Below are 72,089 nucleotides of genomic sequence, written 5' to 3'. Positions count from 1 at the left end.
ATTTTTGATATGTATCAAAAAATCGCAATTTAAGGAATCGCAATTATTTGCGATTCCTTATTTTGCCATAGCATTTAAGGAATCGCAAATTTTGCGATTCCTTAAATGATATGTAGGACACATTTTTGGTTTGCAAATTTGTGTTAAGAAATCGCAATTTACCACCAACTTGTAGTTGGTGGTAATTTGCGATTTCTTTTAAAAATGCCCTAATTGGCATTTGTAAGGGTGGCATGTGACACTCATACATGCCCATAGGGCATGTATGTGTGCCACATGCACACACATGTAGATTCGAGGGGTGCAGCAGGGTGTCTTTGAGACACCCCTGCACCCTTGAAATAATTCTCAAATTGCGATTAGCAAATTGCGAATTCGCAATTTGAGAATTATTGCACTATCATTCCTATGGGCCTCCTGGCCCATAGGAACGCATTGGAAATTATTCTTTATTTGCGAATTCGCAAAATGCGAATTCGCAAATACAGAATAATAAGGAATCGTAAAAAAATTGCGAGTTTGTACATACATACCGTTTTGCGAATTCTAAATAGCGATTCACAAAAAATCGCTATTTAGGATTCGCAAAACGGTATCTTGATACATCTGGCCCAAAGTTTTTTGCGATCGCAAACGGTGCAATTTGCAAAAATCGGCTATTGAGATCGCAAAATTAGCTTTTGCGATACATGAACCAACTTGCCACTCGCAATTTAAGAAATCGCAATTTCTCAAACTGCTTTTAAGGAATCGCAAATTTAGATTCCTTAAATGCAATGCAAGAAGTCTTTTAAAATAGCGATTTCGCTATTTTGGCCCGCTATTTATCGCAATATCATACCAGATGGTAAACAGCGAAAACTTTGAAAAATAAAGTGCATTTTTCAAAGTTGTAGGTTACACACACTCACATGCCCTTGGAACATGTGTTTGTGCAACATATGTGCACTGATCAAATTCAGGGGTGCAACAGGGTGTCCTTTTGACACCCTTGCACCCTTGAAATTGCATGCGCAATTTGGGAGTACCTATTGGTACTTGTAAATTGCGCATGCAATTTTCCATTTATTCCTATGGGCCTGAAGGTCCATAGGAATGAATCGGAAGCCGTTCCTTAAATGCAAGTCGCAATTAAGGAATTTTAGAAATCGATATTTTAATAGCGATTTCTACATGCATAGGCTTTTGAGAGTCCCTAATCGCGATTCCTTAATACTTGCAATTAAGGACTCGCAAAAGCATTTCTTGATGCATGTGCCCCTTTGTGTCTCGTGTTACATAAAGTGCATTAGAAGAAGGGCGGTAATCGTTTTTTCAATATCATTGGTCCATACTATGAATTAAAATGATGTTAAATTAAATTAATCATCCCAAACATGCATTTGACTATGCATATAGCATCTAAATACATGCAACAACATCAGTAGTATTTATTACAAAATAAGCAATTTATTTCTAGAAACTGCACCTGTTGAAAAACATATTTCGTGAGCATTTCAAGGCAATTTGCTAATTAGTATTCTAGGCAGTCACTGTATACCGCAATAAAGTACAAATATTTTCTTAGATCGGCATACACGTTATGCTTACACATTTCAGCTGTTTTCTAACTGCAATTATTTTAAATAATTATCCGTTCACTCCCTGGCGACGTTCTGGTGTAACGTGATGACAGCACCGAGCGGTGCCTGGTTATAAATCCTTCGGTGATGTCAAAGAGTATATAAAATATTAAAATACGTCAGAGACTAAACAGACTCGAGGTCACAGGGACACGCATTGTCATTCAAGGGACAAAAGCCCTCACCTTCCTTTGAGACAAGAAGCCATTTTCTCTCTGAACTGCGTATCTGTTGTCTTCAGTTTCGTGTGTGTGTTTGCGTTTAGGTGATACACAAGGCGCGCCCTGAAAGTGAGTCTCTGCTGACAGAAGAGGCATAAATGACTTGCCCGCCAGGCAGGAGCCGCAGCCATATGACATGTGACAAAAGAGAGCGAAATAAGCCTATTTTCTTTTTAACTCCAGAGATGAGGTGACGTCCTCCTCCCCTTACTACTGTGCTGCGGGAGGGAGGCAAATGAACTCTAAACATGGACCTCGGAGGTATAATCTCCCTTCTCCATATCTTCCCGCTGAGTCAGATCTACCGGGAACGGGCCTATCTCTGTTGCTGAAAAAATAATGTGGCCTATGACGTCTGCCCAAAGATTACCCATGTCTCTGTTTCCAAAATACGCACTCCCCAGTGGCTTCTTCCAGGGCCGTATATTAGGTTCATGTTGTTAGTTGTGATCATTAAATATTTTTTGAGGGCTGGCTGAATGTTGAAAGTATGCCATATGAATCATGGAAGCTTCATTAAGCACCAATTGTTCTTTCCCAATAGTATTTAATAGTAGACCAACTGAAGTGGCATTACTTTCCCCCTTAACCATAGGCATCAAGCCCAACATCAAAAGCAAAACATTTCCCCGCTTCAACATGGAAGGGTACAGGGTCAACACAGTCGCTTTCCACAGAAAGTATCCTGCTTGCCCTTGTTTTCTATGGCAGCTGGTAGAAATGACCCCCAACTTCACCCTAGCTCTAGTACCTCATCACTATTTCTTTACCCCCCTCTCTCTCTCTCTGTCTCTCTCTCTCTCTTTAACTACATCTATCGATCTATGTCCATCCCCTCTCTATCTCAACTGTCTCTATTTCACTTCTCTCTCAATGCACATCTTTCTACCTCATTCCTCTCTCACAACCTCACCTCAGGGCATATCTGCAACAAACTGCAAGAAACATCACAGTGCAAGCTTAGCGCAAATTTGTTTAACCCCGGCTGTCGCCGAATATAATCGCCGAGATAACGCGTTATTGTCAACTCATGTCTCAACAGCGACAAAAAATCTGGCGATAGCATGGAAATGTGCAATTATCTGCTGGAAATCCAGAGATAAAAGCACCACGCTATGGCAAACCTTGTTAATAGGGCAGGGTGTGCTTATCCAAAGAATCCACCTCCCATAGGACATAATGTCTAGGTAAGATTAAAAGCAGGCGTAATGAAACCTGCGATAAGCGCGATTAGCGCTACTTTTATAATCGCTACGCAGGTTAGCAAGCAGATTGCTGATAGGAGAAATGTCTGTTAGCGACATTATCTACGTTATTTTGGTTAGGTATGCCCACTTTGCATATCATTAGCGATGCAAAGCTGGGCGTTAAGGGAAAGGGCGCAGATGTAAGGAAACACGCGCTTGTGTGTCCTTGCTAATAGTGCGATGCCATTATCGCCGCTTTTCAGCAGAAAATGGCCGCTAAAGCGGCGATAATGGGATTGATAATATGCCCCCTCATTCTTTGCCACTCTCAATGCTGGCCTCTACACCACTTCTTAAACCTCCCTGTACATTATGCATCTCTCTCTATCTCACTACTCTCTTTCCATTTCACCCTTCACACAGCTCTCTCCAGCTCACCGCTCTATACCCCTGTGCCTCTCTCTCTCTTCCTACCTGAACTCTCAGCTCCAGTCCACAATGATCACTACCTCACTCCTCCACCCTAACCCTCTTCCTTTCTTCCACAGTTCTCTCCGTCTCACTACTCTCACTGCTATATTCCTTTTCAGCTACAATTTTTCTCTCCCCTACCTCTATGAAGGGCTCCTCTCTTTTTCATTTGTGTATCTCTGCGTTTCCCTCCCTATTGTATTTCTACTCTCCGTTTCTATTCTGTTCTATTCTATTCTAATCTATTCGATTCTATTTCAACTTTCCTTCGCTACACTGCTAACTCTCTATATCTGTATCTTGCTCAAGTCTTTTTCTCTATCTCACCTCTGTCTCTCTATTTCATCCTACCTCACTTTCTGTTATTCACCCCATTCTCTCTACATCGCTACCTGCCTCACTAATTATTTACCTGACACTCCTTTCTATACCTCTTGTTATTGTTTCCTCTCTATCTACCCCACTGCTGATTCCCCCTTTTCAACTAAATATTTCTCTCACTAACTGACCTCTCTGTCTGTGTGACCCTACCTTTCTTAGGCTATACCTTTCTCTAGCACACCTCTCTTTCCACTTAACCTCTCTATCTCTCCCTTAACCTCTCACTTTCTTTACAATTCTTTCTCCCTATCGCTAGCATTCTCTACATCCTCCTAATACCCCACCTGGCTCTCTTTGTCCCTTTAACTGACAGCCTCTTTTTTCCACCTTTCTGCATCTTTCCACTTTCTACTTCACATTTCTTTCTTCACCTTGTTTAACTCCCTACCTCACATATCCCTCACTCCATCTCTTCCTCTTCCTACCTTTTCATGCTACCGCCCCTCTCTCACTATACCATTCTTTTTTTTCCTCTCTGTCCTCACCTGTTTTTAGCCCGGTCCCATTTCTCGTGGTGAACACAGTCTGAAGTAACAGTCTAGCTAGAGAAATGTACACATACAGACACGAGGGGCAAGGCAGGGGGAAATAATTAATGAGAAAATGTTCAGATTTCACCTGATAGTCCACTAATCATCCACCAGCACCAAGCCACCTTTACTGTCTCTGTCCGACAATGGGTACAACAGACAGATTAGGTGATGAGGTGATGAATATCATAAGTTGTGTGGTTGCCGGACAAAATGATCTATAGCCAGGCACAAAAATGGTTTGCTCAAGCTCACTCTGGTGCTATTTGGCCGAGGGTGCAAGATGGCTTGATCTTCGGGCTCTTTTTGTGTGCATCCGTTTCTGAAACAGTAGTTTGTAATTCACTATTTGTGGATCTCACTGATTGCATACAAATGAGTGCTAAAATCAAAAAGTTGTTCATGACGAGGGCCCTCAATATATGTTTTCCCACAAATCCTTAAGGTAGAATTGCTGGAGGGACCATTCAAGTGCTTCAACCCTTTAACACTGGTCAAAAGTGAATCATGTTCTGGAATGTGAAATCATTTTCCCAAAATGACTTGACATGAACTCCTTTTCTCTAGGTTTCGCTGGGTAAGCAATGGTGGTCTTGGCATATGCTTCCCCTTATGAAATCTTTGACTGCAAATGTTGACTCCTCATTAAGAAAGGCCAACACACTTTTCATGTTTTCTCCATGCTGATTTATGATCCAGGAAGCAAAGCAAATCTTTGAGGCCATCAATCCTGCTCTTGAGTTATAGACAGAAGGCTGCAACTTTATGGACATCGTTGACAAGCAAATTTAGTTTAAGTTCAGTTGTGGCATTGTATGGCTTTTGCACAATTTATGTCTCCTCTGTTTTTATAAATGCAATCAGAGGCCAGTTTTGATTCTAACCTAGGAACTGTTCTCAGAGAACCTCGAATGCAATGCTTCCAATTCTGAGGAAAGAAAGAAAGCTCTTTGGTTCCAGCTTGAACATTCTGGTTAGGCTAGCAGTGAAATAGGGCAAACTGAGTGTATCCTTGCAACTAAAGCCCCTAGATACTCAGACTGACTTTACACCTTTATCCCGGAGTGGGAACCTGAGGCAAGGGGCGCATTTCAGCTGCAGAAATGACAGTTCATTAATTTCAGGTGAGCAGCACCTGCTGCCCCGTCCCATCGTGAGCAGCAAGAGGAATCGATAATCGTGGCTGCATTCATTCTTCCACACTTGGCGAGGCCACAAGATCACAAGAGTCTTGTTCCGTGCAGGGTTAAACTGGGTCCTGTAATATAGCGTGACTTTCCTCTCCTGGACAGAGGCATGGTCTTGATTCGGTGACTCAAGAACAAAGATATTAGCTCTGAAAAATGCTATCCAGTGATCCTTTGTCAAGGAAGCAATGATTTCTTTTACACAGAAAATGAGGATCTAATCAACCATGGAATCAGAGGCCCCACCTTACAGCATCGGCCTGGCCAGCCCTTCCTTATGAGTATGTACCAGTCACTGAGGTTAATGCACCAGAAATCCTGGAAGCCCAGACGTTCAGCTATCACATGTATGTAGACAAAAAAGCCATTTACTTCTTAAGATAGAAGACAACCCTGGAAATATTCCAGTTGTATCTTCTCCACTGTCACCGGCTTATTGCCTGATGCAGAAGCTCTAGGGCTGCTAAAACTCAGAAAAACTGCAATTCTACTCACGGGGTTTGCCAACAGACACCCACAAGTCTGTTGCTTTGGCCTAAGTTAATGGGATCTACCACACCAAGTGGAAAAAAGGTTACTTGATTTAGCAATTTGTCCGTAAATTCTCGTTAACCCCATGTAAACAATACCTCTAAATCAGCTTGTATCTTCTTACTACTATCAAGAAGGGTTCTCTCATGTACCATGCACATGAAGGGACTTCCCATCCACACTGCACACATCAAAATGAAAATGTGCACTTGTGCAATGATTACAACAGAAAGGGTCATTCAAAGGTCTGTCTCCCAAGGCACGATCACAATCTGGCCAAAAGCGTGCTTTGAGGCTAAACAAATGGCGATAGTAAGCAATGAAACACAACAAGATGATGGAAGGAGTGCTGAAATTTTTCAACCACTCACCCCATTCAAGACATCTGGGTTTAATCCATCATTCTTTTGCTCAGTATGCTACGCCAGTTCGGAACCAGCCATATGCAAATCAGTCTTGGCCCTGCTTGTCATGGGAACAGTCCAGCCGTAACTGCCAGGCCAGGTCCTCCCTGGACCAAAAACAAGCATCCTGGGACCGGTTATGGGGTATAACACCTCATCAGCCAGGCTAGCTTGAATCCAGTGGCACAGAGAGCAAGGGACCCACATCTGGGCATACCCTTGTCCACGCAGGCCGAACACAGAAAACACAACAAGATGATGGACAGAGTGCTGAAACTTTTCAACCACTCACACTCAGTCAAGAGATGCCTCTAAATCAGCATTTCTCTGCTTACTACTACTACTAAGAAGTGTTCTAACATGTCCGATGCAAATGAAGGGACGGCACAGCCACACTGCACTGGTCAAAATGTGCACTTGTGCAATGATTATAGCAGAAAAGGTAATTCAAAGGTCTGTGACTCTTTCTGTCACCTCGGGACAACTAAACGTGAGTGCACAGCCCTGAGCGTTCCCTTGGCACGTTCACAGTCTGGCCAAAAACGTGCTTTCAGGCTAAACAAATGGTGCCAGTTAGGAATCAAAAACAATAGGATGATGGACGGAGAACTGAGACTTTTCAACTACTAACCCCCATTCACAAATCTGGGTTTAATCCATCGTTACTCACTTTGCCACCCGACTTTGGACCCAGCCATATGCAAATCAGTTTTGACCCTGCTTCTCATTTAAACAATCAAACCCGAACTGCCGGGCTTCAGTTCTCTACAATCTGTAGGTCAATCAGAGAGTCAATTTCAAAGCGATGTGTCAGTTGATTGAAGACATTGCATACATCGGCGAAAACAGACTGTGCTGCACTGTGCACCGGAAGTAATTTTTCTTTCATGGCCACATGTGTTCTAAAGTTGAAGCTCCGTGTTGACATATGTGAAAGTGTGCATCAAATTACTTATTAGGAGGCAAATTACAAAACGTAAGATAAAAAGGAAGCTATTGGAATAAGACCAAATTAAATTTGAAAATACTTCAACCCCAAGGTACTTGCCTGTAATGCATGTGACACGTTCGTACAGGTACTTCTTAGAACGGTACATGTACCATAACAAAGTGAATACTTGTTCTCACTGTAAATAGTTTCCAGTGCTATGTGCCACACATTCAGACATTCCAGGGTCTTTTAACAGTCCTTGGAATCAGAGGTCCACGTTCGTTGTGCACGAGGCACCCACACATAGCTGGCTGACGTGTCTGTGGGAGGGGCTTCCAATCAATCTGCTCAAGTTTCAGGTGTGTGGCATAAGTCAGAATATTCAAGAGTTTTGTATTTCCTTCACAATGACATAAATTACAAAACTGCAGCTTCGGGCCATCCTTTCCAAGACATCCATCTAGGGCAACCGGTGCCCTTATGCTCCTGGGAAGATGCTTTTGTTTCACCTCTCTTTGTCAAACTCCTCTTATACCTCCAAAGGTTTTCATTCAGTTATTTATTTTTTCCTCTGTCTTTTTTTTACTAGAGGCGATAACAGAAGAAGGATGATGATACGATAAAAACTTTGAAAAAATGCCCAGTGGAAACATTAACTTAAATACTTCATGGTTTACTATAATAATGTGCTGGAGAAGATTCTCGTCAGAGATAAATGACACACATTATATTTGAATTAAAACTAAAACTCACTAATTGAGCTTTATGACATTTAAAACAATATAAATATTTAAAAAAACGAAACGAAAGTGAGTATTTTATGTGACAAGTTTTTCTGGTGCTCATGAGGTTGCACAACAGGTAACAACTACACACTGTAAAATAAAAAAGCATGAAATATTCAGACATATCACATGAACTGACAATTCGTTTTTAGTAGCTCACTAAGAAGCGTGTATGGTTGTTTAGATGTTTACTGCCTGTTAGTGTTATACATATATTATATTCTTTATCAAGGCCCTAGTTATGAATGCTCCTTAGGAGGACTAGACCATTACTGCGCCTGGTATAATCTGATAACCCACTCTACAAATTCATTGGGCGTGGGTATTACCTCAAATCACTTTTTCCCTTTAACATGGAGCATAGTTTACATATTTTGGTGAATTCCGCAACAAAATCTGCAAATACCAGTATTTTATATTTTGCCCGGTTTAATATCGGCAGATTTGACCTGCCAATATGTACCTGGGAGTAATGCGAGGACGCAGACTTCTTTTCACTGAGTGCAATAAACTTTGCACAGTTTATAAATCCAGACAGGGACTTGAGGGGAGGCGTAATTAATTAGGCATGGGCGGCAAACTCCACTCCGCAGGCAGAGTGCGCAGAGTTTTTCACACTTTGCTTGGAGCCCGGAGTTCGGCAAACACTCCGCCGCTGCTGCCATGACCATCCCTAGGGCCTCATTTATGAAAAGTGACGCATCGCTGCCTGAAAACAGCGATGCGTCACTTTTCACTGTGCCCTCCTTGCGACACCATTGATGCGTCATATTTACAGAATGACGCATCATTGCGCAAGGAGTTACAGATACGTCAGTATTTCTGACGTATCCGTATGGCGCAAAAGTGACGCATTGCTGGAGTGTGTCACAAAAGTGACGCAGCTCCAGCAATGTGTCCTTTCACATGGGGCAAACCCCATGTGAAAGGGCTTGCGTCAGTCTTACGCCTGCTGTGAGGCAGGCGTAAGAAATTGACGCATTTGTGTCCTAGAAGTGGCGCAGTGAAATCTTATAGATTTCACTGCGTCACTTCTATGACCCTGTCTTGCGTCAGAACGCCCCCCCCTGCATATATTATACCTGGCGTAGGTATAATGTAGCGCAGGGGTTTACAAAGTGACGCATCTACCTAGATGCGTCACTTTGTAAATATGGTGCAACAAGGCACATTTTTTACGCTGCTGGTGCGTCACAAAAAGTGACGCACAGGCAGCGTAAAAGTGAATGTTTCAATTAACCAAAAAAAGGAAGTGGGCCCTTCTCTTCTTCTTCATCAGAGACACCCATGGCCTGAAGCAACGGTTTACCTCGGTCAAATTAAAGTTCTTCTGAAAAAAATGTTTTCCCAAGATGTCAAATATGAACAAAAAGCTTACCTGATAATAAAAATGCAATCCCTTGTTTCTGCGTGAGTTGAAGAATGTCGTGAAAAAAATTGATGAACATTTTATTTCTCTAAAGTAGAGAACAACATATCCGGCTAACCCCTTGCACCACATACACTACTTCATTGGTCAGCACTGCCATGCTCTGCATTTCATATGCGAGAAAAACCTTTATTGCACAAGTTGTTCCTCAGAATTTTGACTGTTATTTATATGTAGGATTTCATAAAAAGAGTTTTTCTTTTAGGTGTGCATGGGTGTGATCCCTGGGCGCAGGGCACAAAAGCGCCCCTCGTTGGCGCATGGGCTGAAGAAGCACCGCTGGCTGCGTTGCTGCATGTGCTGCTCTCTCAGGACACAGTGAGACATGGATTGGTCACCCACAAACAGCATGAGGGTTGAGTGCATGGGCACCAAGTTTATGACTTCTGTAGACAGACCTTGATCTTCTGCCCAAGAGAGAGGAGTGGGAAGGCACGGAGCGGGTGGCATTCCAAAGTCAGCAGAGGTGACTGGAGGCGTGGGAGCCGCGATGGGCAGCCATGCTCATGAACTGTTAATGCTCACCTGTGTTTCCAGAGGAATGATATGGAAGTGGTAGAAGAAAAGATCCCAATGTCCCTCATCCACCAAATCTGCAAAACAATGTCAAAGCGACAATGGTGTGATAGGGGAAGAGGGGAAACAAGGGAGGAAAGAAATGAAGATGTGTCCCATGACGTACTCAGTGAAAACAGGTAAGGATCAATGCAGCAGTAGGTGTTCCCTGTATGTATAGAGTAGAGAAGGAAGATTCATGTGTATACTAATTGTATAAAAGGATCCACTTAGTATCCCACTACAAATACTTGGGAATTCATCTTGACACTGGAGGCTCTTTTTTAAAGCCCTCCAGATCCTCCTCCCTTTACTTTTGGCCATCCTGCCTTTGCGTGCATAAAGTGCATTTTCAAAAAAGCAAACATGTAGGAAAAGTCCTTTCCATTGCTGAAAGGTTGAAGGTAAAGGGTCAACCCAAGATGAGGAGATAGAAAACCTAAAAACCGTCATAGCTCTAAATATTCATTCTGACCCAGACCCAGCAAGGGGCTCATCCACCCCCAACAAAATAAGCTGAGGTGATGGAAAGATATTCACCTTCAAGACTTCCATTAAGAAACCTATGATTTCCAAACCAAGTGAATTTTAGGCTTGGGCATGAGGAGAACATATGGACCAAATTCGTATTAGAAACATGACATCGGGGGGCGTGGCTTAGCGCCCGACGAGAATGGAGGCATTCTTGGGAGCGCTCCGTACCTGCCGTGGCAGACAGGCGGTTCGTGCACTTTTCTTCACCCGAGGACGGAGACTTCAGCCTTTGGAACGTCCCAGGAATGCCTTGTTACCCTCCATGAGGCTCCTCACGGCTATTTTCTCCTTTTTCTTGCCAAGACTTTCTCCGGCCGCGGCTTCATGACGGCCGCGGCCACCATTTTGTGTGCCTGACATGCTTCTCACTTGTGGCGCTCTCCTGCCCTCAACAGATCCTCACGATGCCTGGCTCCAGTTTTTGCATGCAAGGTGGGCTATCATCCCTTTTCCATGCAATATAGTGACTTTCCTGACTTTCTGCTTGTATATTAACACTGTCATAGCCCTCCACGATTTCAGCGGCCATTTTGTGTGCCTGAAGCACGTCTTACTCGTGACGCTTCCTTGCCTTTCATGGCCCTTCACGTTGCCTGGCTCAAGTTTTTGCATGCAAGATGGACTGCCACCTCCTTTTTAATACATTTTCGTGTCTTTTCTAACTCCCTGCTTGCACACAAATGCTGTTATTGCCTCTCTCAACTTCGACAGCCATTTTAGGATTTCAGGCATCCTTTCTCTGGAACTTTTGTCTATGACAGCCTCCTTATCAGTGACACTCCTTAGCTTTTGTTGATATTCCCAGCTACTCAGCAGTCTCTTTTCATACCTTTTGGCCCTTGGTTGTTTTTGCAACATATACAGGTCCTTTGATTGATTTTTCTTTTTCCTTTTCTCACTGACGACTAGTACCTCATGAGTAGAATTACGACGGACTGCGCAAACAAGCTCCCGAAGCGCACCTTCATCAAAAATTCCAAAGTATTCTCTGCACTGGCTCATTTAGAAGCCTCTCAAGCATCTACTACCCTCGTGTCACCATCTGAAATGGAGACTTCCGTGCAGCCCTCAGGGAAAGTTACCACTAAACGGCTAAAGAAGGATCCTTCCTCGCCGTCTAACTCCGCCCCCGCCATCTCTATGGAATTGCTGCTGGAGGAAATAAGGGCCCTCCGTCCCTTTATGGAAGAAACCAATGCTAAGCTACAAGTCCTGACTGACAACTAGTTGCAGATGGATGCTAGAGTCACGTCGGTGGAACAAAGTGTTTCCTCTCTCCAAGAATCATCCACCAAAGTCTCCCATATGCACTCGCAAATCTCCTCCCTTCAAAGACAGGTGGAGGATATCGAAAACAGAAACAGATGCAATAATCTGCGTATCTACGGCCTGGTGGAGGGCTGCGAGGGAAGCGACCCCATTGCTTTTTTCAAATCTTTTCTACCTAAACTCCTACATCTACCAGAGGACACTGTACTCAATATACAGCGGGTTCATAGACTAGGTCGGGCTGCTTCACCTACTTCCACTTCATCGAAACCAAGAGGTGTAATCATGTACTTCCTAGAATATACCGATCTTTTGAAAGTCCTCTCAGCGGCCGGAGCTTCTCCCCATCTCACATGGTCAGGATCCTCCTTGTTTTTTGTGCAAGATTATGCCAAGTCCACAGCAAACCTCCGTAAAGCCTTCCTCGACATGAGATCGGACCTTCGCTCCATTGGCGCCAGATACGGTCTTTTCCATCCATGTCTCTTAAAGGTTACCTACAACAACAAGACAACGACCTATGAGGATCCTGTCCGGCTTCAGAGTTTCTTGAATTCCTGCCGAGCAGCTGACATGGATGTCTCTGGTTCTTCTTCTTCCTTCCCTCAATGACTTTCCTGAGTTGTTGTTTGTTTTTCCCAGTTTAGCTTGTTACATTTATTATTCACGCTTCACCGTTTAATTCCTTGTTCTTGTGTCCTTCTTTGGTATTACGTGCTGGTTTGGTCTCGTAGTAATTTTTCCCTGGTTGTCCTCCACCTTCCTATTGTATTTGGTTGTATAAGTTCCTCATTGTTCCTTAATGGTTTTCCTCCTAACGTTTTCCTCATGTCTCTGCAGAATCCATATTGCGTCCCGTGTGGTCTCCCTGGCTGGACGGCTTGCTGACCTTGCACGTCCCGCCTTCTCCAGTTGGCTCTACCCCCCTCCCTCACGTTCGATCTTTTTCCTGGTTGTCCCTCCTCGCTTCCCTTCCTTGTAAGAACGTTTTTTCATTCCTTGTTTGGCATGTTTGCTCATGTCCATATTCCCTCTCTCCTACCCTTTGTCTTTTTTCTCCTTTGTTTCAAGGTGTCTCTTTTTCTCTACTTGATTCAATTTGCATACTCCTTTTTTTCTATAACTCTCTTCTCATTCGCTGGTTTCATCTATCTTGTTTGTCTGTTTTTGCATATTTTTCTCTGATGTCCTTTATCCCTATTAATTGCTCCGGTTCTTACTTCTCTCTTTTCCCCTCCTCTCTTCCCTTCCTTATTCTCCCTTTCACCATTCCACTTTTCAGCAATCTCCTTCTTAATTTGCTCATAGGTGTTATTACTCTTTACACAGACTATATTTCTGATTTCTCTCTTACACTCTTACAACGCTTTTTATCCCCTAGCATTCATGACCTACTTCCTCTTCCTCTTCTTCAACTTAACCTTACTGTTTTTTCTTCTCTTTCTCTCTTCTTTCCTTACCACAACCATTTTCGTTTTTCAGTATTTCTCCATCAGATGTCATTCTTTCTTCTCCTTTCATCTTACTCTCATTGTTCTCCTTACTTCATTGCTTTATCTCGTATTGTAGGCATGGCTCGTCACTTCTTCGTTTTTCTCCTAACCAAATCAAGACTTTTCTTTTCTCTTGACTTCTATATTCTGTCTTGTTACATGATGTATGTTAGTACATATATTTTATCTAACTTCCTGTTTCTACTTTTCCTTTCTTCATCTCTTCTTGTTTTTTTCTGTCCTGAGGCTTTTTCCTATTGTATTTGCTATCCTTTATTTTATTGTTTTTAATGTCAGTACGCATCGTTTCATGGAACGTTAAAGGTCTTCATTCTCCCATTAAGAGACAAAGAATTCTTTCTCATCTTGCCAAATTAAATGTGGATTTTGCTTTCCTACAAGAAACTCATTTGTCTGAAGCAGAATCTGTTAAGCTTAAGAGAGGTTGGGTGGGAGAGGTGTGTTTTGCTCCTGGAGATTTTAAGCGCAATGGTGTTGTTATTCTAATTCGTAAATCTCTTTCTTATTCCCTGCTGGCTAATGAATCTGATACTGATGGTAGGTGGTTATATGTCAAGCTTTCCTTAAGGGGTGTTCCACTCTCTCATCTAAATGTTTACGCTCCCACGGGCGGTGACCCAGTTTTTTGGGGTGAGATGGCTACTCGCATCACCAATCTTATTGATGATAATTTAATTATGGCAGGAGACTGTAATCAGCCTCTTGATCCTTTTTTGGACCGACACTCTAAAGCTTCCTTAATTCCGAAAAAGCCTCATAAACTTTTTACTCAAGCAATCTCGCCGCATAAACTTATTGCTGCCTGGCGTTTATGTAATCCGACGGCCAAAGAGTTTACCTTTTATTCCCCTTCTCACCATTCCAAATCACGTATTGATTACATTTTTGTTTCCCATCATCGTTCCCAATCTCTCACCCGTGCAGGAATTGGCCCTATCCTATTGTCTGATCATGCCCCAGTCTCTATTAATATTGATATCCTACCCAAGGCCATTGGGCCCAAGAGGTGGCGTTTTAACAATTCTTTGCTTTACATCCTAAACTTACCGCCTCCTTCACTGATTTTTTCAACAAATATTTTGCCATTAATGATACCCCTTCTATTCCTACCCACACTATTTGGGATGCATTCAAGGCCACAGCTAGGGATTTCATCATCAATGATGTGGCTAAGAAACGGAAGACTGCTCGTAAGCATACTAGCGATCTTCTCCAAAATATTAAGGGTTTGGAGCACTCCTACTATACCTCTCACTCGAAGGAAAGCTTGACAGCACTTATTGACGCCAAGTTGAAATTTAACAAAAAATCCACAGAAGACGCTTCTCTCTACCTATTGAAATCTAGTTCAAAATTTTATGGTGGGAAAAATAAAGTGGGGAAAATTCTGGCTAATTACTTGAAAATCAAACACAATAAGTTGAACATTGAATCTGTATTTGATGATAATACTGTTCCCAAACATAAAGACAATGATATTCTAGATGAATTCTCACGTTTCTACTCTACCCTTTATTCCTCTGAGACTCATCCCACCCCCAATCTCTTTCTAATTTTTTCTCTTCTGTTCACCAACCAGACCATTTCCCTATTGACTTAGCCTCTTTGGAATTGGGCATTTCCCAACAAGAATTACTTTCCGCTCTCCAATCTCTCAAAAAAGATAAAGCTCCTGGACCTGATGGGTTCACTGTTGAATTTTATCTTCATTTTTCCAAATTGCTAATGCCTAAATTACATTCCCTCATAGATTCATTTGTTATCCTTGGCAGCTCTTCGGGTACCTTTTCTGATGCTCATATTTGTATTATCCCTAAGGAAGGAAAAGATACTCGATATTGTATAAATTATAGACCAATCTCCCTCGTCAACATTGATTATAAGATCTATGCTAAATCACTTGCAACTCGATAAGACCCCTTTTTACCTGACTTACTCGGCCCGAGCAATCTGGATTTGTTAAGGGACGCTTTATTACTGACAACACTAGGCTTCTTTTTAAATTTCAAAATTCTCTGGCGGCTATTTCCTTAGACGCAGAGAAAGCGTTTGATAGGGTAGAATGGACCTACCTTTTTTCTGCCCTTAAAGGGTTTGGTTTTGGCCCTAAGTTTATATCCTTAATTTCCTTTCTTTATTCCAATCCCAGAGCAGCGGTCTGTGCAAATGGTCTGGTTTCCTCTTTTTTTGATTTGGGTAGAGGTGTACAGCAAGGATGTCCTCTATCCCTGTTTCTCTTTAATTTAGCTTTGGAACCCTTTCTTTCCAAACTTAGACAAAATCCTAACATACAGGGCTTTCAATCATCACATTCTCACATCAAACTTGCTGCTTATGCAGATGACATTTTACTCTTTATCTGCAACCCTACTGACTCTATTCCCTCTTTCCTTGCTGAAGTGCGTGAGTACTCACAGATTTCTGGCTACAAGCTGAACAATGATATATGCGAAATTCTACCTCTCACAAAATATACCTTCAAACCTGATTTTGCTGCCTCTAATTTCACCTGGAGTCCCTCTCACATCAAATACCTAGGCTTACATGTCACTCCCTCCATTGCAGACACGGTCTCACTTTGTCTCAACAAATGCACCCAGAAACTCTCTGATCTCACCACCAGATGGCACCCACTCTATCTTTCATGGTGGGGGCGCCTCAATACCATTAAAATGATGTTATCCCCTATTATCCTGTATACTATTTCTAGTATTCCGGTTCCCATTCCCATGAAGTTCTTTAAGAAGATTAACACCATTCTTTCTTCTTTTCTTTGGATGGGCAAAAAATCCTGTATGTCTCTCCTTAGATTAACACGTCCTAAATTAGAGGGTAGTGTCAACTTCCCTGACTTTCCTACCTATCACATGTGCCAGGCCGCCTTTTGGCTACGAGACCCTGAGGAGCCTTGGCCTTTATGGGTTACGGTAGAACGTCTCTCTCCCTCCCCCTTTACTATTGCTGAATTTCTATCTTTTTCTCGTAAACCACAGCTATCACCCACTCCCATACACACATTTACTGTCAAGCTACTCTTAGCCTCCTCTCCAGCCCCTCCCTTCTCCGTTGATGATTTTCTATCCACTACCATTTGGCATAATAAGAGTCTCCTTATCAATAATAAACCTTTTTATTGGAAATCTTGAGGCAGAAGGGTTTGATTTGGGTTTCTCAACCCTTTTGTCACTCCACTTTTTTACCTTTTTCAACACTACGCCAATCTTTTAATCTTCCCGCTTCCTTGGCCCGTAAATATCTCACACTTAAAGAATCGGTCATGTCTACTTATTCCCAGATCCAGCATTCTCACAATCGCTCTACATCTCCTAACCTCGTCTCACAACTACACTCCTTATTAACTGCCCCCTCCAAAGCCGCTCTCATTTACAGATATCTTCGTGCCATACTTTCTCCTCGTCCAAAGTCTAAGGTTGAGGAACAATGGGAATGAGACTTTTCCACCTCTTGGCCCATTCCTTTGTGGGACAAGTTATGGACCAAGATTCGCAAATCCTCTAGATCTGCCACTTTAACACAGACACTATTTTTCATCTACAATAGACTTCTTTTTACACCACATTTGCTTAGTAAGAAATTCTCTTCTGTCCCTGACCTCTGTTGGTCCTGTTCTTCACCCAATGCAACTCTATTCCATATGCTCTTTTCTTGCAATGTCAATCATGATTTCTGGAAACAAATTTGGTCCCAAATCAACGCTGTCATTCACACTCAAATTCCTTTTTCTTTTACCCACATTTTTTTAGGCAGTCTTTCTCCTTGTTGGGATCATGTTACTTTTGATGTGTGAACCATTGATTTATTGATAGCGGTTGCATTCCAACAAACTACTGTTAATTGGAAGAATTTTACAAATATCTCTTTCAAAGCATGGTGGTATAATGTTTGTCATAACCATAGGCTTGATACTGCCTTTGTTTTTCCTCTTCATATGGCAACGAAACGCACCAATTTATGGCTTCCTATAACATTACACTTTGATGCTTGTGCTAAAAAATCATTTCATTTATCACCCATTCAGCAAGAAGTCTCAAAACCTCCCTGATTGACCTTTTTGGTACTACATACTTTGCATTTTTACAGATGTTATTACTGTTGCCTTTTCATTCTTTTATTGTATAGCCTCATTTATTCCATTACAGCCAGTCTACCTCTTGTTATTCATGCAATGCTTTTCTAGAATGTTTTTGTTTCTCTTCTATATCACCTATGTATATTGTATTGACACCTCTTATTCTTCAATAAACTCTTTCTGAACTTAGAAGAAACATGACATCCGGGACAACATGTTCCTGCATCACCGCCCCTTTTAGTGATCTCTGCTGGGGTTATATATAGATTATATATAGATCGAACAGCGTTTTGTAATGCTGTGAATGTAGGTTTGAGGCACACAGATTGACCCTCCCATTTCAAGTGATTTCAAGAAACCAGAGTCCACCAACTCCCACCATTTGTCATTGTGCTTGTCCAGATCATCTGGGACCCCTTCCAGCAAACAGACATATAACTGTGAAATAGAGGGGCCAGTGCTTTAAAATTAATATTTCCATGAGGCAAAACCAGCTGCACCCCCAGCCTTTCTCATAAGAAAATCCTGCAGCGGAAGAAATTGAAACAAATCCAGAGGCCCAACGTTAAATCTACTACTGAGCACTTCAAATGACAACAAGGTTTCCCCTAGAGGAGGTCTCCAATCCTACCACAAACCCCACATCCCCATCTAGCTAAGCAGTTATCATGAAATATACCGGGAAGTTGATCATTAATGAGCAGGGGACTATATCTACTATATCTACCCACCCCCATTTTTTTCCGGATGCTTGCCCAGTTTCAGAATGCAACAAGCAGAGTCTTGAAGCAGGTCCATTTGAAGTAGCTTGACTCAAAAAAACTTCAGCAGGAAGCCATGGGTTGTAGTACCAGTCAAAAGCTCATCAATTTAGGGTAAATAACATGCTAACCCACCATCCGTTACCCTATTATTAAATAATGGGCTATAATTTTGCAAAGCTGCAGCTAAATCATATATACTATAATCGGTGAGCCACCAGCCACCAGCCTAGGTAAACACTTAAAGATGTTAGCCCTCCTGGTCTTTCCATCGGCCCAGATAATTCTTTCCACCAATTTGTCAATTGCTTTAAACAAATCATTATTAACTTCCAAAGGGACAGTGCGAATGACAAATAACAATGTTTGAAGAAACATCATTTTGACCAGGTTACATCTCCCCATTATTGAAAGTCTTAAATTATCCCACCGGCTAAAATCCTTCTAAGTTTTCTCTAAAATAGGTGTTAGATTTAGATCAATTAGGTGTTATACTTTAGAGGTAATACAGATTCCCAGATATGTAGCATCCTCTACAATCCTACTCTCAGTGGCTGGGGTATGTCTGTTGATCAGTTCCTGAGTTTTGGGTCTGTTTAGCAGAAACCCTGACTGACTCCCAAAATCATCTGCAAACTTCTCTACAGAGCAAAGAGCCCTGTCTGCATCACTGGTAATTATTGCCACATCGTCAACATAGGCCAGAATTTATGTCTCAAAGCCATGTAAACTGTAGGGCAGATAATCAGGAGAGGTTTCCAGCCTCATGAGAAAAGGATCACTGTATAATGCAAATATAAAGAGGGAGGTGGGACAGCTCTGCCTTGTGCCCCTCTCTATCAATCAGGGCACCGACTATTGCCCCATTATTTGTAAACGAGCTGTATGAGTAAGATATATTGCTCATATTGCACTAATGAAATCCCCTCAAGCTGTTTACCTCCAAAACCTGCCACAGGAAATCCTACAACACCCTGTCAAAGGCCTTTTCGGCATCAAGCAGGGCCATCCCACATGCTTTGCGAAGACTTATGTAGCATCAAAGAATGAGATAACCAGCTGAACATGATCCAAGGTCCCTGTGCCTGGGATACACCCATGCTGTTGGACCGACACTAGCTGCTGTATTACACCAGCTGGCCGGCTGGCAAAAAAGTTAGAGTAGAACTTTACAGAGCTATTAATTAATGTAATTGGCTTGTACCAGCCCAAAGCCGTAGAATCCATACCTTTTAAAAAAATATTTATATTTGCAGTCCCCCAAGAACCGGGGGGCAAAGCCCCAGCTCTAACTTTGTTAAGTAGCCCTAACAGCTACTGGTGAATTTCTGCATAGAGCACCTTATAGAACTCAAGGTGTATGGAGTATGCTCCAACTGCCTTCCTCGAAGGCAGGGCATAAAGTGCCACCTGAAACTCTTCTGGTAAAATGCCTGCCCTTAAAAGTGACCTCTGCTCCAGGGTGATTCCCCCAAAGTGCCCAGAGTCACCATTGTCTAGGACCACAGGGCTGTTGTAAATAAAACAGCAATAGTATTAAGCATTCACTGAAGACATGCTATTGTGTCTTTGTTCTAGTTTTCCGGCTTATACTTGAAATACGGCCAGACTCCATCTTGCTTTCTGGCGTCCATCTTTTGTGCTATACATTGCCATGTGCTCGCCACGAGGCGAGTCCTACTTCATTGATTATCACCCTTGGAGTTTGCCCAGCAACAAACTATAAATAGTTCCTTGTGCGTCTAGCGCATGCTCAGTAGGAGCCGCATCTGTCTCTGATTAGTGTAGATTGGAATGTGCATTTCGGTGGGTCTCAAGAACCGTTAACTCCACCCATGTATCGATCATGTTCAAGAAATGTCCATATATGGTTGTAAATCATGTTTTGAGCTGTAACCGCCTACTTATGAGTCCCTTCTTTGTGTATAAAAGGGGACCGCATGTCTGAGTTCTTTGTGCTACCTAGTACAATACTGTAGAGTGTTGTGTGAGCTGTAGTACCACCTTTAAAGGTTTATTAAACTATGTTTTTCTATTTCCAGTTTCCGTGCCAATTTCTTTGTTTAGTCTGAGGACTCCGTGCACAGAAGGGCGAACCCCTTTGCATTCGCAGGCCTTGCTGAGCCCTGTACTCATCAATTGGCGCCCGTCACGTGGGGCTCATCGACGACTCGGATGCTCAAAGGATTGGTTGTGACGAAGGTTTGGAACCTTGCCGGGGACGTGCTCACTGCCAGTGATGCCTTTTAGTCCTGGCATCCCGAGGTACTCTTCCTTCCCTTCCGATCTGACCATCTGGGTGGTGCCGGTCATCGACTGAGACCTCTTCTGTCGGTTTGCCGTATAAGTGGCCGTTTGGGCGAATTTGGAACTTGGCAGTTGTAATCTGGACGCTCTTGATTGGTAAGAATTGTTGTACGGTACTTGCTGCGAGCCTTTGGTAGTCTTGATTGGCAAGGCAGTTTTAGGATACGCTTGCCGCGACTAATTTGTTTGATTGTTTGAGGTGACTAGTCATATTGTTTGGTTTGAATTTGCGTATATATGCGTTGCAACAGATATAGGCAGGCAATGTGGAGATATTTCTCCTGAACTTTGGGTTTGAGCGGCGCAACGTTTCAAGTGCCATTTTAATTATAATATTGCATAGTTTGCACTATTTTTAGACATGCCTGTTTTTAGTGCACTCCGTAAGTGGTGCTGCTGTTTTGGAAATGACCGGTTGATACTTGAAGAATCACAGCCAGCTCCCCCGGAAGGGAGGCCGAATAGGGATATGTATGTTAAGTTTGGTCTTTCCCCCATAATGTACAGCACGTTATGGAGGAAATATACAAAAAAGGATCCTGAGTTACGATGGCCTATGTATGGATCATTTGATTTGCGAAAAAATGAGTATGTGGAGCAGTGTATGTGTAAGAGTGAGACAAGACATGTTTGAGTGTATACGTATGTGGGTGAAATAGGTGCGAGAGCGTGAGAAGCGTGAGCAGACACTGATTGAGAAGGAGCAACGTAAGAGTGAGCGTGAGAGAGCGCACGAGTCGAAAAAGCGAGAAGCAAAGGAATTAGAAGAGAAACAGGAGAAAGAACATTGGTTGCAAATATCTGGACAGTATCCTGTTCAACAGCCTCTTTATCCTGTCCTTAATAAATCTGATGATGATTTTTCGTTATTAGATCGATCTCCGCCTCCGTACGCTGGCCCGTCTGCTCCGAGAGGAGGAGATCAGGATTCTGGAACGCCCGGGCAGAAAGTGGATAGGTGGTCTATGTTGTCGGCCGATCGTATGGCTGATCGGGTCAACAAGGATACTGTCTCCCTTGCAGAGTTATTAAGAGAGCTTGAAGTATGGGAAGATAGGGAGAAACTATACTTTACTGAATTTGTTTCTAATGAAGTAGTTTCAATAACAAAAAATCCCTGTACCTTGGATTTAAGTTAGCAACTGTCTAGTCGACATGAGAACAAAAACTGATGGACCATTGTTTAGATTCCAACAACACCTCCTTTCAATTTAGGATTAGGTGTACGTTCTCTAATGTCATACTATCCATATTAAACCACTGTTTGTAAATGTAAGTGGGAGACTCCGGGTAGGATTCAACTCAACACATCCATTGATGTCTGTCCCACTGAAACAGTCCATCTATCCACACTCAAACCATAAAAAGATGAAAAAATGTGTGGCGGAGAGGAAGGCACCCCACGGGCGAACAACCCTCGGGGATCTTGGCACATGTTACCAATACTCAGCCCCCTTTCTCATCATTGGTTGCCATTCCTATTCCAAGAAAAGAAAAGTGTCAAAGCATAAATAAAGGTGCTAAACAGGAAGCTCAAGAAAATAGCTCCCTGATGTGACAAACAAGGAAAAGTGAAGATTAAAATCAACAGACACACCAATTGTACAACTTTTATTACTAACTCAGGTGTATGCTGGTGAGTTAAAAAGGCTGGTAGCTTACTGTCGCATACCACTACCTGTAACCGACATGTTTCACTGCCCGGTAGACTTTATGGCAGATTCATCAGGGTTCACCACTTTGTCACCGCACCAGTGTTGGACATCTTTAGATAGGAAACCTCAACCAGCTATGTCCATTCATACCAGCTGGTCAGGACAATTCTCCGCCCTGTTGTAGATTGTTATATCAATCATACAGTTAGGAAACCGGGACCGTATCTCATCCTAGGAAGTAGTGACAGCTTTTCGGAAATATTCCGATGTTCTTGAGCCAGATGATGTGGTAGCTGATTCTAAAGAATTTCGTAAAGGTCTTTTTCTTCCTTCTCAGGTACCTGATGCGATTCGATGGATATTTGCGTTGCGGGATGAGATGTTTCGGCTACGGGATGAAGCGCGGAAAAGGAAAGCCAGCGAGGAGGGAACAAATCCGAATGGCGACGGGAAGCAGTCATCCATCTTTTATTCAGATAAGATCGATGCAGTGCATGTTAAACCGATGCGAGAGGCAGCGCTCTGTATGTTCCTCCTAAAGGAGCGGGTACTAGTTCGGATAGAGGGTCTCCTGATGCTCAAGGGTATTTCATCTATAACTGGGTTTATACTCCTTGGAATAGAGCAGATGTTATGGCGTTAAATGCTGCATTACCTGATCCACGAAAGAATCCAGCCGCCTTTTATGAGGAAGTGGAGGGGGCTCTAAATTCCTGCACTATGACCTTGGTCGATATTGATTTATTTTTTGGGCTTATATTACCCCCAGATATGTGGAGATCTATACGAAAGGTAGACAATCTTATGACATTTAAGGTTAGATGGGCGGATCTTGAGGATGAGGATAGAGAAAGGAAACCTGCACAGAAACTGCCCCAGTCGATTTTAGATCTTCCTGCTGCTATTTTGAATAAATTAAAAACGTTTATTCCCCATAAAAATATTGATTGGACTATGTTAGCGTCATGTAAACAGAAAGTAGATGAATCAGTTTCAGATTTCTTTACACGATTTGAGGAAACCTTCCATGATTTCAGCGGCCCGTCGCTTACAGACGACACGGGTCAACATCTTTTTGTTGATAAATATGTTTCAAATTTATTGCCGGGAGTAGCAGCTCTATTGAAAGCGAGCGAAAGCTCTTGGACGACTTCGTCGCCAGCATCCCTCCTGACGATGGCTCAGTATTATGAGCGTCAGGAATTAGAAGCGAAGGGTAGTGAGGAAAAGAAATCTAAAGATTTGAAAACAAAGGTTATTTTAGCGCAAGTGTATGGGCCGCCTCGTAGAGGTAATGAAAGGGGCGGTCGGAATTTCCTGGTTCTTCTTCGGGCCGTACTGATTTGGCCCGGGATCAATGTGCATATTGTAGACAGAGAGGCCATTGGGCGAACGAGTGTCCATTGTTGCGCGCACAGCGGCAAGAGCGTGAGCAGGGATTCATGAGGGGGTAGAGGAGGTTCTTCAGGCCCTAGGGGCAACACGAATGATCGAGCTAGGTTTGACTTTAGTATGTGACCGCAAGATGGGTCCAATGTCTTTGATCGACGAAATCAATACCAAATGTCTGAATATGTACCTCCTGAACAGCACGATTCACAGTATGCATAGGATTGCGTAGGGTGGGGTAAGGAATCAGTCAAAGTGCCAGTAGATCAGAGGGGTCCTTATGTTACAGCACATGTTTTGGGTTCTACTGATCGGTTCCTGGTTGATACAGGAGCTACTTGTAGCGCTTTGTCTAAAAAATTGGTTCCGAGGGCTCCCCTGTCCGGCTTAACAATTACGTCTATAGGGTTCGATGGAACACCTTCTCTTAGCCCACTATCACAACCTCTTGCACTCCATGTAGATCAGTTTGTTGCACCATGTCCATTTTTGCTCTCCCCGAACACGCCTGATAACATTGTGGGCCTGGATATGCTCAAGCATTTTCGGGCTATGATACGATGCTCCCCTGAAGGAGTACGTGTTATTTTGAATGACAACTATCTGACAATGGAGCGGGTGTGTACGGTTAAAGAAGATGCTGCATTGGCTTTTTTACCCCATACTTTATGGGCTACTTCAGATACTGATGTGGGACAGATGATCATCCCCCCGGTACACATTAGTGTAAAGGAGGGAGCTGTGTTGCCACGCCTGCCTCAGTATCGAATTTCACAGGAGGGGGAGGAGGCGCTAATACAGATAGTGCAGGATCTGCTTAAAGTAGGGGTTGTTGAGGAAGTTCCATACAATGTGTGTAACAGTCCTATATTACCGATTTTGAAGAAGGACACTGACACTAGGATTTATCGATTTATCATCGATTTGAGGGAGGTCAATAAGATAGTGATACCTCAATACCCAGTGGTTTCTGACATTACGACACTTCTGACTCTGGTCCCGTCAACTGCAACAATGTTCTCAGTTATAGACTTGAAGAACGCTTTCTTTTCGATCCCTATTCATCCTGACAGCCGATACCTTTTCGGATTCACTTTGAATAATAGATCGTACAGATTTTGTAGAGTTCCTCAAGGCTATACTGAGAGTCCCATCATTTATAGCCAATCGCTGAAACGACAATTGGATTCCTTCATTCTACCTGAAGGTGTAGCACTTATACAATATGTTGATGATATTTTGTTGGCAGCCGACACCCCTGAACAATGTGAGGAGTGTACATTGTCTTTGCTTACCTTCCTGGCATCGCACAATCACAAAGTATCGAAAAAGAAATTGCAATATTGTAGACCAAAGGTAACCTACCTAGGTCACCTTTTGTCTAAGGAGGGACGCGCGCTTACACCAGAACGCATTCAAGCCATTTTAGATACACCAGCACCCTCCACGCAGAAAGATGTTCGAGCTTTCCTGGGTCTTACTTCCTTTTGCAGACAGTGGATATTAGGGTTTTCATATATAGTTAAACCACTGTTAGCACTTTTGACAAAGGATACCCCAGTCCCCCTTCCCTGGACAGATGAGTGTGAGAATGCTTTCCAACAATTACGTCAGACCCTTAGTTCAGCACCAGTGTTAGGCACCCCTGATTACACAAAGCCCTGAAAGAGATGGATGCGCGTTATCAGTGTTAGTGCAGATGCACGGTGACAAACAGCACCCTTGTGCATACTTCTCGGCGATGCTTGATCCTGTTGCTCGAGCATTGCCTGGTTGTCTTCGCTCAGTTGCAGCAACAGCTGTGTCAATACGTGAAGAGTGAAGGGATTGTGTTATCTCATAAGCTGTTGGTGTTGGCCCCCCATGCTGTTGATGCCCTTTTGAATCAAACAAAGATGCAGCATTTAAGTAGTGCTCGCCTGGGTATGAGCTAACACTGTTGGCTCCTCATATTACATTGAAGAGATGTGCAACACTGAATCCAGCCACGTTGTTGCCCTTTCCAGTGACTCGGCCTGAGGCGCAAGAGACGCATGACTGTGTCTTTGTGACTGAGGAACAGACAAAGGGTCGTTTGACTTGCAAGATACGCCATTTACAGATGTGGATGGAGAGTTGTGGGTGGATGGGTCTTGCTTGAAGTTACCAGACTGAACTACCTCAGCAGCATATGCAATTACTACGCTACACACAATAGTGGAGACAGCACACATACTGCAGAAATCAGCACAAGCAGCAGAACTGATAGCGCTGACACGAGCGTGTGAGCTCAGTGCAGGGTTATGCGTGAATGTCTATATGGACAGCCGCTATGCTTTCGGAGTAGCGCACGATTTCGGCCTGCTCTGGAAGGAAAGGGGTTTTCTGACATCACATGGAGCACAGATAATGTATGGAGAATTAGTAAATAATCTTTTGACTGCATTGACCTATCCTAAGAAGATAGCTATAGTGAAATGTAGCGCACATAAGAAAGTGACATATAAAGTGGGACAAGGAAATGCTTTTGTAGATCGAGTAGCACGTGAAACTGCGATGCAGCCTGGCTCCACTCCAATGTATGTTGTAAAGTCACAAGCTGAGCGGTGGCATGATGCTAGGGAAACGGTGTTAGAGATACAAAAGACTGCTACTGATAAAGAACGAGAACAATGGTCCAAAGATGGAGAAATGGATGATGAAGGCTGTTGGAGGAATAAGCAGATGGATAGGTGGAAGTTATCCACAGCCTTTGTACAACCTATGGTTCAGATGGCACATGGGCTAGCACATGTTGGAGCTTCAGCGATTGTGAAATTGCTTATGCAAGTTTGGGAACATCCAGAAATTCCTAGCACAGCTAAGAGAGTAGTACAGACCTGCATGATTTGTCTTAAGTACAATCCAGGAAAAGGGAGACAAACTCCAGCAGGAGGATTTCCAACACCTACTGCACCTTTTGAAGTATTGCAAATGGATTATATTCAGCTGGAACGCTGCAATAATCTAAAGTATGTTCTGGTTGTGGTTTGTGCGTTCAGCAAATGGATTGAAGCCTACCCTACGAAGGACAATACTGCAATGACTACTGCAAAGGTGCTGTTGAAGGATTTTTTCCCTTGCTACGGTGTTTGTACATTGTTGTGGAGTGACAACGGCCCCATTTTGTGGTGGACGTTGTTAAGTATGTCCTGAAAGGACTAGGCATTACGCAAAAGTTTCATGCAGTGTTCCACCCGCAATCAGCAGGTTTGGTGAAAAAGTAAAATGGCAAACTGAAGCTAAAAATAGCGAAAATACAGGCTTCTACTTCTCTGACTTGGCCAGATGCTTTGCCTTTGGCATTATTGTCTATCAGATCAGTACCGCATTCACGGACGGGCCTAACGCCCTATGAGATCGTTTTCGGGCGCCCCATGAACATATGGGGGGCGCCCAAACCGAGCTCAGTGTACGATGTACCTTGTGTTTTAATGAATGACTATTTGGCACAAATAACTGATAGCTTGGTTTCCATTCATCAACAGGTTCGAGAAGCACTCCCGGACCAGTCCACAGGAGAAGGTAATAATCTCCGGCCTGGTGATTTCGTCCTCGTTAAGTCCTTTGAGAGGTCGAGCAGTCTGGAGCCGAGGTGGCGTGGTCCCGAGCAGGTTCTTCTCGCCACAAGAACTGCTGTCCGAGTCACCAACCGGAAGAATTGGATACATTCCATCCATTGCTGGAAGGTGCAACCTGACCTCGTGGAGCCTGCTGTATTGACTGACCATCGAGATATCCTGACTACAGAAAGAGGCCGTGCTATGGTACCTGACAAATCTGAGGAGTTCTTCCCAGACCCGACAATTCCTGGATCAAGAAGATATAATTTGCGACCAAGTTGTAGCAGTTATTGCTACAGTCATGTGGTTTGTAGAAGATAAAGCTCCTGCCCGTGAGCTATATGTTGTTTCTAGTCCCAGATGAGCATTTCTTCTATACACTTCAAGAATTGAAACATCGACAGTCGTATTTGAATAACACTTTCATCCAGATGTTGCATCATACCCACATTGCTACTAATGCCACGGACTGTTGGATATGTGGGATGATGCCGGCGCATCAAAAGAAAGGGGGAACACTGTTTATACCTCTCCCTTTCTCTCATAATGGCTCTTGTAGAGCATGGTACACTTTGCTTTTTGCTACAAGAAAACCCACAGTGGGTAGACTGATTTTGAGACTGAATAAAGAATGCCATCAGGATAAGGAAGGTTATCCTCAAGCCAACGGAACTATATGGGAGTGGGAAGAATATCGACCGGACAATGAATCAACGCCTTATATCTTTACGAACACTAGAGACACTGTTGGACAAGAGAAGTTTGTGATTTCAGTGGCCTAAGCACAATCAGATTTATGTGTACAGAGTGTAGGCCATATTCCTGTAGGTGTTAGTGATTGTATTGTTGTATTGAATATTGATGGCCTTAATAATAGCACCTTCCTCGCCTCTCATAATACCTATTTTTTTTATTCTCTTTTTTTTTTCTTTTTTATCCCTTTTCTTTTCCTTTTTTTTTTTCCTTTTTTTCTTGTCCTCATTAGCCATATAGTCGATCCAGATGTGCTCCTAGCCACAAGACACAAGACCCAATCGCCCCTGTAGCACCGAGGGGCCTATTAATAAGCTCCCTGTGCCCAGAAAGGCAGACTAGATGTCTCCGGCAAAGCTTGGACGGACAATCTCCATTCGGGCCAAGTCGGCGTGTGGTCCAATAGCAGTATGGCTTGGGGTGCCTCCCTTTGGACAAGGAGATTTTTGGCCTAATCATCGGACCCGAGGAAAAAAAAACAAAAAAAACCCCGGGTTGACTAACTATACCTTCTCCATTTAATCAAGAGATCCCAGAATCTCAAAGATCGGGGGCTACATGTTCTAGTTAGATCGACCTTCGATGTTGCATATAGTGAAGATAACCACTCTGCATGTGACGAGGAGTTTATATTGACCCAGTTTTTACAGATTTTTCTTCTTGCGAATAAAATAGCGTAGAATAAGAACTCTCTTTCTAAACCCTTGATGCTATTGTTTAGGCCAAAGATGATTAGAGACCATGACCACGAGATAGGTGTTCTGAGGATGGATTCGAGTGTTGTCCTGATTTCTTGCCAAAAAGTGGCAATATTCGGGCACTCCCAAAACATATGAAGATCTGAGGCTGCTGGATAGGAACATTTGCTACAGCATTTCCCGGGTTGGAATTTCGAGAGCCTCTTAGGGGAGTAATATGCCTGATGGTGCGTGAAGAAATGATTACGCCTCAGCCATGCTGGCTTGATGATTTTGTAGAGGAGGGTAAAAGATTCCTCCCATATGTCCTCCATATGTGGTTCTCCCTCTCCACCCCAGAGTTTCACCGGGAGATTGGGGTCGCCCTCTCCATCCTCTACGATATGCCAATAGAAGAGTGCGACTTCCTTTCTTCCCACGGGTTTCTCCACTAGGTTGTTTTCAAAGGGACTATATTCCCCCATCATTGCTTTTTTCTTTGTTTGAGTTCGGAGCCAGCTAGCCAGTTGTAAATATACTAGCCAGGAGAGTGATGATGTGACCCTGAGCTTGAATGGTTCCCATTTCGTAAGGGATCCTTCTACCAGTTATTCCCCCCACTGTGTTATACCTGCGTCCAATAGGACCTTTTTAACTGTATTGGAGTCTTGTGGTGATAGCCCAGGTAAATCCCAAATTGGTGCATGCTTGGATAGATATCCTATCCCAGTCTTAGATTTAATTTGGGACCATTCTTTTATAGTGCTCAATAATGACTTTAGTCTGACTTTTTTTAAAAACGTCTGGTGGCCGAACCTAAACAAGAAGCCGTTCAATGGAAGGTCCGAACCCAGTAGCATTGCCTTATACATAAGTCTGTTTGCATTTTCCCAGGGGGTCTTAAGTAGCATCCTGGAATGGGTCAAGTGAAACGCCCAAGCGTAACATTCCAGGCCTGGCAAGGCAAGCCCCCCTTTTTCTCTTCTCCTTCTCAATTTCTTCCACGCCAGTCTGCTGGATTTATGTCCCCAAATAAATGAATTGATATTTTGTTGGCATTTTACAAGTTGTTTGGTGTCAAAAGTTAACGGAATGGTATTGAAAATAAATGTATATTTCGGGAGAATGCTCATTTTTATCAGGCTGGTTCTCCCGTAGATGGTAAGCGGGAGAAAAGACCAAGCTTTCATCAAGGATTGGGATTCGCTGGAGATCCGGGCTAGGTTATTTGGAGCCAGATGATCCAGGTCTTTAGTTATTGTGATTCCCAGGTACCTCATTGAGGATTTTTCCGGGAGTTGGAGATTAGAAATGTTCCAAGCCATTATTTCCGTTTTCCCGGCATTTATTTCATATCCCGAGAATCTTCCAAATTCCTCCGCCTTCTTTATAACTGTAGGAAATGCCAAAGCGGGGTCAGTTGTGTAAATGAGTATATCGTCGGCATATAGACCGACCTTCTTATCCCAACCGGAAAAAGTAAAATGTGGAATATTAATGTCCTCCCTAATGGACTGCGCAAACGGTTCTACGTATAAATTAAAAAGGAAAGGGGATAGGGGACAGCCCTGCCTTGTTCCTCGGCTAATTTTAAAAGGAGTTGTTCGCGTACCATTTATTAAGAGGGATGCTCTAGGGTTGTTGTATAATAGGCCGATGGCTCTGCAGAATTTGGGACCAAGATGAAATTTGTCCATTATTGTGTTTAAATATGCCCAGTTTACCCTATCAAACGCTTTTGTAGCATCGAGTGTCATGATTGCCAGGGGTAAGCAAAAAGTTGAGGCAATGTCAGCGGCTTCCACTAAATCATATGTCAAATCGGCCAGTTGCCGGCCTCTAATAAACCCCTTTTGATCGGGGTGGATAATTGATCCAATCTCGCTTCCCAATCGTGCTGCCAAAATTAACGCAAAGATTTTATAGTCATTGTTGAGAAGCGAGATTGGACGATATGATCCACACTCAACTGGGTCTTTGCCTGTTTTTAATATTAAAGCTATGTTTGCTTCCCCCCAGGAACTTGGTGGTGTCTCGCCTCTGATTAGTATATTGTTAAAGAGGCTCGTAAGAACTGGAGTAAGAGTGGAATTAAGTGCCCTAAATAATTCTCCAGGGAGACCATCCGGTCCCGCGGCCTTGCCATGTGTTAGTTGTTTGATAGTATTTTCAACTTCTATTATAATACCTATTTTGTATGTGGAAACAAAGGCTATTATCGATTACCAGCTGGATAATCCGGTGTATGTTATGTATTGTTTCTATTGCCACCTGCATTCTTGGCACCTGCATCATATCATAAAGATTTGAAATTATTGAATAATGTGACTGTAAATAGATATAAACAAACTTTGTCTGTAGATGACATCGACCAAACTGATACTAGTCTGCAGCAGTATGTAGATTTCAACCTAGGATTGTTTTTCTTTGTGGGAGCTGCTCTGAACAGTAGAAAGATACGACGATTAATGAGAGTAGTTGAAGCTGTTACTAATCAAACTGCTGCAGCCCTTGGAAATCTTACTGAAGAGCTGCAAATTACTAGGATTGTTGCATTACAGAACCAAATGGTTCTGGATGTAATGTTAGCAGATAGAGGTGGGGCTTGTAGAATTATTGGAAGCAGTTGTTGTGTCTTTATCCCTGATCACACTCCTTCTGTGTACAAAGCCATTAACAAATTACATAAAATTGCAGCTGATATACATGTCGAAAATGGGTCTTGGACCTTCTCTGGTTGGTTCTGGACCTTGATCTCTACATGGGGATGGAAAGTTCTTACTGGACTTTGTATAATTGTTGCCATATTATTCACGTGTTGTGTATGTACTCAATGTAGTCCAATGATATGATCTTTATGTGTTTCATTTTGTGTGCCTAATAAACGATCTGTCGCAGAGGCTACCCATCAGAAAACTATAACTAGCAAGATAGCTGACATGATGAGCATCGATATAAACAATGAGTATTTAGATTATCCAAGGAAACCGAATGTCTTCAGCAAATGCTGAAAGGGTAGCCTGTTGTAAATAAAACAGCGTTAGTATTAAGCATTCACTGAAGACATGCTATTGTGTCTTTGTTCTAGTTGTCCCGCTTATACTTGAAATACGGCCATACTCCATCTTGATTTCTTGCGTCCATCTTGTGTGCTAGGCAGGCCTTGGTAAAAGCTATCAGGTTTGGCACAGGGGCAAGATCCTTCCCAGTTTCTACAGCACTGATTAGTTCTGCCTCCAAGATGCTCAGCTTTTTATGTAATTCTTCACTATGTCCCAGGTCCCGCTTCTGTTTAGTAATGCTGAAACTCAGGGTTTCCCCCCTCATCCAAGCTTTGAATGCGTCCGAATCTATCATCGGAGAGGAGTTCCCTTTATTCAAATCGAAAAAATCAGAATCCAAGGCTTCATATGTCTTACATAGTCAGGGTCCAACAGCAGACACCTCTCAAAGGTCAATTTTCTGGGTGTGTTAAATAGCCCAGCTAAAGAGAGCCTGAGAATAATTGGGTTTTAGTCGACAGCACTCTTAGGAGGATTTCAACCTGAGCCCCACTTACCAATGTGGGTGAAACTAAAAAATAGTCCAGCCTGGCAAACTTGCCATGAGGGGCTGAGTACTAAGTGTATCCAGGCTCAAAGGCCAAACATCAATCAAGCCAATATCACTCAGCAAATTTCCCAGAGATCTAAATGATTGCGGTCTACGCACGGCATAGCTTCCTTCCCTGCCACCAAGGCCCCCTCTAGAACCATTTAAATGAAAGTCCCCAGACTCTATAAATGGGGTGGTCAAAGATGGCAACTCGGTTGCTAAAAAGTTAAACAGACCAGGGTTGTCTAACACTGGGGTATAAATTGAACATAAAGTAAAGGAGCCACTAACACTTTGCACTCCAATATTGCCCATCTTCCAAACTTGTCTGCTGCCTTTCTGCCAGGGATAAGTGTTTCATTTAACTAGGATGACAACCCCTTGGTCTTAGTGTCCTGTGTTGTTTAACAAAGCTACATTCAGCCCTAAATAATTCTATATAACACTGTTGTTCCGGGCACTATGGGTGTCCTGTGAAAAAAAAACTAAGGTCCTCTTGAACTCATCTCCTTTTACCTTTATTGTTTAGCCCACAGATGTTAATGGTAGCTATAAGAAGCTTCGCCATTGCACATTAAAATATATCATAACCAGCAGGGTATCCCACCAATATGTAACAGGTGCCAAGCAGCTGCCCCATCTTGTATATTGAGTGAGGTCTAACCTCACATAAACCTGCATTTCACCACTCAATTTTTTCCCCCTGATTGCATTCATAGCCACAATGCTACACTTCCTTCTGTAACACAAGGTACATGATCAAACTTGCAAAACCTTGCTGCACAATAATTATCACCCTACCCTACAACCTGCCCCCCACCCATTTCCAACAACCCCCCAAGGCCACCAGAAATCCCCTTCTACAAACCCCCTCTCCCCCTCTACTGAAAGCAGCCAGACTCCACAGGTCTGTGTGAAGGAGACCGGTGGCTGCCATTGTGGGCCCCTCCAACAAACCCCCTCTACTGCAACCCCCCACACAGTTGCAATAATGTGTTATATAGTGCAATACCTTGAGAAAATATATATCCCTCATATTAAACTAAACAAAATCATTCCTTTAGAGGGCCCCATAACTAAGCAATGCTTCTATCTGCCACATATACTCTATAGCTTGAGCTTAGAAGGTAACCAATGTAACAGTCCCTCTGAATTTGTTTTCAGCCTGGCAGTTGCCAGCAAAAAAGCTTCAGAGCCAGCCTCTTGAAAAGGCTTGCTCGCCACCTACGCTCCACAGGTATATAGCATATATCAGAGCGTACAAAAAAAGATGATTCTTGGTATGCCGGTCTTGCATCCTGGCAAGCTTTCTCAAAAATGGCTTGGCGAAGCAGGAAATTGTCAAAAAAGACTAAAATAGCTCTTGGCTGTCTAGGATCTCTGCTAGCCTGGACAGACTTATTCTGAGCATCCGGGAACCGGTGATCTCTTTAAACTTCTGACTCCCAGTTACATCCAGAAGGTTTGGGAAAGGCATTCATTAAGAGATCCAACATGAAGGTGCGAATATCATTCCCTTCCAGGCCTTCTTCATTCCCAAGAAAGCGGAGATTATTCCTATGTTGCTGGTTTTCCAAGTCCTCTAACTTCCACTGCACGTCAATTAGTTGGCCATCTTGCAATTGAGCTTGCTCTTTAACAGCTACCACATCAGTCTTCAGAGCTGTATTCAGATCCTCAATACAGCTGGGGAGCTCACCGAACTCAAAGCATGCCTTCCCAACCTTCCAGATGGTGCCAAGCATTTTTGTATGGGAATAATCCCATTTCAGATTCCGACATAATTCTTCACTCTTCTCGCCTGGGAATCTGTATTATCGTTAAGACTCTTCTGGTGCTTTGAGGGTTTGAGAGCTGTCTCAGGTGCTGCCAGTGTACTAGATCCAGAGGTTGAAGAGTTGCCTCTGGTCTCGCTGAGGAAAGAGATAGAGTCCACTGAATCTGAGCCATCTGTGAGAGAGAAAAATGTGTCTGCCCATCAGCTGTAAGATCCCCCACCGCAAAATCAATCTGATCTATACTGTAGTCCTTGCTGACCCCTGCCTCCCCAAACTTGCGAAAAGTTTGCCCAAAATGATCAATGTCGAATCCCACAGGCTAGTTGTATGTCCGTATCCCGTGTAAGTTTAAGCTCCGTTCATAGTCTTACAATACTGGAGGAACATCCTGCATCCCAGCAGAGTCTAGGTGGGTAGGGATCTGACCAATATCATTGACTGTAAAAAATTCAGTTATTACTGGCAGTGGCAGAGATTGAGTGTCTTTGCTGGAACCAGGGAATCCTTCTTCAGAGGCCAGGCACAACCCAGTTTTCTTAGCCCGCACTTGATTCCACCTATTCCCTACACCCAGGCTCTCCAGACGATTTTTAAGCAAACGATAGTCAATTGGCTTACCTGTGCCCCCGTCTGACATGGTCTGAGGGAGACTCCTGTCTTGGTCCCAATCCAAGTGCAGCAGACTGTGCTGAAGAGGAAAGCCCCTCTCTCTTATCTTTCTGGTGTATAGCAGCCTTTGGAGCCATGTTTACAGCTGCAAACAGCCAGGTAGAGATAGTGCAAGAGCCAACAGCCAATCTGGAAATTCTCCTTGCAAAGCCCACCCACCTACAGAGGGACCCACAGCACATCTGTGTCAGCCGCAACAGGAGCAAAGCAAAGAAGCCAACAGGCTCACTTGCGGCGTTCCCCAGGACAGTGAACCATGCAACCATGCACTGTCGGGCAAAACAAGAGATGACAAGCAGTGCTTTCTTCCAATCTGAGCCCCTTAGCAGTTTGAGGAGGGCGCCGCCGGGTCAAACAGCAGACAACAGCTGACAACAAAGTCAAGCGGTAGCTGTTAGCAGTGGGAGTGAGAGGAGTCGAGGGAGAGAGCTCCACCCTGATGCAGCTGCTTGGCCGCCATCTTGCTTTCTTCCGATCTATGCAAAACCTCTGACTAAACTATAACTAATGAATTTTATTTTCTTAGTTTAAAATTGTATTTTTGAATTGACATTTCTACCTAACTATAACCTCTGCAGTTTTTACTTATTGGTATTGGTGCAGATGCTTGCGTTCTGTTCATATGTGTTCCTAGGTTGTCATGTATTAGCTGCATAGGCGTGCTTTCATAATTCAGCCCAGTTTCAATTCCAACTGGGTAATGATTTAATTGATGAACCATACATGTGCCAATTCATTGTAACATGATTACAGCAAAGACTTCAAGACAGTCACAAAGCACACCATGATGTCTGAAGTGAGGAAACAATATTAAAATGTGTCAGTGGTTACATATGCTCAAGGCTATAGACAAGCAGCGTAACAGCCTACACTTGTTATTGATGTAAAATATCAATTTCTATGCTTCCTATCTACGCTTTCATGTATGTATTTAAGAGTTTAGAAGGAGTGCCTTTAATAGTTGAAGAACTGGAATAGAGCAATCTTACTACAATAAATATTGTTAAATGGTTGCTTTCAGAGGATCTTTCAAGGCATGTGGTTGGGAGAAGTGTGGCTCAATGGTTAGAGCAGCAGATCCTGATGCAGAGGTCTAGCCCGGTACCAGGGTTCAATTCCCTGCCTCGGCAGGTCTTGGGCTCAAAATTCCACGGACCTGATAATTCTCGCCTTGGTGCCTATTCTAATCATGGAGTCCCACTCTGCAACTCTGGGCAATAGCTTGCTTAATCTCCTCAACGGCCCCCACAACGCCAAGGATGCCTGGCCTTCACCCTGGGGGTGCCCTGGAGTGGCTGCCTCACAGGGAAAGCCAGGACGGGTTCCACAGCGGTATTCGTACAAGCGCCTTGAGACCCTTGCGGGTGAGTAGTGCGCTATACAAGTATCAATTTACATTTTTTTTTACATTTTTTGGAACCAAAAATAGTAGCTTTTCTTGACAAATCTAAATGAATGAGCTGAACATAACCAATAACATACACATAGTCACAAATAATATCAAACGTAAACATACGAGCACGCCTCACAACAAAATAGATTAAACAGAACACAATATACATAATAACCACATTACGGAACAATATAATCACTTTACAATAATATAGCATAACATCACACCTGCAGAAAAACAAAAGAAGACCAACACAACAAAATTCCATACAACAAATGTGCAGAAATATTCTTGCCCAACAAACCACTACCAGAATCCTGTTTTCATAATAAGGCGAACAAAAGGTATTTGTTGCAATCAATGTTCTCACTTGCCACCATGGACATGAAATGGCACCAGTCAACAATGCTTTCTGATCTTGCTCCTGGAGTTTAGTAAAGAGAAACTTTGTAAACTTTTTTTCCCAGATGTAAATTCAGTTTTAGTGATAGAAATCCTGCATTTCTCATATATATTTTATATATTTAATTAAGTATAACTTTCAAGCAATTAATTCTCACACATTTAAGCGTGTTACTCGTTGCTAGTTTAAGCAGGCTGTTTTAATTATGTAAATTGAATATGAAAGATTCACTTTGTTTATGTTATCCATAGCCCACATTATGAAATCCTGGGTAGTCGCTTTTATCCACAGATAATTTCATATCCTGTTTACAATATCTGAAATACAAGAATCCAGCCTGGTATAAGAAACAGGATATAACTGGTGCTTATTTTATGCTGTAGTCCTAATCTTTGCATGTTTATTTATCATCATTGTCAGCCCCAGGACAGATCTGTTTTTGATGCAGGGCAAAATAATCATCCTGTTATCTGGATGTAGAATATCTTTGAAGAGTGTCCTGTTATTATGTTTTCAATTTCCTCAACCTGATGTATAGCTGCTAAGGCTTTTAAATAAATGTCAAACATGAGAGGTGAGAGAGTAGCTCGACACTGCATTACCCTCCACGGATGAAAGCATTATAGGCTGTCTCATAACAAAGATGAAATCGAGGCCATTTTTGTTAGGTGGATGCAATTTTTTCCACAGATCATCCTGCAAAATAGATAAACCCAGTGGTAATTGCAATGTTTGATATGTATTCATCACCAGAAGACACCCGTGCTCATTTCTGTGGTGTACTTTATTACTTCTTAAACGTTTACCTGCAAGTTGATGCGGAAGATTTATAAACAATGCGGCCCACGGGTTGTTTATGTTTGACTCATGTGAGCTAAATTTGAAGAGACATTCTTTTGAGAAGGTGGTCGCTATTTTGGCGTCACAATGAACTGTTCTGTGACCTGTTGCCGTGTACTCAGAGGTTGAAGTGGAAGGGAACTGCATGGAACAGAACAGGGCTCCTCTGTTTTTCGTGTAAAAATAATTCCAGGGGAATCCTGTAACAAACAGAAGAGAGGGTTCCTTTGTTTTGTGTGTTTTCTTTTTTTTAAATTGGTCAACCAGAGTAAAAATACCACAACATAAGATACTCAAAAGTAAGGAAAAGAAACATTGAAGTAAAGTAAGCTTAGTCAAATAATATTATACAACATATGCATAGGCGTTTCGGCACGTATTAAAGATTCAATTTTCCAATTCGAATATTTTGTTAATTTTAAACAGTGTGGGCATGTGCGATGATTGATTGTGCATGACAGTAAAGTGTAGTTGGGGAAGAAACTTTTCCATATGTGGTGGTGGGGGCCGGGTGGAAATAAGTGGGTTGAGTGTAGGGATTGGAGGAGAAATATTTTTCAAATCCTGGGTAGTAAATGGAAACAAAAGAGCTTGCATCACACTGGAACGTAACAGACAACATGTATTTAGTTACCATTGACAAGGACTGCATGCACATCTCTGAACAACAATTTGTCAGGAGAGTCTCGCACAAACATTATCAAATAAGGGCCCATGTGCATGAGTGGGAGCAGTGAAGAAAATTTCTGTGTTTGTGGAGTTGGCTACGTCGGTGCTGGAGGAGCAATGGGATGGTGTGGGGGTGTAAAGCCGGGGAATTGACAGGAAATATTCTGCCTATGCTCTGGTACAGACGATGAAAGGAGGAGGTGGTGTAAATACTATCCATGTGCTAGGGTCGGGAGAAGATGTATTTAAACCCTTCACTGCGGCGGCTGTTCTGCCGCAGTGCTAAGGGGGCGTGGCGGAAGAGCGGCGGGCGCATGCTGGTGACGGAACCGCTCCGTCACCAGCGTCGGTTGCGCTGTGCTTGTGACGGAGCGGTTCCGTCATGGCCTGCCCGCTCAAAAGAACGCTCAGCGCAGGCGTGGAATTCGCGCCGCACATGAGCGGCGGGCGGGCCATGACGGAACCGCTCCGTCATCAGCACAGCGCCACCGCAGCTGATGATGGAGCGGTTCCGTCATCAGCATACAAGGGGTTAAATTGATGAATTTTCAGAAACCCATGTGTATGCACAATTTTCTTACAACAGCAATATTTTGCAAATCTTCTGATTTTCAAAAGTTGTAAAGATCCCCAGATTGCCTTCTCCTGAGCAAATTGTGCATTGTACCAAGAACTGATTCGAGAGAGTAATAGAATATGAATACAGAATGCAGAAGTGTGGCAATGGACATGGACCAATAAGTGGAAAAGCGAAAAGACATAAATGAGGAAACCTAGTCAGGTTATTAAGTTATGTTCTTATGTTTATTTGTATAACTTAATAAGCCAGCTAAAAGTTATTAAGTGGGAGCACCTAAAGGAGTCGCCAGCAGACCTTCAGTTGACATTCAGCTTAGGTTAAGGGGATGGGAGTCTCTGGAAAAAAATGAATGGCCCTGCAACAACAGTTGGGCTAGGAGAAATTGGGGTAATCGAATGGCTAGCAAATATCCAGAATGTGGCCATGATATATATGTAGCTAGTGTCGTAGCCTTTTATTCCACCACCAAGGGCCAACACTTTTAATAGTGTTCTTTTTCCTTTCAGAGAAGAGGAAGAGGGTGGTACAATAGAGAACGCATGGTGTTATTTCTGCTACCTGTAATATTTCAATTAATTGACAATGGTGAACACAGCTTATTAGAAACATGATTCATGGTATACAGTCAGTTGAAACATGGACTACCACCGCATCAGAAAAAAAATCATAGAACAGGTGTTCATTGATCACTAGTCAAATTGGTGTAGGCCTTTGGAGTAAGGCTAGGGGCCCTGATTCACAAAGAATCGATTGACAAAAAGTGCTGCACATTGCGCGCTGACTTTTTGCGAATTTACTCTGATTTCGGGAACTGACCTATGCACTAATAAGTGGGCGCGCTAAATCACTATTCAGAATGAAGTGCAATTCCATCTACTTCATCAATATTCAAGATTTAAATCACAAATTGCAACTCACTCTGATTGAATTCCACTACATGAACATTTAAATAGTGAAGTTGTTATTAATGCAGCCCGTTTTCCATAACTTAATCATGCATGCATTTAGGAAAAACATTTACATTAAAAAAAATTGTTTAATAGTTCCCATTTGTTCCCTCAATCACTGCACCTTCTCAAACAAACTTTTTTCGTTTACAAAAGAGTTGGGGACTCCCGAGGACACTGTCCCCTTTGTGAATGGGTTGCCATCTCCTGTGAGGAGCTGATAACCTCTCAAGGGATGGTAACAGAAATTGCGTTTGCAAACCCTTGATAACTAGCATTGTGTTGGGACAGCCGACCAGAGGTCGGTCGGTTCTGAGACCGCAGCAATGCCCGATCTCGTAATCAAGCCCTTATTTAAAAAAAAAAAACATTTCCAATTTTAAAACATTTGTAGAGCGCAACGTGCACCGTACAGTTTCTTGGCGCTAGTGGGGGGGTCGGCAACCGAGGCAGAATAAATCTGTCGTAAAGCAAGAAGGGAAAGTTACACGGAGAAGGCCTGTTTGAAGAGGAACGTTTTCAGGTCTTTGCGGAACGAAACATAATGAGTGGCAGAACGAAGGTGGTCGGGGAGGGAGTTCCAAAAAGTGGGAGCTAAGGTAGAAAAGTTGGTCCCACCCCACTTTTTACGTTTGAAGCGTGGGATTTGAAGGAGAGACTTAGAAGAAGAGCGAAGCTCTCTGGTGGGAACATATTCATTTATTAGCGAGGAAATGAAGGCAGGGGCAGTGCCTTGGCGGGCCTGGAAAACCATGCAGCCGGTCTTAAACAGGGAATGTTCCTTAACAGGAAGCCAATGAAGCTCCCTGAGGAGGGGTGTAGAGTGGTGGTAACGTGGGAGACTATAGACCAACCGGGCCGCCTGGTTCTGGACCAACTGGAGCCTCCGCAGGCTGTATGCTGGGATGCCGTTGTAAAGGGCATTGGCATAGTCCAGCCGCGATATCACCAGTGCGGCCATGATCAACTTGAGTGCCTGGGGGGAAAAGAAGCGGGAGACAGTGCGGATGGTTTGGAGGGTGAGGAAGCAGGAGGAGACTACAGAGCTGATTTGTGAATGGAGGGTGAGCTGGTTGTTCATTTTGACACCCAGTGTTTTGACCGTGGTGGAAGGAGTGGGGGCGGGACCAAGGGAGGAGGGCCAGAAGAGAGAGTTCCAGGGACTGGTGGAACCACCGGTGAGAACCAACTCGGTTTTATCCGGGTTCAACTTGAGGTGGTTGTGGTTCATCCAGTCCCTGATGAATATCATAGTGGACTGGAAGTTAGAGACAGAAAGGGGAGAGGAGGATAGGTCAAAGATGAGCTGGAGGTCATCCGCATAATTATACACGGTGACCTCCAGCTGCTGAAGTGCGAAAATGAGAGGAAAGATATAAAGGTTGAACAGTAAGGGGGAAAGAGAAGAGCCCTGGGGAACACCACAGGTGACGGGGAGTGAGGTGGTCGTGAAGTCTCCTAGCCGGACCGCCTGGGTGCGGTCCCTCAGGAAGGAGGAAAGCCAGACCAGGGCTGATCCCTCAATACCAGCCGCCTTGACACGGGACAGTAAGATGGTGTGGGCCACCGTGTCAAAGGCGGCGGAGAGATCGAGGAGTACCAGCGCCTGGTGTTTGTTATGGTCCATACCCTTCCTGAGGTTGTCTAGGACCGATACCATAACTGATTCAGTCGAGTGCCGAGGGCGGAAGCCGGCCTGGCCGGAAGCCAGGCCCCCATTAACCTCTACGTGGGCGCTGAGTACCGCGGTGACATTGCGCTCCAGCACCTTGCCCAAATAGGGCAGCAGGGAAATGGGGCGGTAGTTGGCTGAGATGGACGGGTCAGCGCCAGGTTTCTTTAAAATGGGCACTATGGTGGCTGATTTGAGCGCATGGGTCACTACTCCCTGCGCTAGGGAGCTATTGAGGAAAGTAATGGGGGGTTCAGGACAAGAGGAGTAGATTTGTTGCCGGATTCGTGCCGGACAGATGTCTGCCGGAGAACCCGACTTTACTTTGGGGAGTATCTCCAGGAATACTTCCTCAGTGAGGGGGGGAATGGAGGTAAGATGACATTGAACAGTTGGAGGGGAAGGATCGACAAAGGCAGACGAGGGGGGGGGAATGTTGACCTTGATGGTTACGATCTTATCCAAGAAGTAGGTGTTAAGTTGGTCGCATAGAGGCTGGGATGGGGGGATTTGGGATGAGGCTCTGTCGGAATAGGCCAGGTCATTCACTATACCGAAGATTTCCCTAGGTTTATTTTCGGCTGACATTATTTTTGTTGAAAAATAGGTGGTTTTGGCGGCGAGGATTGCCGTTTTGTATTCGGCAAGTGATGTGAGATAAAGGGTTTTTAGTGAGGGGCAATAGTTTTTTTCTCCAACGCCTCTCTGCCTGTCGAACGGTCAGTTTAGCTCTTTTAGGTGGTCGTTGAACCACCTGTTGGAGTCCTTGGGTCGCCGGATGGAAATGCGACGCAGGGGAGCCACTGAGTCACAACCTCCAGCCAGCCAGGCGTTAATAGCATTGGCTTGAGAGTCGGATGAAAGACCAGAGAGGGTCGGAGTGAGTTCTGAAGCAGGGAGATCAAGGAGGGAAAATCAACTCTGTTCCAATTCCGCGCCCAGGTGTTTTTGGCGTGTGGGACTTTGGGTACTGGGTTGAGAGAGATGGAAAAAGAGATAAGGGCATGGTCGGACCAGGGACAGGGAGATACAGTCACCGGGGAAACTGGAAGGTTAAGGGACCAAACCTGGTCAAGTATGTGACCGTGAGAGTGAGTGGGGACAGATATGTGCGGGACAAAATTCAGAGAGAGAAGAAATTCAGTGAATTCTTTCAAAGCAGTACACTCAGAAGGGTCCGAGGGCCAGTAGTTAAAATCCCCAAGCACCAAGACCGATGCGTAGTTGACCACCAAGTTGGCCAGCAAGTCTTGAAATGCCGGTAAGAACAGAGACGAAGACTGGGGTGGGCGATACATTAGGAGGCAAGTGATAGGGGGGGAGAAAAAGAGGGAGCGGACTACAAGGAACTCAGTGGGGGGAATGGGGGGAGAGGGAAGGGTTTGAAAGTTCAGTTCGGACCGAGCGATTAACGCCACACCACCACCAACCCTGCCCGCCGGGCGATCAGCGCGTAAGGCAACGTAGGAAGGGGGGAGGGTAGCCAAGAGAACGGGAAGGGAAGAATCACAGAACCAGGTTTCGGTCAAGAGCAGTAAGTCAGGTTTCTCCGAATCGAGCAGGACAAACAGCTCATGATGGTGTTTGACCGCTGAACTGGTATTGAGTAAAAGAACAGATAATGACGGAGTAGGGGGGGGTCAGACTGGGAAGAGCAATGCGGCGGAGAGGCCGGCATAGAAGGCGGCGATGTTGAAGTAGAAGGAGGGGCAAGCCCTAAAGAAGCAATGTGCCTACGGACGGATTCTGAGAGTGGCCAGTGGCCTTGGAGGGTGGTAATCTCCTCAGAAGAGTATGGTGTAAGTTTGGCATGGAGTCGTGCCCTAGCCCCGTCCGGCCGCGGACGGGCGCAGACGGGCTTGCCTTAGGCGCGCCTTCGGCGCGCAAACGGCGCGCCCGCTGCGCGTTCTGAAGTTGCACATTGATATAAGAGGCCTTAAGGGCGGGAAGGGGGCGTGGCCTACAGGTGGGCGTGGCCAGCGGCGATGGAAGCCGGTAGAGGGGGTCACGTGAGCGCTAGGTCCGCTGCACGGCGCCCTCAAAGTGCAATGTGCTTGAAGAACAAAGTAATGGTATAAAAACACAACAAATTCACTTTAAAAATGCTGCAACTCCCGGCTTTCCGCCTCAGGAGCAAGAACCAACTGTGCGCTCGCGTTCTCAGCGCTTAAGAAGGGTGGGAAGGGGGCGTGGCCTACAGGTGGGCGTGGCCAGCGGCGATGGAAGCCGGTAGAGGGGCTCACGTGAGCGCTAGGTCGGCTGCACGGCGCCCTCAAAGTGCAATGTGCTTGAAGAACAAAGTAATGGTATAAAAACACAACAAATTCACTTTAAAAATGCTGCAACTCCCGGCTTTCCGCCTCAGGAGCAAGAACCAACTGTGCGCTCGCGTTCTCAGCGCTTAAGAAGGGCGGGAAGGGGGTGTGGCCTACAGGTGGGCGTGGCCAGCGGCGATGGAAGCCGGTAGAGGGGGTCACGTGAGCGCTAGGTCCGCTGCACGGCGCCCTCAAAGTGCAATGTGCTTGAAGAACAAAGTAATGGTATAAAAACACAACAAATTCACTTTAAAAATGCTGCAACTCCCGGCTTTCCGCCTCAGGAGCAAGAACCAACATGGGTCAACTACATTTTAAAAAGCCATTTAGCACTCACAATAACTGTGGTTGAGCAACATTGAATGTTTTGCAACCAATAAATGACTTTTTACATCGGACTCCATGTTTGGAATAAGCTATTTTTACCAGGCTATTGAGTTAGAGTGAATTTTGAGAGAGCAATGAGAAATGGTCGCTGGTGAGCTGTCAGCTTGCTCTTTTGGTTAAAGTGTTGTTCTCTCGTCCACTGAATCTAACACATACAGAATGATTTCTATGGTAAGGTCAGGGGATGGATCTCCCAATTTGTGCCTTTTTACTTTTCCTTAATCTTTTAGGCCTGGGGGACGTTTACCAAGATATTCGGTGTGGTATGGGATTATATCCTTGGTGGCAAATGAGGTGAAGACTCATGTCCTCTGAGGGGACTTAACATTCTGTCTTGGGTTTGAGACAGGGTTGGACTGGCAAATAGGTCTAAGGTCGAAGGGCTAGCTTGAGAGGTCAGAGAGAGGACCAGTTTTTTTAACAGTTTGTGGGTCTGTTTCATGGCCAGGTGGGCCCGTTTTCACTGGTGATTTCCCTAATATTACCACAAATATTGCTTGCAGTGAACAAAAATACATGAAGAAGTCTACCATACTTTGCAAAATGCCCATACAGCTTGATTTACAAGTTCAAACCTTGCCAGCTTTTTGGCTATCGTGGTTCACCAATGGGGGCTGCTTTATTTTAGGGCTAAGCCAATATTTTCTCCCAGTGCGACCCCGGTTTGCAGACATAGCTGTAAATGGCCATGTCTTCTATGAGACCCTATTGCAGCCAAGACATTTTAGTCAACTGTAGTTTGAATTCTGGTGCTTTTGATTTGGCTTTTGCCTAGTTTCTTTGTGCTGCTGCTTTGATTTTAAACCAGTAGTTCAGCTGTCTTTCTGCCCTCACTCACATGCATTATACTCTCTCTCTAATGCATATGAGTCTTGGGTGTGGATCTGAGTGTAAGATGGGTTTATTGGTGACTGGCATTCCTTTAAAATATTTTGTTAAAGCTCAAACAGTGAGAGACGAATTCGGAGAATGCTAGTTTTTACACATTGTTTTTTGATGAAGTGCAATTGGGATAGACCGATAAAATAATGCAAGAATGAGAGCTATTAAACTGAAAATGTAGGCACCTTTCATTCCTTGTGAAGCTAAGGGCTTTGAAATAAAAGCCTCCCGTGTGTGCATTATCTCCCTAAATGTTTTGTTGTAGGTAATTGCTCCAACCTCAATCCTTCTGTCCTTCTGTGAGATGCTTTTAAATATAAGGAGATATCCAAGTAAAATAAAATCCTTTGAAGTGAGCAGTGACAGGTACAGAACTAAACCAATTTCATTGCATTCCATTTTCATAAAGTGTAAACATATACATATCATTTATCTCCACCTTAATGCAGCAAAAGTGGAGATAGAACTAACACCCCAGTCACAAGCCGGTGCAAACAGGAGACAACGTCAGAATTCCCGTGATAACAGCCACAAAACCTAACACCCCGGCAGACACCACCAACTAACCCTAATGAGATACAGAGTAGGCGTCCTGTGCAGCCACACATGAAAAAAACACAACACCACTTTCACAACGTACTGACAGATCCGCAAAGAGAACCAAAAACAGGTGATAATCTGCGTTAGCCGCAGGTATTTAACACCTGCCTCAAGCAGGTGTAAAGATGGACGACTACCTGCAGTAGGCAATGGAGGCCCGCACAGAGCCATGCCCAAAGAGCAAACAATGCCGAGGAGCTACTCATCATGCAGCTTGGAGCCCCAACGGGGCCACAACATCCACCGCCACCACCCCCAGGACCCGGACCAGCCCCAACCCCCGGACTACCACAGACGCAGCGCAGGGTAAGACAGCTGACCTACCAAAAACGCACCACTCTCACTAGCCTAATGCCCAAGGATGTCATTGCCCACTACAGGCTCAAAATGACAGCCATCATCCACATCATGACCCACATCAACCATAGGTTGATGGTCCCAACACAGCGGGGAACCAACATCCCTCCACAGACAAAGCTGCTGGATGTGCTGCACCTGGTGGCCTCTGGTACCTTCCAACCAACAACTGCCAGAGTCAGAGGGGTCTCACAGCCATCCCTCTCAAAGTTCATCACACCTGTCCTGGATGCCATCCTCAGCTTCATACCCCAGTACCTCACTTCCCTAACACAGCGCAGGAACAGCTGGATACCAAGCAAGGCTTCTACGCCATAGCTGGATTCCCAGACGTGTTGGGGCAATCGACTGCAAACAAGTCCCACTTGGGCCCCCTGCGGATACTGCGCATCACTACCGCAACAGAAAGCACATGCCTTCCATCAGTGTGTAGGCAATAGTGGACCACCGGGGACTCTTCAACAATGTCATCGCCAACTACCGAGGCAGTGTGCATGATTCCTTCATCTTCCAACAGTGTCATCAACCAGCGCTTCCAGGATGGCACATATGGAACGGGACTGCTCGTTAGTAAGTACCAAATCAACACACAACACATCCCACAGCCTCCAAAGCACAATGCACAACTGTGGGGATGCATACGTGACCAAAAAGCATCCAACATGTCAAACTACATGACCACCTACCAAACACGACCACACCACTCCATGGACATCCTGGGCTACCCCTGCAGCCAATACAGACATTTCATGGCACCACAGCCACACACCAGCTGAATGTGTGGAGATGCGGAATGCAGCCATGACACATTTAAGGCACTGCTCTGCCCACATGACCCTAACCCAGTCTCCCGCAGGTCAGCATCCCGTGGCGGCGGGCCCGTGTCGCCCGTTGTGCATCCGGTGCCACTGTCCCTGTGTGACACGTGTCATCCCCCCTTGTAGTTCTGACATTGCATTCCTGAGTGCTTGATGACTGTTGGGAGTTGTTGCCAGCATCAGCTACTCCCTGCGGCCTGGCTTACACTCACCCCACACACAGCCAGCACATGCGTCACTGGTTTGGTGGACCTGCCATCACATCCTGCCGAACCACGTATTGACTCTTTTCTCCCTGCACTGTCACAGGTGATCAAAGATATGCACTCTGCTCTTTGATGATGACACCCCTCCGAGACCCGGCCATACCCGCCCAGAGGCAGTACAATGCGGCCCACATACGCACCAGGGGCATTGTTGAATGCAAATTTGGCATGTGGAAGTCATGTTTCAGGTGCCTGGATGGCACAGGTGGGAAGCTCCTGTACAGCCCGGACATCGTGTGCAAGCTGATTGTTGCATGTTGTGTTTTGCACAACATCTGTGTTCGCACCAGGGCCCCATGGATCTCAGTTCCAGAGGTACCGGACGATGATGGTGGTGATGGGGCAGGTGGCCCACATCCTACTGCAGCAGCAGCAGGAATGGCCCGTAGGAATAGCATCATTGACACTTACTTCTCATGAGCATGTCACATTGTGACCGTACATGGCAATCATGCAACAGTAGAAGATGTCCAAATGTGCTGCATGTGTGAATAAAAAATATCTGCAGGTTACAGGTTGTACTTGTACATTGTCATATTACATTTCAGATGCGATTTGCCAGGTTGTGCACATTTGCTGAACCAGTTGTGTCATGTGTTCAAATGTGGTGGGGGTACTGTTTCTACCGGAATGTTGTCAATGTCGAGGTGCACTCCTGCTTATGTGTGTATGGTGCACAGTGGGTATGTCGCTCCTGCGGCTCTGATTTGTCTGCCACTGGTCTCTTTCATGCCATGTGCCTGCCGGTTCTGTTCTTCCACAGCGCTTGGATGTTGTTGTGTACATGTTGTCCTCTGCAGTTAGCCAGGGTGCATCCGTGCTACTCCGCTGTTGATGGATTTTGTTCTGTGCCATTTTTCATATACTGTTCTTGAGCTTTTCCATGCATTGCCCATGAGTTTGCTGCCCTCACGCTGGTTGTCACTGGTTTGTTAAAGCGCTATTGCCCATCGCAGGTTTTTTCACGTTGGGGTTTGTCTTTTTATCTCTGTCGCAGTGGTTGTGTGGTGGACATTCGCTGCAGTTTCAGCAAACTATTGCATGCTACCACCATGTTGTAAATTCCACAATGTCACTGAGTTTTTTTCCCGCGATAGGCTGCTATGTTGAAAGTTGAGTTACGGTACTCGTGCAGTAGTTGTCACACATTCTTGTGAATATACCCCTTAGTTCTGCTCTCACTCAACACCATACAATCTGTGGTGTGTGATGCATATTGAAGACAGTTAATATATTAATATTGTGCAGATTAAACACTAGTTTCTTTATTAATTTGAAACATTTTACTAATTGCTATCAACTCTGTTCATTCCTAGCAGCGTTGATATACTTCCCTCTCATACTATAGTATCACTCAATCCCTTAATTAAGTCATATTTAATGTTCTAGTTCTGCTCCAGAAGCTTATTCCCAAGGAAGCAAAGTCCTTAACATAACAGACATGCTGTCTACAGCTTACAAAAGCCAGCATATGGGGACCCTTCAGGGGGTTGTCTTCCATAATCCTGGAGTGAGATCGTAAAACAGAGAATCAACCTAGGGGCTGTGACAACAATCCCAGTTTCCCTCGACAAGCAAACCATGCTTTGCTGTTCAGCAAAAATCAGAAAGTCCAACTCTTCTTTTGCCTCTTACATTTTAATCTGAAAGTCAGTGTCCTCAAAGGGATGTCATAGTTTGTAATTGGTAGGTACTCAGAACCCAAGACATACTGTAATATGTCACCACGCCCACTTTACCCTTTATAATGACATTTCTGTTCAGTCCTTGCAGGTCAAATACAAAATGGATGAAGACAGAGCTTTATTTTGTTAACCAATTCCATCCTTTACTGACTGGGTCAGACCCTCTCCACCACCCATTATGATCACTTTCCAGAGGAAACAGAGCCAGAGTGTTTGGGAGCTAAATAGAGCTAATGGGAAGTAATGCACTCTTTCATGGGAGAAGCAAACAACCCTAGTCAAGCTCCTCCATCTAATATGTGTGTTCTCTGAAGATAGGGAAAGTCACATCACTATTCCAGGACCTTTTCTTCAAGTGCATGGAGTTCCCTCAAGCCCACAAATCTAATTAATTTACTCTGTCTAGAAAACATATAAATACTACTTCTCTCATTAAAAAAGCTTTATAGAACTGAGGGGCTTATTTAAGACCCGGTTTACTTTGCTCTTGCACTACACAAGAGCGATGCAAACCATAAGTCAGATTCTTGAAGCCATATAAAGCCATTTTGTAAGGCTTGGTGTGGGTTAAAAAATCTGGAGGAACGCAGCACAGTGCAGTCGTTGCATTGCATTACTCTGCCCTGGGAAACCTTTCCATGGGCGTTGTGTTAATATTGGTGTCGATGTACGCAATGAGAAATGTGTGCATAAAACCGATATCGAGGAGTTGTGGCTGACTCAGCCAAGATGGAGGACGAGTTTTAACAATTTTCCCGAGGCCTCTTCTATACTCTTCACCTATCACCGCACCCTGGATCCCCAAAAGCCTTAATCCTGGCTCGCTAAACCCCCCACATGTAGCTACCAGCTCTGACCTGCCCTTTTCTTCCCCTGCGGGTGGACGAACGTGAACGTGAAACGTGAAAAAGCTTTTATTGTTCGATTAATTAAAATCATTACAATACACTAACATTCTAAAATAATTATCTAAAAACCAAATAGGTTAAAATCCCTGATTATTGCCACAGTCTAATTCGACCTAAAACATTCATTATAGTATCATATTCTAGCAATACAGTTTTAGAACAAAGTGCGTTTGTTTTTAAGATGAAGGTGTGTCCACCTCTCCCCTGCTTCCAGTCCTACAGATTTGTTTCTGCGGCTCAGAGTTTGCGGACAGTCCTGCACGGATTTGGTCTGTAAATTTCCCCAGCCGTGCTGCTATTTGACTTTCTGTAGACGAAAAACACAAGTCCAAGATTTCGCTGCATCGCTTGAGGCCTTGAACTCTGCAGATTGGGATGACCAAGCAATGCCTCTCACTGGCTAGCTTTGGGCAGCAACACAGCAAATGATACCAGGATTCCTGATAGTAGTCACAAAGTCTGCATGCTACTAATTTCCCCGAATGGGCCTAACTTTGAATAAACTCCACAATGGGTAATGCAAGGAGCCTCATATAAGTGATCTTTTTTCGAGTTTGAACTGATAGTGCCTGCTCAAAATAAGGCTGTGCTTTTCCCACTTTGTAAGAGGCATCCAGTGTGGAAAGATTAGAGGCGGCAGACCCGGAAGCTGAGATCGGCCCTGGACCACGGTTCAATTCCCCGACGGGGCTTGGGCTCAATAATTCCACGGACTCGATAATTCTCGCTCCGGTGCCTACTCGACTCACGGGTTCACACTCTGCGACTCTGGGCAATAGCTTGCTTAATCTCCACAACGGCCCCTCGCGGCGGGATGCCTGGCTTTCACCTTGTGGATACCCTGCCGGGGTTATACCAGGACGGGTTCCCTAAGCAAGCGCTTAGATGCCTGCGATGTGGGTAATTTGCGCTATATAAATACATGTACATTTACATTTACATGGTGATGCAGACTTTCAAGATCTCTCGTGATCCAAATGTGCTTCACCTGTCTGTTCACTGCTCTTTTCTATGCAGCAATTGAAATATTAACATTGACCAGGTTTTGCTCCTCTATTTCTAGCGATTGAATAGCTCCTGTCAATTGTGCTTGCCATGGTGATCCGCTTTCTTCAAAGATTGTTTTAATTTGTGTTTTCAATGCTGTTACTGGAGCTCTCAAAGTGCTGATGTAGTAATTTATTGTATCCCCCAGGCAAGAGATGTCTGGGCGAAAAAGCTGGGATTGCCAGCACTTTCTTATATATGGAAGTTTGAAAGCTCATGTAAAAATTGTCAAAGGCGCCGGGAAAGGTTAGGTGGCCGTAATTAATTCAGGGCACTGTTTTTGCTTTCAGAACTTTCAGGATGGGTTCCGTGGATGGACTATGTAATTTACGATTGAGATTTCTCAAGCTGCAAATAATCCCAGCACCTTTATTTCTTAGATGTTTCAAATGAGCTGTTGATTTTGCCCCTTCCGTGAGCCTGAGACCCAAGTAGTTGTAATTTTTGCAAGATCTAATTTGCTGATCCCCTAGGCGCCATTGAGCTGTCTGTTTTCAATGGTACTTTCCAAAGATGAGGATCTTGGTCTTGTCCTGGTTTACCAGTAGGTTGTTTTTTTGATTAAAGCTATGTAGCGCGTCTAAGGCTTTCTGTAAGCCAGTCCTGGTATGGTCCAAAATTACAAGATCGTCGGCATATTGAAGGATTTGCAGCCTCACGTTCCCCATCTTCGGAATGACCAAGTTCGCCCCCTCCAGTGCTTGACCCAGGTCGGATGTATAGATGTTAAAAAGGAGAGGTGCAAGAATGCACCCTTGTTTAAGGCAGCTGTTTGTGTGGACCTTGTTGGTCAGTGACGTTTGACTGGTCTTGCTCCTTACCCAGGTCCCATCATATAGAGACCTTATTGCCTTTAGCAGCTTTTGGGGAATAAGTTTTTGGTAAGTTTTCACCATAGTATGCCACGGTCTAGCCGGTCGAATGCTGCACTATAATCTACAAAGCAGCAAAACAAAGGCGGTTCAGCGTGCTGGATCGCACGTCTGGACAGGTTGCCCAGTGCTATGATGTTATCTACAGTGGAACATTGTGGTCTGAATCCTGTCTGGAAAAATGGAAGAATGTTGTTCTCCTCTGCCCAGCTTTCCAGTTCCTTCAACAACACTCTAGCATATGCCTTTGCCTCGATGTCTAACAAGGCCACTAGCCGATAATTTTCAGGTTTTGTGCGGTCTCCTTTTTATATATGGGAAATAGAATTGAACCTTTCCACGATGATGGAATGGAGGCCGTTTCAAAGGCATGCTTGAAGAGTGGGGTTAGCTGGTCTGCCCAGAATCTGTATGCCACTTTGAATACTGCCACTGGCACTCCAATGGGGCCCGGGGCACTATCTGACCTCATTTTCTTGATCAAGTTGATTATTTCTTTTGTATTAATAAACAAGCACGTGTCTTCTTCTTCTTTGTCTAGTGGAATTTGTTGTTCTTGCATAACCTTCCTTTCCAGATCTGTTGTGTAAAATTGCAGTGCATACTTGACCCACTCCACGGCTGCCACCCCATTTTCTTTACTTTGGCCGTTATGGCTTAGTTGACTGATGTATCTTCATAGTCAAGACTGACCCTTTTCTTTGAGCATATTAAATATTTTCAGCCACTCCGCCTCAATTTTCTTTCTCTGAAGTTCCCATATTTTTTTCCTATGTTCACTTCGTAGCACTTTTATTTCCACACCGAGATGATTTGTCTCTCCTTTTCTTCTTGCCTTCAATGCCTTTGTTAGTCTCCGTTTTATTTGATCTAAGTCACTGGGGTTTAATTGAAATGGGTGGTTTTGCAGGTGTAGGCCTTGAGCTTTCCGGTTACCCCTGTCCTGTCCTAGAACCAATTTTAACTCCTCCAGTACATCCTTCCAGTGCTCCAGGAGAGGAGCCAAAGTTTGGCACTGCTCTTTATGGGTGACCCATTCCATAAGAACTGGACTTAGTTTTATGGTCCATTTTATTCTGTTCAATAATGTATGATGCTCTTTCTCAGTTGAGGTTCCCAATGTTCCGGGGTGTTTTGCAGTTTTCCCCTTTATGTCAAGTGCGACCCTCAGTGGCTTATGATCACTTTCCTCCCTATCTCCCACCTCAAAGTCTTTGAAGTATGTTACCCATTTCTCAGCGATAAAGATGTAATCGATTGTTGACTTGTTCTTGAAGGTGGGCAAGGGCAACCATTGAGAGTCCACTGCCTTCTTGGGAACCTGAATGGAAACCATGTTATGCTCATTCAACAGCTGATGTAGAGGCACCACTTCTGTTGCACTTGGACTGTGCCTTATATCATCTCCTAGACCCCTGATGTTCATGTCCCCGGCGATGATTGGGAGATGTGAGGCATGTTTGTTTATCAGAATGTCCATTTATTTGGAGAATAGATTTATAACTTGCTTTTTTTGCTTTGTGGTTGGGTTTATGTAACAGTTGATTTTCAACAGACGGGTTGCATTATTATTACTTTTATGACCGGAAATCAAAACCGCTTGGAGATTAGCAGAGTTAGTTTCTATTGAGTTTGCCTCTATTTTGCGGTTGTGATTGATGTAGATTGAGAGCCCACCTGCTGCTCTCCCGAAAATATTGCTTTTTATTGCAGCAGTGTGAATTTCATAGTAACCTGGGAAGCAAAGTCCTTAACATAACAGACAAGCTTACAAAAGCCAGCATATGGGGACCCTTCAGGGGGTTGTCTTCCATAATTCTGGAGTGAGATCATAAAACAGAGAATCAACCTAGGGGCTGTGAAAACAATCCCAGTTTTCCTCGACAAGCAAACCATGCTTTGCTGTTCAGTGAAAATCAGAAAGTCCAACTCTTCTTTTGCCTCTTACATTTTAATCTGAAAGTCAGTGTCCTCAAAGGGATGTGATAGTTTGTAATTGGTAGGTACTCAGAACCCAAGAGATACTGTAATATGTCACTGCGCACACTTTACCCTTTATAATGACATTTCTGTTCAGTCCTTGCAGGTCAAATACAAAATGGATAAAGACAGAGCTTTATTTTGTTAACCAATTCCATCCTTTACTGACCGGGTCAGACTCTCTCCACCAGCCATTATGAATCACTTTCCAGAGGAAACAGAGCCTGAGTGTTTGGGAGCTAAATAGAGCTAATGGGAAGTAATGCACTCTTTCATGGGAGAAGCAAACAACCCTAGTCAAGCTCCTCCATCTAATATGTGTGTTCTCTGAAGCTAGGGAAAGTCACATCACTATTCCAGGACCTTTTCATCAAGTGCATGGAGTTCCCTCAAGCCCACAAATCTAATTAATTCACTCTGTCTGGAAAACATATAAATACTACTTCTCTCATTAAAAAAGCTTTATAGAACTGAGGGGCTTATTTAGGACCCGGTTTACTTTGCTCTTGCACTACACAAGAGCGATGCAAACCATAAGTCAGATTCTTGAAGCCACATAAAGCCATTTTGTAAGGCTTGGTGTGGGTTAAAAAATATGGAGGAACGCAACACAGTGCAGTCGCTGCATTGCATTACTCTGCCCTGGGAAACCTTTCCATGGGCGTTGTGTTAATATTGGTGTTGATGTACGCAATGAGACATGTGTGCATAAAACCGATATCGAGGAGTTGTAGCTGACTCAGCCAAGATGGAGGACGAGTTTTAACAATTTTCCCGAGGCCTCTTCTATACTCCTCACCAATCACGGCACCCTGGATCCCCTAAAGCCCTAATCCTGGCTCGCTAAACCCCTCACATGTAGCTATCAGCTCTGACCTGCGCATTTCTTCCCCTGCTGGTGGACGAACGTGCAACTCCCGTCATCGGGCCATACCGGTGCTTTATCAAGATGGCGGCAGCTCTCATATTGTAAAGTGCTGGCCTTCCCTGGAGTGACATCTCTGGCCTCCAATATTCTGTTGTCGTCCGCCACCTTGCTGATCCTGTCTCCACCATAGTTCTGGCCTCCACCTGACCACTTCCTGAAGATCCCAGCGTCTGCGGTCTATTATCCAGTCGGGTGGCACTGCTGCTGATGGGAGCCACGTAGTGGAGCACGTCTCCATCCTGCAGAAGCTCCCATCGCACTGGGTGGTGCTGCAGTGGCTGCAATTTGCCTGTTGTCGCAACCTGGGGCTATGGCCCCTGTGATTGAGACCCTGGTGGTATGATTCCATTACTATTCTTGGCCTGTTTTATTATGCACCACTTCCCTTCTATGGTCTCTCCCTCTCTCCCTTTCCCCCATCCCTCTTCCACCCCTTTGGAATGTTCCTACAGTTGAGCCAGAGCCGCCTTAGAATGTTGACAAGGCAGCCTGACTGGCAGAGTTGGTAGTCGCTGGCCCTGCAGCGCGACGTGTTAGCGGTTCCCGAGTGGAGGCCATAATAAAGAGTAACTACTACGTATTATTTGGTGTGTCATCTCTCCACCTTCTTTTTTACAACCATTTGCAGTGACACGCACACCTATTTTTTGTATCCACTTCATTTCCTTTCAGAATTGGGTTTCCCAACATGGCGGCTGCAAGCATGACACAGCCCGACCTCTTCTAAATGAATGTGGGGAACCCAACCTTCCTTGGAAAGAAGGGGTCAGGATCTTTGAGTCGCACCTGATTCCCATGGGGGGGGGGGATTTAGTGTGTTAAGGAAACAACACATTCTTCTACACAACCTGGGTACCCATGGGGGGAAAGTTTTTGATACTCTACCAGAACCAGACCTAGACGAAGATGGAGAGCCTTACGAAACCTCTTTAATAAAATTGGAAATAAACTTTGGAGACAAAATCAACATAGTGCTGGAATGCCACAAGTTCTTTTGTAGGGTCCAAGGAAAACAAGAAAGCATTGCAAACTACGTTGCTGTGCTGAGAGGTCTAAGTGAGCTATGCCAATTCGGAGATCTCAACGACTCCCTCATTAAGGACCGAATGGTCAGATGCACCAATTATGGTAGAATCCAAGAAAAATTACTGTAAAAACAACCTAATCTACAAGAGGCAATTGAATTGGCTAAATCTATTGAACAAACTGCCCTCTGCATGAAAGAGATTAAACCTAATCCTGTTCTACCCCAACATTCCCATTCAGTCCAAAGTTAGGTGCCAGAAATTGTGGAATCAGAACCCGTTGATACAAGCAATGAAAACACTATTTGCAAAATTAAAAATGCCAAAAACTCCCAACTTGTCTCCTGACAACAACCCTAACAAACTCAAATGTTACCATTGTGGTAGTAGCAACTACCTTGCCAACCATCCTAAGTGCCAAGCCAGATCAGCTATTTGCAAGAAGTGCAATAAGAAAGGCCACCTTTCTAGAGTTTGTCACAGCAAACAGAAAAGTGCAGAGGTTACTTCTGAGTCCAAAATTGAATCAGTTAAGAAAATTATCTTCCATGTTCGAGACTCCAGCACTGTCAATCAAATAAACTACCCACAATGCGTAATTGAGTTGGGTGGCAAGAAAATCAACATGTTTGCAGATTCCTGTTCCCTATTCACTTTTGTAAACATTTCTGATTTTAATAACATGAACTTCTGTAAAGTAAGCGACTTAGTAAAGCCTGACATTTCTCCCGGCAGCTACACCAGAGAATCTATTCCTTTGAAGGGCATGGTTAAAACTCACATTTCTTTCAAAGACTACGTCACCCTTGGGAAAGTCTTCATAGTGGAGGAGGGGTTTAATCTTCTTGGTTAGCAACATCAAAAAGAGTTAGGCATTAAACTGGACCCCGATAACCCAGAGCAAGTTCTTACCATCGATTTATCCACCCAGGTTAAAACCTTCATCAGAGAGTTTCCTGATGTTTTCACTTCCAATTTAGGACTCCTTAGGAACTTCCAACACAAAATAAAGTTAAAAACCCAAGCAAAACCCATTGCACACAAAACAAGGCTCATACCTCACCTTATGTGGGAACCCCTTAAAACGTAACTGGCCAGACTACAGTCCCTAGTTGTAATACCACCGGTGGACTGCATTGCATGGGTCACACCTGTGGTTATCGCTAAGAAGGCCCAGGGAAATGGTATTAGATTGTGCATCGACCTTCGAGATCTAAATGAAAACATCATCATTGAAAGACACCGCCTTCCACGCATCCACAAGGTTTTAAGCACCATGGGGGAAGCCACTTGCTTTAGTGTATTTGACCTTTCCAATGCCTACCATCAAGTAGAGTTACACCCTGACTCCAGAGAGTTAACTGCTTTTACCACTACTCTGGGGTCATACATGTTCCTCAGAATGCCATTTGGACTCGCTTCGGCGGCAGCAATATTTCAAAAGATAATGCAGCACAAACTTGAAGTGGTCCCCAAAACCATGTGCTTCCAAGACGATATCTGGATCTACGGAGCAACACCGGATAAAAATGATTCCTCTACCAGGGCTGTCCGTGAGAGATTCAAAGCGGAGGGTCTTACCCTTAAAGAAGAAAAATGACAAATCAGGGTTGGAACCGTTGACTACCTTGGGCACACCATATCAAGGGACGGATTTAAACCCAAGTTAAGCCTCCTTGATGTGGTGTAAAAGGCCAATGCACCCACTACCAAACAAGAACTACTATCTTTCATGGGTCTTGCAGAATACATGGCCAAATATGTCAAGAACTTTTCTGATATTTCCAATGACCTTAGGGAACTCACTAAAAACCATACTCCCTTCAAACTGCTAGAGGTGCACCAGGCAGCCTTTGACAACATTAAAACAAGCATTTTAAATGCCCCTCACGTATGCAATTTTGACCCTTCCAGGAAGACCATTCTAACCACCGACGCCAGCAACAAAGGCCTAGGAGCTACCCTATCTCAAGTTATCGGTGGGAGAGAACACATTGTCGCTTTCGCTTCCCAAACCCTCAACAGCTCAGAAAGAAACTATTCTGTCGTAGTGATGGAAGTCCTAGCCCGCTTTAGGGCGAGTAAACATTTCAAGTTCTACCTGTGGGGGATAAGGTTCACTGTTTGCACCGATCACAAGCTCCTCATCTACATGTTGAGTTCTAAAGGATCAGCTAACAGTTCACCCAGAGTAGCTAGATGGGTACTAGGCCTAGAAAGCTTTGTTTTTGAACTTGAATATGTCGCGGCGGACTCAACACCGCAGCTGACTACCTTTCAAGGGCAGCATTAGAACTGTCTGAAATCTTTGAAACATCTGAATTTCCCATCTTACAGGTCCACTCTTCCACAATAAAGCAAGATGAATGGATTGAGAGCATGACCCAGGATGCCACACTTTCCTGTCTTAAAGTGTACACCCTTTAAGGAAGGCCAGCTTCACGTAAAAGCGTAAGCCAAGACTTAGACAAGTTCTGGAAAATAAGACATGAGATCAACTTGAACTACGATTACATATGGAGAAACAACAAAATCATCCCTCCAGAAGGTTTGAAGGACAAAATAATAGTCTTGGTTCCATGAGGGTCACCTAGGGAGAAGCCTTATGAAAAATAGCCTCAGAGAGCATTTTTGGTACCCCAACATGGACTCTATGGTCGAGACCAAAGTCGAGAACTGCACCATATGTGCCAATAGTGACAAAACTATATTCACCCAGATGGCACCTCTTTCCCCTGTTTCCATTCCGGACAAACCATGGAAAAAATAAGCTCTGGATATCATTGGCCCGATCAATAAGAGAGGTGTCACTAAGACATTTGTGTTTGTTCTGATGGATTTTCACTCTAACTAGGTAGTCATTAAAATGGTACACCAAATAACTACCGAATCCCTGATCAACTTCCTATGAGATACCTTCGTCAACGAAGGCATTCCTGCCACCCTGGTCACGGACAATGGTGTTCAATTCACCTCGTCAGCCATGTCCAACTTCCAGACTTCAAGAGATGCTCTGGGCATATCACTCCACCCCCAAACTGGTCAATGGCATATCCCCATTCTCATCGCTCAGGAGAAGTAAACCCAGTACAAAGTTCTTCCCCTACTGGATCGGGGATGGAGAGCTAATGGCACACTCTTATGACAAGGCCAAACCCAAAATAGCTTCCCATCAAGCCAACTACAAAGGCCGATATGATCAAAAGCATGGAACAAAGAATTGAGAGTGGTCGGTAGATGATTGGGTGGCTGTGAAAAAATAAACCAAAGGAGAGAGTGAGGGAATTTGTTCACAAAGGTGAACGGAGAGTACTCCTGATCCCCTAGGTATCAATAATAAACAAAACAAGAGAGGAGTACCATCAGAAGTAGCTTAGATAAAGCGGTCTGAATGGAATGAATGAGAAGAAAAAGAAGAGAGTCCTTCCTTTTTAAGAAACCCCTCACTCACCGACCTAGTCGGTGACATGCTTCATCATCGGGGTCCACCCTGACAGCCGAGTGCCATCAGGGTGTGCTGCGACACCTGGACTACAGTGGAGCGGGTATTTTGTGCGTGAAGTGAAAAAAATGTTAAAAATTGTCCTGGTATACTTGTGTAGAAAGTTTTATTATCAAGAACTGGACAATATTAAAAGTATGTGTGTGGATACGTTTAGGTATTATGACCGTGTGTATCTCTTATGTGTGAGGTCTACATGTTTCAACCCGTTTGATGGAAAAGTGCTGGGTTTTCGTCAGGACCAAAAAGGAAAATGGGTGGTCAGGACACACTAACGCCCTGCCGGTCCCTATTTCCCTGTGCACAACTGACAAAATAAGTCAGAGTGAAAAAGCTCATAAACAACAATGGTTGAGCTGAAAAGCAAAAAGACTCCTATTTAGTATCTTTTAGGCATCACGGGGTGGAGGGAAGGTAAAACCACGCTGCCATATTAGTTCAGTTGGTCACAAAGTTCTAGGTACCTACTCGCCTCTCCGTGCCTCCCCTCGGTTGTGCTACGACACCTGATTACAGTGGAGCGGGTGTTGGCGCGTTAGTGTGATGTGAAGTTCTACTGTTAAAAAATATCTCTGAGAATCCTTGCCTCAACTTTTTATTGGCAGCTCAGGATATATATTAAAATCTGTGTGATGCAACTAGTAAGGATTAATTACCTATCAGTTGACTATGTGTGATGGTCTACATGTTTCAACCCCTGTGCGTAGTTAGATAGGGCTTTCTTCAGGACCGAAAAGGTGATTGGTGAGTGGCAAAAGTAATTAGAGCCATGTGATAAAGCCAATGCGGTACCTACACACTCTCTAAGGTGTGTGGTAAAAAAAGGTGTAAAAAGAGTGTCGGTGTACTTACTGACAATTCAATTTGGCAAAAAATTCAATGCCATAGGTAATTTAGCACGAATCGGGGCTCGGGGGGAAGTTCAAAATGTTGCCAAACTGGATAATAGGGAGTACAATTCTTAAATTAGTAACCACAAAAATGTCAACGCGTCCAACACATATTATGCGAAGTGGAAGAAAAAAAATGAATAAAAAATCTTGAGTTCAGTACGTGTCTATGAAGTAGAAAACAAAAGTCACTTCAATCCAACAGCATATAGGCACAGTACATTGCAACAGCCATCCAATTCAGTAACAGACGGAGTCTCTAGCACCATCAGAGGACAATTCGGGTGTTCTCCGAGATAACTGCGCGTCAGAAAGTCATGGGCTGCAGTCCATATGTTTCAATTACCTAAGACTCCATGTGCTGCTGCGCAGGCCATTATTCCGATACCAGAACAGTCTAGTTCATGAGCAAGTAAGGGACTCATTAGTAGGTCATAATCCGAGTTAGGAGACACCTTATTGCAGAGACACAAATCCAGAGCCCATTCAAAACTGCAATCCAGGCAAAGGAAGACAAGCTGCATGCACGTAAAGTACGAAACCCAGAAAGATAATCCATACGCCACACTCAATGTAGCAAGAGGTAGCAACCCATAGTATTCAAGCATCTGGTTACGAAGTTGGAGCAGCCGGGGAAAATTGTCATGTGGCACAGAATGTGCAACCATTTTTGAGGAAGCAAATTAACAGCAGTACACCAGCAGCCAAGGCGAGAATTAACAGTAAACCGCCGAAGAGGCTGGAAAAAATAGGATTAAAAAATGCCGGTAGCACACCAAATATAGTTTGGAATGAGGTCAAAAGGCCAGAAATTACTAGTTTAAAAAAGTGGGCCAAGCCTGTGGTCGATGAGGCATTCAATATAGTGTGAATTAAAGCACCAAAATGCAGGGAGAGATCAGTATTCGAAAGGGCATGCACCTCTGTGCGAGTGTTTGCTATGTGAAGGACAAATGTTTCACGCGAAGATGTCAGGGCAACTTCTTTTTGAGAAAAAAAGAGCCCTTATTCGAATCATCTTGTTGAAATCAGCTTTCAAGGTCAGAATGGAAGGCCAGATAGATACATCAAGATTCCCATGCGGAGGAGGGAATAGCATATTTTTGCAAAAGACTACACGTTGGGAAACAGTCACAATGTACGGTATCTCTGCCAGCATAACACAGCAATCTTCATCATTTAAAAGCATATAACTACAGTTTGCTAGCAACGTGAAAGTCGGAGTTATAGCCGGTACAGGAGTTCTTTTTAAAATGCAGGCTAAATTTGATGCGTCTGAATTACAAGAGCTGTGCAATTGGATATTCCTGCAAACTAAGGAGTGATCAGGTGTTGAAGTGCAATATTCATCATTTAAATAAACTTCTTTACCCTCCCTCAGGCATCTATAGGTGAATGGCAGAGACCAAACTTCATGGAGAAAGGCACTTCCCAAGGGTTCATATATGCCTATGGCATAGTACTTCATACATGAATCGAATTTGAATAAGGGAAAAGGCAACGTCATTAACCCGTGAATGAGCCATACAGCTGAATTATATTCGGCCACAGAAAATGTTAAAGGTTCCAGTTTTTCAATATGCAACATTGAATAAGTAGCATCCTTCATAGACATAAATTGTTGCTTAACAGTCAAATTAAAAGATAAAAATAGAGAAGAGATGTTCATGTAGTCCCATGGAACTTTATCAGCCTTTAACGTTTGTAATGTCCAAGCAAATTGCATGATTGAACGTAATTGATTCTGACCATGGCACAAACAGACACATCGTCCTGCACTATATCAACAACAGATGAAGCAATATTATCCAATGTGTAAATTCAGGAAAAAAGGGTGTTAACACTGTTATCAACAACTGCAAGCACTTTTTCTAAATTAGCCTGGTCGATAGCATGTAATCTAGACGCTGCTTCTATTTGAGATAGTTTCCAGACCTCATTGTAAACAGCATATAATCCATAAATAGATTTTTTCGACCTGTCACCTGCAGAGCCTTTAACAAAATCATTTAGAACAACATCTTCAGTCAATTTGGACAAATGGAGTTTAACTGATGCTAAGGTGGAATGTTTGATCCAACTTTGACATAATTGTCATACCAAATAGGTAGTAACAGTGTGGTCACTTTCAAAACGATGATCCAACCTAACCTGTGTGCAGCCCGGGGCCAAAACCAGAAAACGATGTTGACACAGATCTGAACTTTTTTGCCATAACAATCAACTTTGGGAATCAAAACTGGAAATATTAAAAGAGGAATTCGGTATCAGATTCTTTAACTCATCAAGGGACTTATCTGTGTGATTGTACAATGTAGGGTATTTTCCCAAATCAGGAATTGAAGGAGCATTTAATTTTTTAGACATAGCCAATTCAAAGCAGGTGGTTTGTGAAATAGTGGAATTCAGAAACAACATATGTTCCGGGATGAAACATGCACAATGCAAAGCCTCAGTGTCTTGTACCTGCCAGCCTTTAGAACCCCAAACAGATTTAAGATCAACAGTAGCTTGGTTGACACAGCTCATAGCCCCCTATAGCCAATTGGTCGATAAAGGACTTTGAATACAGTAATTTAGTGTGGGTAAGTCTAACTTTGGAAGAGGACTTGCCAGTCATCTTAAAATAAAATGTGTCAGGATTAGATTGATTAAAATCAGTAAAGTATGTAAACTTTTGTAAAAGCCTTTTTGAGTTTCCCTCAACGGGAGCGGGACAATTTTCCCATTGTGTGTAATTAACCACATTTCTATATGTGTTTGCTTTGTGCTGAAAATGATTGCCATCGTGCTGGTAGCAAAATAAATCAGCATAATTTGCGGAGTCTAAAAACAAATCTTCAGCATCAAAAGCAGCATAATATTTCAAATCAGAAAACAGAGCTTCTACGGCCTGGACATCCCAATCATCAGAGCGTATATTTTGTTTAACCACATCCCCCATTGAAATACGTAGTACTTTGTGAACATTAATAACCTCTGTTGGGCCGTGGATTTGAAATCTTACAGCATCCCATACAATCCCATCTAATACGGGCCAAACAGTGATATTAACAAAAGTCTGGTGCCTCTTCATGATGTGAGATGAGGAGTGGGGTACCAAAGTTCCATCAATAAGTCTTATTGTAGATCTTTCTTTAAAATAATGACCGTTCACAAAGCGGAAAAAATATACCACAAATCCAATGGTCATGAACAAAAAAATTGAGAAAAGCACCAGCCAAATGTAAGTCCAAAGGGGTATCAAAAAATGTTTTTACAACCAAACAGCAAAAATACCAATCTTTGAGGGTGACATTAATGTGGTCGAGTTAGTGTCAAACAAAAAGCGTGACTGTTTAACTCCACTTGTTTGCAAATCAGGCATTGACAAGTCTGTAGGGTAAGTACACTCAGTATCATCAAGGGGATCACCAGCTGGAGAACTCAATAAAGGATTTGTAACTGCAGGCATCTCGATGGCAACGCCAGGGCCTGTGTTACTTGCAGGAGCCAAAACAGAATTTCTCAGCATCGCTGGACGAGAGACTGCAGGTGTCATACTAAGAAGAATTGGCCACTCCCTGTGATTTGACATTGTCAATGGAGAAGTACCTGTTTTCCTTGCGTCCAGGAAGTGGAGGTAAAATGACTGTTCTTGTGCTCTGCACACCAAGTACAGGAACTGGTGCGCAATATGAGGGGCTGAACTTCTTCTTGTTCTCCACCTTCTCAAGGACCAGATCACCAACTCGGGGTAGCCAGCCAACTACCGGAATCTGAATAGCAGCATCAGATGTGGACTCTGGTCTTTTGTAGGTTCTGTAAAACATTAGAATGTTCATCTACATCAAAGGATGTAGCAGACGCCGCCATGTCTAGACCCTCAAGGTCCAGACAAACATTTTGATGCCAAAGAGCATTTCATATTGGGTCTGCCCACCCAGAGACCTTCTACAGAGATTATTTAGTACACGCTGTACGCTATAGAGATGGGCTATCCAGTTCCGGCCTGTACCTAAAACCTTAGCTGTCAAAGATTGCTTTAAGTCAACGTTTATTTGCTCCACAACACTATAGCCCCCAGGCCTGTATGGAGATGAAAATTTGACTTAGGCACTCAATGAAGCCATGGCATCCTTGTACGCCTTAGAGGCGAACGCTGTACCCTGGTCTGAGTGAAAGGTACCACATGCAAAAATTCTCACAAAGACAAGCAAATCCCTCATGACAGTGCAGGCATCAGCCCTCCTTTGTGGCCACACATCAAAGCGTGTGCATGAATCTACTGCAACTAAGATGAACTTATACGCAGTATCTGAGGAGAAAGGACTGCAGTAATCTAAATAAACACATCCAAGTGGTTTATTAGATATGTACAACTGTGTCTGGAGCAGGCGCGCAGCAGTTGAAGGTTTAATCTGCTGGCATATGTCACAATGAAGGACATAATCGCGCATCTGTTTGTACAATCCGCGCCCCCAGTAACGCTGTTGTAGGACAGATACAGTAGCTGACACGCCGGCATGCGCCGAGGCCATACCCTTGTGAGCCACTGTTATCAAGGTCTGTTATCAAGGTGTGATGAGGAGGAGCAGAAGGACACCCGTGGGGCGGAACAGCTGTGGACTTCCCCCTTGCCCCCACAGCAAAACCCAGAAGTAACCAGCGCTCTAGTCGCCGGACGACTGGAGGGGGCAGAGTTACGCCCAAAAGTGGAAGTGAGGAGAATAAGAAGGGAGAAGGTTGGAACGGACGGTGTGCAGCGTTGGAGGCAGGAGAGCCGAGCTCCTGGAGGCCGGAGAGGAGAATCGAACGAAGGAAGAGGAGAGCATGAGAGAAGAACGGGAGACCAGCAGAGGAGGAACGGCGGAGGAGAGCGTGGAGAGCCGAGGGGCGGAAAGAGGAGCATCAGCGGAGGAGACAGAGAGACGCAGGAGCCAGGAGAGTTTATTATACAACGTTTGCAAACCCGGTGGGCCGGCGGAAGGAGGAGACGCCCCGGGATCCTACGCCACAGTCCGAGACACAAGGGCCGTGGCTCAAAGCAAGTGACGCTACAAGGGGCGTTTTGGTGAGGTGTGTGGGGAAGCAGGAGGTAGGGCACTTTAAGGAGGTGTGTCATTTGGCTAAAACAATCCTCACCAATACCCCCCTCCCACTTACTGATCGGTGAGGGTAGCACTTAATTCTGTATTAAAACACAGACTGACCAAGACCCTTATACTTTCTTGTTTCCCTTCTGAGGCCCAGAAACCCAGGAGCCATAGACTGAGAGCAAGGAGGACCACCGACCAAGGGACCAACACAGCACAACACGGAAGGACGAGGAACCAGTATACCCCACCCCATAGACCCTTTTATAAACTTTGTTCTACTGACAAAGCACAATAAAAATAGTTAACTGAGACTGTACCCCGTGGCTTTGTGTTCTGCACCCCTTCGAGGCCCCAGACCCCCACACAAGATCTGCCTGCGGTCCGCGTTGAGAATCAACCTGTCACCAAAGTCGTTAATTCTCACGTAGGAAACTTTATCAGGACTTAAATGATAAGAGTATTTAGTATTTAGAAGGGGAACTTTAGGATAATTACCTCCCTTCTCTGTTGTGGAAATAGCTGCCAAGATGTCAACTTCAATCTTACTTTTAGAATGTGTAACTGCTGCTACCAAGTATGTCGCAACTGCTGTCTTCGCTGCTTCATCAGCAAGACCGTTACCAACAGCGTGTACCCCCACGTGTTGGTGACCAAGAATACGAATTCTAAACACGAGTGGGAGCTGTTTTTTAAGCTCAGCCACTCGAACCCATAACATTTTGTGTTTAATCGTGCTACCTTTGGAATCACAATAGTCATTCTGAGTCCAAAATAATGAGTTGTCGTTGTAAGACTGTACACAGTAGTAAGAATGGCTTACAATAAGAGTATTCCCACTAGGATCAGCGTTCTCCAGTGGAAGCACCAGAGCACGGAGCTCTGCCAATTGGGCGGTACAGCCCCCTAATGCCTGTGTATGCATGACATCGGACTTGAACTCTCCATTCACCATAGTACCAACCACTATTGCACAGGCCGCTGAACATGCATGTTTAGACACCATCGCCGGTTGCGCCGATCCGCCTGTGTAAATGATACAATGGAAATTCTCCAGCGGGCACATGGTCAGAGGAGCAGGATGAACAAATTCATACTCCAAGTAATCTTGAGTCTGCAAAGAGGAATCAAAAATGAAGGTGACATCCAGAGACGTCAAAGATGTGGCCCATTGTATCCACCGGCAATGCAAAGCTTTTGAATTAGGTACACTGGCTTTCGTCACTGCCTCCAAGGCAGGATACGGTATAACAACCAACATGCGTCTCCCCTGCTACCGCGCACGTTCTTTCAGAATTGCCATCTGCACTGCAGTGAGAACTTTTCCCACAGAGGAAAATTGCGTTTCAGCCGAAGTGTACAAGTGTGACTTGTAAGCGATAGGGACTGTGTCTCCCTCATTAAAAGTCAGGTACGTGAAACCCACCACCCCAGGCACAATTCTTAGTACCAGGTTGGTGTGGTTGTCACAGGTCAGTAAGAATTTAGATTCAAGAAGATCAGATTGCAAAGATTGCAAAATTGCAGAATGTTCAGGCAGCCAGCAAGATTTGGAGAAAGTAGGCTGTACCAGGGCAAAAAGCGTCTTGATACGCTGGGCATAATCGGGAAGTAAAAGAAAAACAGTAAAGATTGTAGTTTTTTCAGAGTTGTAGGTGTGTGGAATTGAGGTGCCAAACCTCGACCTTCATTGTTGAGCTCATAGCCCACGAACAACACTGTAAACTCTGCAATGTGTGATTTAGCAAAGTTAAATTTGTAACTGAAGTCCGCAAAATAATTCGACGTCTGTGAGATAAATGTCATCCACATACAAACACGCATCAGGGTTGAGCCTCTCCAAAAGAGAGACAATGTGTGCGGCAAAGACGCCTGGACTGTTCTTATAGCCCATAGCTAATCTTCGGAACTGTTTTTGTTTGCTGCCACAGGTGAAAGCTGCCCATTGACTATTAATAGAGGCCAGATTATGGCTAAGAAAGCTGTTGGATATGTCAAGTGGGGTCTTAAACTTTTTACGCACAAGACTATCCACAAGGGCAGAACTGTGATTATTCTGTACTGCGCAGGTCTGACAACAGGATTTTAAGTGCCGGTAATCCAACACCAAACGGTACGAGCCATCAGGCTTGGTCACAGTAAATAGAGGATTATTCATCGGAGACACACACGTTTCAATCACACCTTGATATTTCAATTGTTCAAGGATTTCTGCCACGGGAGCTTTCGCTTCACGTCGCATGGGGTATTGGGGTTGAGGCTGTGGAATAGACCGCAATGGAATCTCATGTCTGGGCTAAAATTTGTCCCATCCACATTGAGTATGGTACACTGCCGGTAAAAGCACCTTAGCTCATTCTTCTGCAAAATGCAGGGCCTGCTCCTTTGGCACAGTATGTGCAAAAGCAGGGAGGATTACCTCCTCTCCATGCGGAGTGGCTAGAACGAAAGGTGGGGCCAATCTACTTCCGCTAACAAAATGTCATAGGTAGTCATAAGATTTTCCCAAAATACCCCTTTTATAGTACATTGTATGTCGCCTTCAATTAAAAGGACTATTTCATAAAGTCTTTCAGGGGAGCCACTCTAGTGTCAGCTGTCTCAACAGCAATGAACCTGTCATTTGCTGTCACCTTCAGAAATGGACGCAATGCTTCTCACACTACTGTAATTTCCGCCGCGCTGTCTAACAGCTTCAGCGAGCATGTCAGGTTCTGAAGCTCTGTTCTCACTATCCATGGCATATCTCGCTGTTAAAGCTGCAACTTTCTTCTTCTGAAACTGGGGTCGAGGACGTTGAAAGTCGTCTTTCTTGCCTTTACCGTCAGTCTGGCGGGGCTGCTCACGGCTTTGCTGGGCACCCCGACCTTTGCCGCTGTCTCCTTCACCGGTTGGTGAGACCGATGTATCCTGCAAAGAGCAAGGAGAACATTGATCAGGAACCTGAAAACGATCAGGTGATGTAATAGAAGCACAGTCATGCAAATCATTTGTGCGCTCAGTAGACACAGGTATTGGTGAAGAACGACGTGACCCCTGTTTCTGTTGCTTTTTCCCCTGTTTCTTATTCTTATTCTTATTCCAATTCTGCTTTGGAAAATCGGGGCGTTCGTCTTTATTAGACTTCTGCTCCTGAGTTTGCTTCTGTGCTGGCTTCAGCAAAAGGCTTTACACCCATACTATTGCGGCCAATGGTCTTATAAGCCCCCGCAATGATTTTCGATAACTGTCAGCATTGGGAACTTCTCGCAGAGCATTAGTCACCTGGAAGCTTACAGCATCTCCCTTGACATTAGCAAGGATGAGATCGGAAACCACATAAAAATCTCCCACAAGTCTCATTCCATAATCAACAGCCGCCGCACAGTGTTCATCCTGTAAATGCTTAATGACGGAGGGCAGGATAGCCATTTATGGATCGCTGAAGCACTTAGAATATACTGTCGCAAATATCTTACCCCAGGTGTCACAATCAGGAACCACTGGTATTAAGTCTTTCAGAAAACATATTGTTAGAATCCTGTGTTTCTCAACAGGAGTCTTATTAGGGAATACTGCTTCCAGCTGGTCAACTTTCTCAGCAAGCCAAAAAGGCATATCATCTTTATCTTGTGGCCGCTTGCCCATAACCGAATTAACCATGACGAGATTAATTTTCCTCCCGACCGGTCCAGCTGGTTGCGCCGCAGCACCAGGTGGCCCCACCTTAACGTTGCGGGTTATGTATTAAACTAGAGCCTGGTGCACTACAACCAAAGGGGTATAGAGCACATGAAACTCATCAATAGTGACTTGCATGTTACGTGGATGTGGCGTGTAACCAGCCAAAACGGGCCAGGTGGCCCCGGGAATAGACAAAGGGCCCAACCGAACCGCCGTTACTGATTCGGGAAGGGCGCCATTAAACCAAACTCGATGCTGCCAAGCTGAAATCGGAATCTCCAGTGTCCTATACAGGTGTGTAGTATAGAGGCACGGCCGTGGGAGTGTAAACGTGAAACAGACCAGAATCCTCACTGACCGCAGGAAAGGTAACCCATGAGTAGAAAAGCTCAAACGGGTATGCCGCCTCAGCACTCACCACAAAAACAACCGCCATGCCATCCACAGTGACGCCATACAATTGCAAATGATTGCGGACGGCCACCCTACTATGTTGGGGGATCTCATCATCAGCCATAAGGACACAGTAGAGAAGAAGTACAAAGAAAATGTAGCGTAGCACTAATGGGCTGTAACTCAAACTGTGAACGTTTTTAAATCTCAAGCTTGAAAGAACCTATGTAACTATAGGTAGGTTTATCCGTCACCACTGTCAACCGGAAACAATAGTGAGGGTGTCGTGACTGATATAAGCACTACTCGAGAGTCTCAAAATAAGACCACTACATTAGGTGCGCCATGTTGCAGGGATTCTGCTCATACACAAAACTGTGCAAAGAGACCCAGGACATCAGTGAATTGTGGTGGACCAAAAAACTCACCTCAGTACCTAGAACCCCAACCGACTAGCATCAGTGTCACATTAACTATTCGTCCTATAGCAAAGTAACCAATGATTAGACAACCCAGAACATGCGACTTAGGTTACTCTCAGGAATGGTGGGAATCAAGAACACTCTTTCGTTTGTTATTCTCATACCAGTCCACAACATGGGTAAAAAGAGACACGATAAAGTTTAAAATGTTTATTTTAACAACGTGCTCTAAGATGCAGTATTTTTCCTAACATAAGCAGGCATATGATTACAAATAATACGATCAGCATTGTTAAAAATCCATAAAACACAAAAGGATAAATCATATTATAATCATAGTGGGAACAGGTCCTTTAGTGCCTTGTGTGGCACCCTCCCTAGATAGGAACTATGTTTTATAAAATATAGAATGTCTCATAGGCTTGAATGGGGGACCCCATTCCTCTAAGATCAGCAGGAGTGAATCACATCAGGATCTGCAAAAGCACTCTGTCTCTCTGGAAACGGATTTTCTCCAAGTGCCTAAAATCATGTATGCAGTGCAATATTAAAGGTGCCAGAATTTCAGTTAGCCACATCTGTGTGTATGTTGTGTCTAAGCATGAGCCGATCAGCCCAAATGACAGCTAACATTGTTATGATAACCTCGGAGGCTTAAGCACTCACTGTGCAGACTAAGGTCGCGGTGTAAGTCTAGGAATGTTGAAAACAAGCCATTCTCATGTGAAGATATTCACGCAGTCAAACTTACAACAACAGCTACCTTCAGTGTTGTGTGCAAAAGCGGCAAAAGGGCAAAATGGCGTTTAAACTTCTAATAATAAGCTTATGCTAACATAGCAATGTGCGCAAGCAGAGGGCTGCCTTCACCACACCTGAAGGCGTCGAAACCCACTGAGCGACAGACTTTGTGGAGACCTGGTTTATATCATGGATGAATGAGGCTGCCCTATCCCCATGTATTGCTGCAGCAGCACACATACAGAGAAACATACTTGCCAAAAACAATCCTGCTTGCAACACAGACCGGTGCGAGTGTGTCTGTTTTGGTGCTAGCAGACCATTTTGCGCAAGTGCATGGGAAAGGAATGCGCCATATTCCATCAAAAACTGTGCATTTCTGCCCTTTCACTGTCATGTAGTACAGTGTAGCTTGGTGATTTATTGCTGCACTGTCACAAAAGCTCATAAATGAGCCACTGGGTCTTTCGTGGCAAATTGAAACAAAATCTGATTGTGAAATGTGTTGCCAATAGAATGAGATTTCATCTACTTGAAGCCCCGAGAATTAAGTTTGGTACAGATGGAGGAGACAGGCCAGCCTGTCGGACTTTTTTGTATGGATATGACATGAAGCACGTTTGGTTTTGTGAAAAATGTCCCAATCTGCAAACACATCAAACATACACATATGTAGCAGAACAGGAATGGCATTGAATAGCCATAGTTAACTTAATGGTACCATTCATTAATACAAATATTGTTCCCATGTTTTCAAAATAAATAATGGCAAAGGGTCGGTACTCACATTTGCTGAAATAAGGAGGGAGGGGGAGGGGATGGTGCTGGGCTATAGGTGTGAATTAATCATACATTCTATTTTGGTACATTACTCTAGAATAATTATCTAAGCAATAATAAAAGGGCAAATGTGAAATGATACAGTCATTCTTTGAAAAAATAATGCTTTGAAAAAGTATTCAATGAAGGTTATTTCCTTGTAAAGTGGATCCCTGTAAGCACTGGGATCAAGTAGGCGAGAAGAGAAGAAGTAACAGAGGTATGTAACTTCAATAAATAAAGGTATCAACAGATTGAATACATTCAAGAGTGTCTGCCTAAACTAAAAAGACATCGTGTAGCAAACAAGCCCTTCCAATGTGAAAAGAAAATGTCTAGAACTGTGAAAGACGATGCATGTTCTGTCTACAATTAAAGTAAAGACGGCATTTAGAGCATGTTGCAAAATGTAAACAACAAAGGGCCAGATGTACAAATATTCTGATTTGCGGGCCACAAATTGCGATTTTTTGCGACTTGCAAAATGGAATGTACTAATGAGTCTCAGACACTTTCAGCGATTCCCAATGGGGTCACAAATGACCTGCCTCATCAATATACATGAGGCAGATCACAATTTACGACCCATTGGGAATGGGCTACAACACAGGGACGATTCCGATTTGGGAAAAAAAACATCTGTACGATTTGTATCTGGAGCCCTCTCCGTACGAATCGTACCCGTCAACCGAGTCGCGTAGTAGGATCCGTATTCATGAATCTGTCCGAATCGTCGCGATCCATACGTATTGCAAGGCTGAAACTGTGAACTGTACCACTCGTACACATGCCATACGACTCGTACACATGCTGTACGACCCGACGAGTACAATCCGGACCGGGGTATGAGGACGCGATTCGTACGGTCCACGTCAGGTAAGGTGAAGTCGTACGGAAAAGCACACAAACACATACACACCGTACGGTCCGTACACCCCATGATCGCAGGGGTACACACCGTACCCCTGCGATCATTGGGTGTACGAGCCGTACCCCATGTACGATCAGTGTACGAGACGTACCCCATGTATCGTACACGGGGTACGGCTCGTACACCCGATGATCGCAGGGGGACGGTGCGTGCCCTGCGATCGTGGGGTGTACGCACCGTACCCGGGGGGACCGTTCCGTACCTGTTTTGGCACGAACTCTGCTTTTACGGCTGTTTTCCGCTCCCGTAGAAAAAGGGTCATACGGTGCATTCC

The sequence above is a fragment of the Lissotriton vulgaris genome, chromosome 11, assembly GCF_964263255.1.
Source record: "Lissotriton vulgaris chromosome 11, aLisVul1.2, whole genome shotgun sequence".
Lineage (NCBI taxonomy): Eukaryota > Metazoa > Chordata > Amphibia > Caudata > Salamandridae > Lissotriton > Lissotriton vulgaris.
Note: the sequence above shows the minus strand (reverse complement) of the source record.